The 60079-nt window shown below is 35.0% G+C and overlaps 5 protein-coding genes, 2 long non-coding RNA genes and 1 other non-coding gene across 10 annotated transcripts; 4 read left to right on the plus strand and 4 right to left on the minus strand.

The window, feature by feature from the left end:
* Nucleotides 1-14316: 14316 nt before the first annotated feature.
* LOC130734968 (small nucleolar RNA U3) lies at nt 14317-14526 on the plus strand. Its single transcript, XR_009018298.1, has one exon. It is a non-coding gene; the product is annotated as a small nucleolar RNA U3 (small nucleolar RNA).
* Nucleotides 14527-16688: 2162 nt separating this feature from the next.
* On the plus strand, nt 16689-17567 carry LOC130730091 (uncharacterized). Its single transcript, XR_009016237.1, has 3 exons — nt 16689-16853; nt 16968-17052; nt 17321-17567. It is a non-coding gene; the product is annotated as an uncharacterized LOC130730091 (long non-coding RNA).
* A 296-nt stretch (nt 17568-17863) lies between these two features.
* Nucleotides 17864-21750, minus strand: LOC130730090 (uncharacterized). Its single transcript, XM_057581982.1, has 3 exons — nt 21294-21750; nt 18526-18790; nt 17864-18321 (listed from the first exon to the last, which is right to left on the minus strand). Exons 1-3 carry the CDS (start codon nt 21547-21549, stop codon nt 18072-18074), a joined length of 771 nt encoding a protein of 256 aa, XP_057437965.1. The 5' UTR covers nt 21550-21750; the 3' UTR covers nt 17864-18071.
* Nucleotides 21751-26453: 4703 nt separating this feature from the next.
* Nucleotides 26454-27207, minus strand: LOC130732580 (uncharacterized). Its single transcript, XR_009017078.1, has 2 exons — nt 27100-27207; nt 26454-26747 (listed from the first exon to the last, which is right to left on the minus strand). It is a non-coding gene; the product is annotated as an uncharacterized LOC130732580 (long non-coding RNA).
* Nucleotides 27208-30077: 2870 nt separating this feature from the next.
* Nucleotides 30078-37023, plus strand: LOC130730092 (very-long-chain aldehyde decarbonylase CER1-like). Its single transcript, XM_057581983.1, has 10 exons — nt 30078-30137; nt 30630-30847; nt 31380-31612; nt 31720-31939; nt 34762-35137; nt 35262-35369; nt 35769-35969; nt 36043-36138; nt 36424-36597; nt 36689-37023. The coding sequence occupies exons 1-10, from the start codon at nt 30078-30080 to the stop codon at nt 36881-36883; spliced, it is 1881 nt and encodes a 626-aa protein (XP_057437966.1). The 3' UTR covers nt 36884-37023.
* A 115-nt stretch (nt 37024-37138) lies between these two features.
* LOC130730093 (proline iminopeptidase) lies at nt 37139-42430 on the minus strand. The gene is made up of 11 exons (XM_057581984.1): nt 42250-42430; nt 41806-42008; nt 40910-41008; nt 40727-40837; nt 40576-40638; nt 40301-40394; nt 39823-39920; nt 38820-38921; nt 37963-38076; nt 37806-37880; nt 37139-37528 (listed from the first exon to the last, which is right to left on the minus strand). Exons 1-11 carry the CDS (start codon nt 42359-42361, stop codon nt 37418-37420), a joined length of 1182 nt encoding a protein of 393 aa, XP_057437967.1. The 5' UTR covers nt 42362-42430; the 3' UTR covers nt 37139-37417.
* A 1373-nt stretch (nt 42431-43803) lies between these two features.
* Nucleotides 43804-48107, minus strand: LOC130730094 (receptor-like protein kinase 7). 3 transcript variants are annotated; one of them, XM_057581986.1, is made up of 3 exons: nt 46192-48107; nt 45253-46110; nt 43804-44630 (listed from the first exon to the last, which is right to left on the minus strand). In XM_057581986.1, exons 1-3 carry the CDS (start codon nt 47825-47827, stop codon nt 44275-44277), a joined length of 2850 nt encoding a protein of 949 aa, XP_057437969.1. In that variant the 5' UTR covers nt 47828-48107; the 3' UTR covers nt 43804-44274. The 3 variants fall into 3 exon arrangements, with proteins under 3 accessions (XP_057437969.1, XP_057437970.1, XP_057437968.1); XM_057581987.1 differs by having other exon boundaries at nt 45253-46323; nt 46480-48106; XM_057581985.1 differs by having other exon boundaries at nt 45253-48106.
* Nucleotides 48108-52996: 4889 nt separating this feature from the next.
* LOC130730095 (soluble inorganic pyrophosphatase 6, chloroplastic-like) lies at nt 52997-56894 on the plus strand. Its single transcript, XM_057581988.1, has 6 exons — nt 52997-53339; nt 54395-54555; nt 55185-55285; nt 55375-55556; nt 55931-56029; nt 56367-56894. The coding sequence occupies exons 1-6, from the start codon at nt 53100-53102 to the stop codon at nt 56457-56459; spliced, it is 876 nt and encodes a 291-aa protein (XP_057437971.1). The 5' UTR covers nt 52997-53099; the 3' UTR covers nt 56460-56894.
* Nucleotides 56895-60079: the final 3185 nt, after the last annotated feature.

A 60079-nucleotide genomic window follows, 5' to 3' on the forward strand; every position in this document is an offset into this window, starting at 1 on the left:
GTATCATTTTAAGAACATAACACTCTCAATTGAGTAAAAATAACAATCCCCATAATTCTAAATATGTAATTTAGCCTTGAAATTAAAATACAATTTCTTAGGGTTAGTGATCAAATTAGTATCAGAATTTATAAGTGAGTATCATTTTAGTCACTCTAAGGAAAAATGAAGTTTGATAGCAGTCCAAAACCGTCAGTAATTATTAAAATGACGCCACTAAACCTTTTTTTTTTCAGAGGGACTAAAATCAAATCCGCTTACAAATTTAGGGACTAATTTGACCATAAATCTTTTTTATTAAATAATTAAAAAATAATGCTTTATTGGGGACCAAAAGTGCGTAATCGTGAGAAGTGAATGACCAAAAGAGCTATTACGCCAAAATGTAATTCCAGAAATATTTACTAATGATTATGCATTTAGGATTTGCTCCATATGAGACAAATTGTGGAATTTCATATGGACAATACACACTAATGAAAACTGACACGATAAGACACTGTGATATTGGAAACACGCGTGCGAGCCTCACGAAATGTGATTCGCTTCAACCTGGGCGGATACAGTTGACTTCTAGCGTGATGGAAGACAAGGCGAGACATGATTGTCTCGTTTGGAATATGCGAGGTGTACTCCATTCCAACCCAGGTGGATCACCTTCACTGCACTCGCTTGGACCTAGATGAGACACTTGAACCATACACGTCTCAAATGAGGCAGATCTTGGAGCAAGTGGTCTGAACTATTTCACCCAACATGAAGCAAGTCCCAATGCACTTAATTCGCCTCATATAGAGCGATCCCACTTCGACCAGCCTATAAAACACCTTGCTCCACTCTTCAATTTTCACACTACTCCACACACTAACTTATGCACTTCTCACTCATCCCTTCACTTGTCACTCAACACACCTCTTGTAGGTATTATTTAAACTATAGTATGTTAATTATTATCATGTTTATGTTCTGACTAAGTTGGTTTATTTTATGAAGGTATTAAAATCGACTAGTGAAAGAGTCATTTATTTTAGACCGATGGTGTTAGATTTTATACTTCATCAACGAGTACACATTTCATAATACATTTGGAATGGGGATGAAGATAAAGTTTGAGGTTGAAGAATTTGATAAGTCATATACCTGAACAAATTTTACCATACCTCAAAGATGTCAGGCTTTACGAACTTCGGTCTAAGCCGCCACCCCAGATCATTTCCTAATATCAACACTATGAAGTTACTCTAACACGGGCACTGGACACAACATGACACTGGTACCACGACACAACTAAAATCTAAAAAGTGAGCTTCTTCATAAAGTGAAGGGGGCACATATAATATAATGTACTAATATTTTAATCTCACACACTAGCTAGGGGTGTCCAATGGTCGGGTTCAGGCCAATATTGTCGGTTTTAATTGGTTTAAACCACCAAACAAGCATAACCGCCACCGTCCGACCAGTATGATCGGATTTTTCGGGTTCAATCTTGTCAGGTTTTGGGTGTATCGTTCAACTGCTCGATTGAGAGGACAAAAAAAAGAGTATAGAACAGAGGGCACCGAGAAGAAACACATGAATTTTTCATTGATATTTCGCATTACAATACACTAGAAGCAAAATAAAGTCAAAGCAACCTCAATACAACAAATTGAAGAGGAAAATCAACAGAAAAATTGCATGGAAGGGTTCACACTTGCAGATTAAGCACCTTTGACCTTGATGAGATAGATCTGAGCACCTTCGACCTTGGTCACTATTATGAATATTATTCATGACAACATAAAAAATTGTCCCAAATAGTATATATTTAGTGACAAAATCAATAATCGTCACTACAGGGTGGTCACTAAAAGACATATTTCTTGTAGTGCACCCTCACCCCCATATCTATTAGGAATATTATCCAGGAAGACATAAAAAATTGTCACAAATAGTATATATTTAGTGACAAAATCAATAATCGTCACTACAGGGTGGTCACTAAAAGACATTTCTTGTAGTGCACCCTCACCCCCATATCTACACCTAGGGGCGTATCTAGGGAGAGGATGGAAGGGGTTATAGCCCCCAAATAATTTTGAAATGTACACCGGCTATAAGTATTTTCCCGAGCTAGAAAGAAGGAATTTTCCGTTCCAACTAATATATAATCATTTAGATGTTTCCCAAGATCGTAATTTAGGAAAAAAAATTCAGTTTATCCGAGTTTTACCAGAAGTTAGTTGAAACTGGAAAAACAACAATATTTTCACTTGTTAATAAATTGATATGTCTTGTTCTAAAAAAAATAGATTGATACATCTTGTTTTGACACTCCCTGTTTCAACAGCATCTATAGAGCGATCTTTTTCTGCAATAAAAGTTGTTAAGACTCAGCTTCGCAACAAAATTGAAGATGATCTTCTCATAAACTTATTAGTTGTATATATCGAGAGAGAAATTGCTGAAAAAATCTCTATGGATACAATGATAGATAAATTTAGTATTATGAAAGAACGAATATGTATATTTAAATAATTTTTTATTATTTAAAGTTTATATAATATTCAATGAAGATTTTTTAGTCTTATATTTCGCCCACACCCTCCCCCACCAACAAGAAAATCCTTGATACGCCCCTGTCTACCTTTCCCCCACAAAATCATCACCTCCGATTCCATGTCACTGCTACCACGACTGTGCTACTGCCAAGGTGAAATATTGAAAGAACACATATTCATAATTGATGTTCACTAATCCTAGTTTAAACCTTATGGTAATCCTTGGGCAACAACTCCGAGTTTCAAATGATTTAGTTATAGACCCGCACAATATGAAAAGAGACTGCACACACTATATGGAAATGAACAGATCATTCGCTTCAACCTCTATCGTAGGTTTATATATGATGAGGTCGGCACATGACAAACCAAATATGACATATTGACATGTCTGTGGAAGGTGGCATGAAATATAGAACTAACTTACTTTGATGTTGAATACCTAAGAATCTATATATATATATGTAAAGCTCACTTGAGCTTTTGCATTAAACTTATTAGCAAAGAGTATTAAATGCATTAAACCATATAATTCTCAAATTAAAAACTTAAAAAATTATTGTCAATATTAAAAATTAATTTTGTTAAAAAAAACTGAAATTTTCTTTAGTTTTGCATTTGACAAATATTGAAAATTAAAATTAGTTAATAATAAAATAATATTTTTAATAAATAATGTAGATAAATAGTTTTAAAATTAAAAAGCGCCGCTAAAATGAATTTAAAGTTAACTATAACATATATGTGCATTATTGAAAAAATATCTAATAATAATTTTGATCTATGATATATTAGTAAAAATTACTTATCCATGAGAGGGTTGTTCTCATGAATCATTTGCTATTAATAATATTCATCTTTTGTTGTAAAAAAAAATTACTTAAGGAAGCATAATAGAGAAAAATAATAATGGTCAAAGTTGAATAAATGTTCATTGTGAGAGGCATATCAATTTAATGTGATCATAGAACCTCGAGAGATTATAAGTCTCTTGGCTATCGGCTTTGAGAAAACATTCGAAAACCAAATAAGTTAAATAAATTTAAATTCGCTTGATAATATTTTAAGCTATTTATGTTATCACTTATCATAATTCTAAAATTTAAAATTAATTTATTCTTCTTGACCTTGACAAGTCACAACAAATGACTTTCTTGGTAAAAAGTTGGATTGGGCGAGTCCCCCACACCCTAGAGGAACTTGCCCAGGGACGAACAAGACCTAAAAGAGAGAAACTCGCTAGGGGCGAGAGAAAGGACTTAGGAGATTAGGGACCCCCTTAGGGCAAGCGCCAGGGGCGGTTGATGTATGTAAGGGAGTTGGGCCGAGTGAGGTACGACCTAACAAGCCCCATTAATGGAAAAGTTAGGGTTTCATGTAACCTCTATAAAATGGGACTTTATGATCATTGCAAAGGATCATTCGGCATTTATTCTAAAGGATTAGGCTATTACTAGACTCATGCTTTACTAGGGTTTGAGACTTATACCATTTTTGAGTGTTCATTTCCATAACCAAAGTATAAAAAATGATATTAAAATTTATTTCATGACACTAGCACTTAACATTTTTTACGTAATTTAAATATTTCAAATTAACTTAATAATTTTTCATTTTTTTATTTCTAAAAATCATTTCTATGCTAATAATTAAATATCAATAATAAAATTTGATTAATATTAATTATTTATACAAAAAAAGTCTAATAATATTTATTGAAATGTCTTAACACAGTTTATTTACAATTATAATTAAAAATATTTTTTTATTTATTTAAACTATAATAATTTATATATAATGTTAAAAAATATTGTAAGTAAACCCGTGCAACGCACGGGTATAATATCTAGTTGTATGTAAAAGTGGCATACACTTTAATTTATAGGAATTATAGCAAGGATGTGATTATGGCGGATTCTTTTAATTTGACTATGTCAAAGTATTGTAAGCATGTTGTTGATTATTAACTATGGTATGGATGAACTAATATGACTTGAAAAAAATTAAATAATTGTACCTCATAATATGAAAATGATGTTTGTTAAAATGATCTAAATGTGTGGCAATAGAGAAAAAACTCATGTAAATGATCTCAAATGCATTTACACGGAACACACAACTCCATGCAAATGTATTTGAGACCATTTTGAGGAGTCATTTCCCTATTGTCATACATCTAGATCATTTTGGTAGGATTTTCTATTCATCAACTTCAAATTAAGTGGCACCGTTATTTGATTATTTGACTTGTTTTTACAAATTTATCCTTATCAGCATCCACCGGCCAAGGGACAATGCTAATGTGTTAGCACTAGAGTCGGCCTATACGATTAACACTAGCTAACAGAAGGACAACGACGTCAACCATCTTATAATGTGTGGAGCGTAGGTCGCATAGCCGACATTGCACATTAGCTCCGAGTGGTTTAACGATAACCCCTGCTCCAACGTTAAATTAGCTATAATGTCATCTTTTGTTTAGTTAGCGTATGGAAGCCAACATGCCGATATTGTTGAACGCTTTTCTTGTAGTGATTTGGGCAAACAAAATTAAAACATCTATTTTCTTTTTGTAAATACCGAACTGATTCAAAACCTAAGATAGAATGTCATACCAACTTTGGAAAAAAAAAATGTGCACCTCCGCCCATGTGGAAGTGGAATGAGTATAAATTATTTCCCCTCATGTCTAATCCTTGAAACTTTGCCGCCCCATACACATCATTTTAGCGTTGAAAAAGCATATACAGAGTAGTTAATTTAGGTCTAAAAATGTCAAAATAGAAGTTTAAGACCGGCTTTATTCTTCAGGAGCATTAAAAAAAGACAGGATATCTAACTTGGAAAGTAATAGGTGAGAGGAGGTGATAGTACATGTGGTTTGAAGCTTGTCCATAGCTTTTGGAACATCATATTCTTTCACCTAATCGTATTTAAAGGTGCAAAATCGACCCCATAGTTTCAGGGAGCTTTAAGAAAAAGAAAAATAAGAGGAGTGGGGGAGGTGGCACAACTTATCAGAAGATTGAGACGTGAAATATATACTGTAAATTTGGTTTACCTGAAAAGAAGGTTCATTAGACCAGATTAAGATTTGGAAAGAAAGATATGGGATTATATGAAGAAGATAAGTAGCATTCTCAATTTGATTATACAATATTTTCCATAAAGGGATAAGTAACACACCATGCTGTGTGATTTAATTTGTTCTGATTCTTAGATGAGCAAATTCCCTATATCTTAAAAGTAAAAAAGGTTTATACTTTGATTCAAGTTGAAAGAATAATGTTATCTTAATATGATTAGTGAAATCTTTAATTTGTTATACTTGCTCATACTAATGTCAAGTTTTTAGATGATTCAAAACCAAAATAGGCTTTAACTAATTTTTAAAGCAAAAAAAGATCAAAATCAAAAGATATTGCGAACAAAACTTTTTTGAGAAATACAATTTAAAAGACGAAAGTCATTCAGCAAAACCATAATTAGATTTAAAAACCCCCAAGCCAAGCAAATCTCAACACAAGAAATGCTGAAAAATTACAATTTTAAATACCATAATTCATTGTAAAGCCAGTCGGGTAATCCACTAGCCCAAACAAATGGACTTCAGATAATCTTTGATGCCGTAATAGAACTCAGGTTATGCCTGACTCTACCAAAAAAACTAGCTCAAGAAGGATAAGAATTGGTCTACTGTTTAAAATGACATATTTATTCATATCTTTAGTAATATGAATCTTAAGATTAAATTCACTTAAATTTTGGGGAGAGCACTTGCACTACCAAAAAAAATGTTGATTGACGTTGGCCAAAACCTAATGCTATAGATGATTAAGCGTCAGGTTTGGACAGATGTTAAAAGGGTTGAAGCTAACACGATCGACACTTTAGTCGACGCTAGTGTTAGTGTTGGTTAAGTTGACTTAAAGTCGTCGCAATCTGCTAGAGACTACGACTAATGCTAGATCATAATAATTAGCAGGGCTGACCCTGAGCCTGTGCAAGCAGACCCACAACCCAGGGCCTCCAAAAAGATGGGGCCTAAAAAAACTTGAATATTTTTACAGCGGTTATCCTTAAAGAACCGCGGTAAATAATCTATCTTTTATAGCGGTTCGGACCACTGTATAGTCTTTTACAGCGGCGAGCTCTACACCGGGTCCGAACCGCTGTAAAATATCTTTTTTGGCGTAGTGTTCCTATTAAACTTTCTCCAAAAAAAAATTAGGGATCCATTTTTATTATTTACTCAGGACCTCCAAAATGTCGGGACCGATCCTGATAATTAGCATCAGTCTTATTTGTCGGTGCTAATTTGTCCCATGTAGCGTCGGTCGAGGCGCGAACCTCCAATATTATTTTGAAAGAAGCAGTGCCAAATTCCTATTAAAAATGATAATTATCTAATTTATCTCGTCTTTGTTTTCCAATGATAAATAGAGATGCATAGTTTGACCATCATAAGTCATAACTAAGCCTTCCATCAAGTTCATATATAGGGGATCATCATCCTCAGTAATTATGTAATAATTAATTTGACTGACCAACATACCAAGCTAAAAATTCGGTATATAAACAAAGAATTGGGAATTAACATATCTTAACAAAGAGTCGTTCTGGTAATAGTGTGGCTGATTTAATTTCTTGACTAAGAACTCCTCAAAATTTTCCAACGTCGTTTGGATTGAGGAGGTTCCGGCGGAATTAGTTCTTTTAGTGACTTCAGATGTATTAGCCTTTGGGCCGGTCCCGACATTTTGGAGGTCATGGACAAATAATAAAAATGGACTCCTAATAACATGTCAAAAGCAAAAAGGTGAGATTCGAACCCGATACGTAAAAGCAAGATACACATTACTAACCACTAGATCAGCTCAAGTCATTAATAATATCTTGAACATTAATTATTATAACTACATTTTATTTTAGGGAAAAGTTTGATGAAATTTTTTTTGGGGCCCCTGGACTGTGGGCCTGCTTGCACAGGCCCTGGGGCCCTAATTAGCCTCTACAACACTTTGATTTTAATATATTATCCACTTAAAAAAAACAGGTTTTAAGAAAGAACTTTTTAAGCAAGCATTAAAGAATAAGGATTGTATATAAGAGATTCGTAGCCGTACACCACCCGAGCCCACGACCCCACAAGCTAGTGATAAGAGATTTCTAGTTATGAAAATATCCTACAAGAGAGTTGCTAAACAGGCCGAAACAAAATGTAAGAAACAATTAAAATCAATAGAGGGACTAATTATAACTATTGAGTTTGGCAGAAAATAAGATACTGCTGATCGTTACATTCGTTTAATTTCGTACTTTAAATCTATTTCCTTTCCTACAATTCACTGTGTTGTGTTTTCCATGCAAGCTAATTCAACAAAACGAATGCAATAATTATCATTACTCATAATCCTTGTCTCCACGTATATAGACAGTAAAGTTGTAATAATCAATAATGTAATTAAGTCACACACTACTGATCCTCCTCAGACTTTCCTTAATTTAAAGTTTAAACCAATAGATTATCAGTATTCTATAGACTACAAACACTACAGATTGAGTACTTTTTTTGCAAAGAACCCTCTTCATATATAAATTCCAATTGTACTCGATCGCACACACTATATATAGTGTTTTAGGATATTATATAAGCACTCAAGCAAAGGTTCCCTCGCCTTATCATTCACTTCGTGAAATCTCTAGCTTTTAAGTGAAAATGATGTCCCCGTTACACCAATTAAAAACAGCATACACAAACACAATTAATAAAAAAAAGGAAACGAAAATGAAACATTGATACACAGAATGACACGCGCGCACAAATAATCTTACATCCCAATTTCACTTTCAAGTTTCACCAAAAAATATATATAAGAGACACAAAAAAGTGAATGAAAATAAAGTTGAAGACAAGGTGTTTGTTAATATATGAAAATTCATAGTCTTCCTATATATACATCAAAGCTGTCTTGATTTAATTTATTAGATTCCATTAGCAATTCTTTGGAATATAAAAATGTAAATTAAAAAAATTCACTTAAAAAACTGTAATATTGAAGACAGAATTTATAATACATTTTTATTAATAAGGTAGTTAATTTCATTTCATTAGATGTTTAACTAATTCTTAGGCTATATGTTCGACGAGATACTCAAAGTAGATGTTTAAAAGCTCATTTGAAGTGTTTGATAAAGAAGTTTATGTCAGTAGCTTATAATTTTTTAGTAGCTTATAATTTTTTAGTAAGCTACGTACTTAAAGTAGCTTCTAGCTTGTTAAATTTATTACCCTTATAATCTTAATAAGATTCCATCACTATCCTTTTGTATTTTAAAATATACAAAACAATAATTATGATATCTTCCTATTATGATTTTTGTTTTTGTTTTCTAAGGTATCTCATTAGCCGACAATCACTAATCCTCTTAAGGCTTGGGGATCACATAAAGTTGGGTAAATCTCTCTCACAGTATCATTCTCGATAGACATCGCTCTAGGCTCGAACCTTTGACTAGATGCTTTAAGGAGTATAACTATATGTATCAGTTTTTTTTTAATAAGCCAACTATCTATCAGTTGTGTTAGACATTGTTGGTTTATCTCCTAGGTAAGTTATTAATTTAGATAGATATAAATTTATTTATTGATTAAAATATAATGTTGTTTTTATCATCTTATTAATATAATAAAATATATGAAAATGAAAAAAATAAAATTAATTTTTTTAAAGAAAAATTAAAATATTTAAAGTGATATTTTAACATCCAATATCGTCTAGATATTGATATAGATAACGTAATGTCACGTACGTATAAACACATTCATGCATATAAGTATATGACATCTTTTTCATCTTACTGAGTTCAGTTTACTCAACAGCTAATTTTTCTAAACAATTTCTTTATCATCAGCTAATTTTACATTTTTCATCTATCATTTATCTTATAACAGTCATCTAACTTTTCAGCTTTTAATTATCTTATTTGGTAGACGTGGTCAAACATGACCTTAGAATAGTATTTATAATAATTTTTACAAGAAGAATTCAATGGAAACAGAGAAAAAATCAAATAAAATATCTTACTGCCCACATACCCTAATCAAAAGAAGTCAATATCATCATTACTACAACTTAAGAGATTCTAATATGTTGCTGACTTGACACGTGGGCCTTTCTTGGCAGACAGATGCCACAATGGATCTTCCAATTTGTGTTCATAAATCATAATCATATTATCTTTGCCCCATCTCTTTTACAAAGCACAAGGCTTTTAAATATCCCAAAAGTGGAAAGATTTGACTTGATCTATTTTTATTGAGGATGATATAAAATCATGAAATAAAAGCAAGAATAAACTGAAATGGCAGGTGGGAATATTATTGTGCATGTCACTATTATTTTGTCAAGATTTCAATTATTTTTTTGTTTTGATTGGACAAAACAAAGAAAGGTTTAATTGAGCTGATCTTTAATGAGCAATACATGATGTGCTGCAGACAAGAAAGAAAGTAGAACTGACTATTTCCATTCTAATGAATCAAATTTCACACTGATGCATTGAAGTCTTCCATCTTCTGATGGGTCATTTATTGACACAAATCTGGTTCTAGATTTGTGGGTTACATGAGACCCCTTCATTGAAAAAAAGGACTTAACTAGGAGTAGTAAACATGGACCAGACCCAAATCCAATGGGTCATGAATCTGAGCACATTGGAATTCCTTCACAGAAATCCACATTTTTGTATGTATGCAAAATTATGACTTGTCATTAGTCATGTTGTGAGCTCAGTCATTGCCCAAATAAACACAGATTTGCATTTAACAAGAAAAGAAAGGAGGTAGTTCTGTTTCCTCATATGTGGTGACAATTGACAACACACAGCACAGAAGAACTGAATCCTTAAAACCCTTGAACAGGAAACTAAGCAGAGATAAGAAGCAGAAGAAGATGTGGAAGGCATTGCAGTGCATCAAACAAATGAATTAATTGAATGGATTGGGGAGACAAGGTTGGTGCTGTCTTGTCATATCGGCTACGTTTTTGTCTCCCATATGATACAGAGTTTTGGTCACATTGCTGGTTCTTTGATTTACCTTATTGTTTACCCACCGGTTTGCTACTATAATCTTAGAAAAAAATGCAGTGTGTGTAACTGTAACTGCGAACCATATACTCATTTATGGAAATTAAAGCTTGCTTATGTTTATTTATCTGCAATTCTGCAGAGCTCGATTGCATCAGAATGATGCACTTCCCACCATGGAGCCAGAGCAAATGTTGTAGCTCCTTCTTGACGTCAAATGAGATTCCCTGACAAAATCTAGTCATGTAGGCTCAATAGATTAAGGGAAATTTTCTGATATCCGATATTCTTATATCCTTATATCGGCATAAAACAACTTTCATCTTTAAGTTTTTGGTTTAATAGTTATCTGATTCACTGTACATTCCGGTACCTGGAACGAGAATATGTACGCGGTACGTCATCTATAAAATATTCAGTATGAGGGGTAGATATAGTTGGTTCGCGAGCGGTTTATTCTAATTAAATTTACTCATTCTAATTAAATTTACATGAAAATTATTTTTTTTTACAAGAGGAAAATACATGAAAATCATTTCGATAGATATAACAAAGTACTTATAATATTTATTTTTATTATTAATTTTTCCTCAATATTTTTAATTCTGTTAAATTCTTATTTCATTTTTATTAAAGGTTTATTTTTTCTTTATTTAAATAGGTTATGCAACCGTAAAAAAAAAAGGTTATGCAAAATGAAAATAGTAGGCCCAATTGTTTTAGTAATAAACTTGGATTGTGCAGAAAAAAGGATGTACAAAAACTATTATTGGACATTTGGCCCATGGTAAAAGATGACCCTACTTTAATTAAAACTCTAAGGTTTATCCAAAAAAAAGAATTAAAACTCTTAGGCATGTAAATAGTAGGCCCAACTCTTTTATGGGTTTTATCAGAGAACAGAAGGGCCATTGTTTGACCAAAAAAAAAAAAAAAGAAGGGCCATTGCACAACAACCTGAACACTTTGTCTTCAACTCTCCCCCCCTACATGCAGCTAATGGAAACAACTTACACGACTTCCATGGCTTTATAGCTTTTTGAACGCCAATATTAAGGAATTGGAGAGTATCAAAATGCAAAAGTACCGCTAACCGGTACGCACGAATTGGAACAAGGTACTTGGGGGTATGAGTGAATTTGGTAACTATGATTAACATAATCCAAATTTTAAGACGTTAGCAGAGTCTGCCGCTGGATGTGAAAGAGAGTGTTGATAAGTCTCACATTAATCTTCATGATGCTTGCCTAGATCACATAATATGATAACAAAATCATACGAATTGCTTTATCAAAAATGTTTTCTTAACACCTCACACATTAAGAGATAGATAGAAATAGCAGGGAGAATTTGATATGTGATTTGATCGAAAATGTTGAATAAGATAAGATGAAATATGGGTGATAATGAGATAGGAAAGAAAGTAGAGTGTAGACGTATCATTACTCAGTGTATAAATATAAATAGTAACAAGTGGCTCGTGAAAAGTAATCTCCAAAATTCCTCTCGCGACCTTCTCTATCATGTGTAAATCTCATTTTGAGAAAGAAGCTAGGTTAAAATTCAACACCTTATTTCCCTTTCTCACTTCACCAAAATTAAAACTAGGTTAAAATAAGTTTTTAGTCCCCATTTTAGAACAAAATTAAGTTTTGATAGCATAAAATATTTTTTATGGTTTTGGTCCTTACTTTTACACATAAATTTGGTTTCAATCCTTGCTTTATGATATTTCACTATGAGCTGGTGATATAAAGGGTCACATCTTTTGGGAATCACAAGATGAAATCATCACACTCGTAGAAGCACACCCAAATAACTAAATAATAGGTGTAAAAACATCTCATGAATTTAACGTGATTCAACACTCAATTGTCAAATCCACAACCTCAACAAAATATTTTAGCACTCAATTGCAATATGATGAGTACTCACTTTCTTTACTTCTTTCTTCTTTACAACACTTGATGTGGTATAATTAAGTACAGCATATCGTCCATTCATCCAAAGTCTCACTGCTTCACTTTGTCATCAACTTCATCCTTTAGGCTTCAAGAATCCTCCATGAATTCTGACCTCTCTTCTAATGACTCCAATCCATAATAGTCATCATTTCTCAATCCCAGTTTGTATTCTGTCTCCAATCCATAATATATACATTACTCAGTTTGCATTAAAACAATATGATCATACCGGCTAAAAGAGTGCGTGGTGCAATATATCTTTGATTCTTGCCTGTTTTCAAATGTTGAAGGGTTAATCCAATTAGATTGAAAGTTTACTGAATGCATCAAATTGATGCTTCTATCTTATTAGTTAGTTCCAGTAGAACAGTTCAAGTAATAGTTGTTTGCTTCAGATGATTGCTAACTATCCGTAATAAAAACATGAAAACAGAACAGAGAATGACATTCTATACTTGAATTGAAATCAATAAATATGTAGCCATGTACATGATCCTTATTATAACACATTCCAGATACAATTTAGGGAAAATGCTCAGCCAAATATCCCTCTGATGCATACTGTTTAAAAAACATATCAACAGCACTTGTTATAGTGATCCTACACCTAAAACCAATGCATTCATTTTTCCTTTGATTCATCAAAATTACTCAAGTTGAATTCTGTTCTCACCTGACCCTGAGTCTCTGCCAAATTATCACTATATTAAGCAAAACTAACACTAAAACAGCATCTAGTGTAAGTTCCTATAATGCAACCAAAATCTTATGTTACCAAATGGTTACTCTCCACTCTGAATAATATACCAATTTACCACCATTCTAAAGAAAGCTAATAACCTTTTCATCAAAGTGTGGGAAAGCTTAACAATTGGTTGAAGTCTTAAAGGGACATAGATTCACTCACAGGCATTTATAAGCTTTTGTTGCATGACTGATTAATTTTGTGAACCCATATATCACTGAATTTTTATAGAACAATCTCAAATCTCAATAACAATACTGAGTAATGTGGTCAAATTGTCCAAGTTGCATCCATTTTAGTACCCAAGTGACCTAAAGAGGTAACATTGTAACAATGATCATAAAGACAGAGACTATAAGGAGGAGAATATTTCTATCTCTATGCTGAAGAATCTAAACTTCATTGTAAGTAATGAAGCGGAGATTAATTACTTTTCTATTTCTTTTACTCTCTTTAGATAGACACCTTTTGAGTTGAAATACGGAGAAGACATCAATAGGAGAAAAAATCAGTATCGTTGTACTAATCTAGATCAAGTGTCTAACAGCTCGTAGAAGCTTAGCCAAATGTCACACAGCTTAAATAAGGCTCTTTAACACAACAAATTGGGTCCCTAAAGTAATCAATAAAATTCCAGAAACAAGTATAATCATAATAGTTGCTAAGAATCCAGAAAATTTGACAAAATTATGGAGAAATTATGGCCACAATCCTAGCTTCGAGGGTGAGACTTACTGCATCATTTTGCCTAAAAAAATTGAGTTAGTTCTAAAAGGGTTGAATAACTTCAGAACCGGATATGTCAACAATGAGTTAGACAAATTCCTCTAACGTTTTTCTAAGCCATGAAGGCAAAGCGACATCATTTTACACAACAAAAGTCACAGTAACCAGAATAACAACATAAAGTCCCACACCGGTAGCACTGAACTATATTCTAACGTTTATATACCACACGCTGACAGTTCTGGTCACGACCTTACTTGAACAGGATCTGTTCTATAGGCTCGTACAACTGTATCCTTGAGTTCTAAGGAGACAGGAACCAAAGTCTGGTTGATGAACCATGACCGTGTGATCAGAGAGTCGTCCGATTAACCTTTGGGTTCATCTGATTGACGGTGGAGGATTGTTCTCAGCTGGTATCACCGGCTGGGGTGGTCACACGGTTGTCTGATAGACTCATATTTTTTTGCATATCTACTAGCATATTTTAATTTAAAATGAAAGGAAAATTTATTTATAAAGAAAGGAATAACATTGATAAAGAAATCACCTTGATTCCCAAAGGACTTCTCACTCCAGGGGAAGAAAATGAATTGGTAGCAACTGAAATGTTTGTGCTTGCATGCCAGCTTCTTGTGCTTTTTTATGGTGTTGAACTACATGTGTTGTTTGTACAAGAAAGTCTCTTTGACCTCCCAAAGCCCAAAGGAGATTCATGCTCTAATGTAGGTGGCATTGCAGTGGTAAAACCAAAACAAAATGGTTCAAGAAAGAAAGTGATTTTGGTTGAGTCAAGCACAACAGAAAAGGTTCGAACCTTTTCATAAGTCAGGCATTTTTTTTTTTTTTGGTCAAATGAACTTAGATTCAAGAAAAGGACCTAAGTCCAATTACAAAGGGGCACAAGGCCAGATTGGCTTTACGCTACAAGGAAAAACAAAAAACAAAAGACAATAGGGGACCGCCTAGAGCAAACCAAAACCAAGTTAAAGTAGGGGAAAAATTGATCAAAAGGCCAAGTGGCATGTTTTGGGACCTTATATTTACTAAGACATGCACCCCTTTTGTTTTCATCTAATTAAACGGCAAACCCAAATCTATGTCCAACCCTCTCTTAGATTAGGTAATGGTTAATGTCACCCTCCTCTCATTTAACTCCACCTCCATTTTTTATACGCATTTAAAAGGGGGAGATGAAATTAGACCAGGGGGGTTGTTAATAACAACTACCCTTAGATTACTTGAATATACACTTTTCTTAATGTTGTTGTGCTGGAGTTGTCGAAAATTTTAAACATTTCATTTCATAGTAATTGAGTTCAATTATTTTTTATCTCGATGGTTTTACAATTACATAATTTTAATGCCTCGAGTTTAATAGTGTTTCAATTGCATTCTTTTCTAGTGATTAAAACCTCATCGACCAATCACCCTAAGTGAAGTTTTTTTTTTTCTCTTCCAGGACCTAGCAATGATGGAGCTCGTCGTTGTGTGTCGTGTCAGGTATGAGGTTGGCAAGATTAAGGTTAGGTCATTGTCTCCTCTTGCTCTTCTTGCAGCGCCTTCCACTATGGACCATTCGATCTTTCATGTGCGCGGATGATCGGGCGGTTAGGGGCACCTAGGTTTGGGGCACTGGCTGGCTCTGCAGAGGCTGAAAATCAGTTGAATTTCATTGGGCTGGCCCAGTACTAAGTTCTAGTGGCAGCAAGGAAAGAAGAGTAGACCAAGGTTTAATGTAGGCCACTAAACACACCAAGTGGGCTTTTGAAGTGGAGAAAAATAAGAATTCATTTATGATTACATTGCTTAATTATCCAGGGAAGTGGGAATTAGATCAGCATACGTCTGCATTATGTGTGCAGTGCAAATGATGTTACATCGTGCTAATCCCCTATCCATTCCACCAATTAAATATCATGGTTTAATTGTTTTATTCCACCTACAGAAATTTCTATCAAAAAGCAATTAGTGACGAATATATTCTTCACAAAAATTCATTACACATTTCAGTAGGTTTGACACGCAGATAAGTCTAAAACCTTTGACAAACTCAACCAAAATCGAATCTACTTAAGTGCCTTTATTCTTCTATGACATGTTCCTTCACTGCTTTTTGTTGTCCTATGGACTAAGCAAAGGATCCAAGTTCTGAATAACATAGAAGTATAAAAAGTTGCTTTTTTATGTTGCTACAAACAAATACTATCTGGCTTTCAATCTAAAACCAACATGATTCTCTCTACATTTTCTTTTTTTTCCATAAGGAGTCCAAATATGAATCAGAAAGATGTGAAAATTGAGAAAAAAATATTCTAGAGAAGGTTCCTTAGGAGGGGCTTAAGTTGAAAGTGGCTTTTGAAAAATTTATGAAAAGGAATAATCACTCTGCAAAGTTATGTTCAGAAAATGCTGTATGAATGGAATAACAAACCGACCTCCAGAAGATAATGGTTTCTTCATTTAATTGTTTTTCATGCTGTAATCAAAAGATTAAGGTAGCTTCAAGAAAAGCATGTTCACAAGGCGTGGCCAATCATAAATGGCCAAACATGCAAACATGATATTCTCTGACTAGGCACATTTAAACCCTCCCCATGTGTGTATTTATATATAGTGTCATATCATAAGGTTTTGGTATATAACTTGACAACTATAACATCAACATTACAGTATCATAATACAGAAGCATACCTTGATACAAGTGCTCAATACATTGACCTCCTCACATTTCATTCTCCAAAATGCAGAAATCAGAGACCCAGGCAAATCAGCCTCCACCAGGTTCCCATATATCCTTCACAGCAGCTCTCTTACTCACACATAAACAAGCACACACAAAACCTGTTTAAGGTGAAAATCTCACAATTTTTGCTTTTCATGATCCTATGATTTCAGGATATCCAACTGAGAATCCTCCCGCCAAAAGAAAGTTGTTCTACCGTACGAAGAAGAAAGGAGAGAGGGGCTTCATTGAGGGATGGTAAGCATCTAATTCTTAATGATAGATTGATAGACTTAAAATCAGGGATAGATATAAGTATAACCATGTGTAATGTTTAACTAATTAAACATGAACTGATTATTGAACTTAAAAGATTTAGAGAATAGCTTCCACTTACACCAGAAGATTTTTACTACTTGTCAGTGAATAGGATCAGCATATAATCCAACCAAGCCTTCAAACAAATTTATTTGTGTAAACGCTGATACCTTTTCTTCTTCTGTTGCAACTCTTTTTGATCATGTAGCCTCTTTGCTCTGTGCTGCTGCTGTATTTGGGAAGAATGCTGCTGAACTACAACTATGGCAGGAGAGCCATATTACTGGTATATTAGCAAGCAACGACTGTTACTGCTTCTGTAATGGGTTGTTAAAGTTTAAATCTAATGGTTGTATTACTTACTACCTCACCCTGTAAACTCATTGTAATATCGTACTCATCTACTTACTGCTTATTGTATTCAAATAAAACTAGAATCCTTGTTTTATCTAGCAGCTTTATGGTTTTCATGTAGCTCAGGGACTCTGATCAATACTTTCATGATGAAATAGGGACAAAATCATGAATAAACCATGCAGATATCAAATTAGAATATAGAAATGAAAATAAGTGGCTTGTCTCATCCCTTGTGTGTCAAGATATGCTAATTAAGAATGATATTTTACCCTAAAGAAAGGGGCTTGTTCTCTAAAGTAGTAACATTGCTGTTATTCCTAATTTCCAAATTGAATGCAATGATACCAGATATAATGCACAGCAAAGAACTAATTTCTAAAAGGGGAGCAACTCATACATGATACAACTATTTCAACATGCCTCAGGAATGTATGGAAACGTACATTTTGAACCTTCATACAATCATATGTTAAATTAAGTTTCTCCAGAGTCGCATATAGTAAAGCTTAACTTAACAAGTAAAGAAGCTCACATAAAAGTATATGTAACACAAATACAACATCTGAGCTATTCTGTACAAAAGTTTGAGATCATATTATGATTCAGTGGTAACCGTGCTCTGACGCATAATCCCTTGCTCCCCATCTATCCTCGTATTTTCCAAATGAGGGTGTGAGTGAAGGCATCCCAGTCAAGTGAAAGGGATCGGGTTCAATGCCATAATCTGTGAGCGGTCTATGCTCCAAAATATCATCATGCTTTCGCACAAAATCTGGAATCTCAATCTCCCCTTTCTTTATGTCATCCCAAAGATACTGAAGGCGGCTTACATACTTAATCTTCCAATATAATCTAAACAAAGAACAAAGTAAAACAAACAGAAATGAGAGAGAAAAAGGTAATAATCAACCATAAGAAGTTATGCAGTTGATCGCTTTAATGATGAAGTCATATGATATCATTACATTAGATTGCTTGACATAGGTTGTAATATGATACTCCTAATTGAATGCTCTTAGATGATGATTTCTGCTAAGAAATCAATAAATGACTTACCCTCCACTCAGAAAAAACCGGCCAAGAGTAGCGATGACTAGCCTGGAGCGAAGCCCAGGGTGGATGAAGTACACAGTTTGAAGCCTGTCTTTAAAATCAGCTGGAAGTTCTTCATAAATCCACCTCAAGATGGTCAGGCCAGGGGAATTATCTTCTGTTTGAACGGTGCTGTGCATGTAAACGATGCAGAATGGTCCATCTGGCAATTCACTACAAATTCTATGAAAAACATACCTCTTCAACCGCTCTGCACTCACAACTGTTGCTGCATATCATTTGAAAGCAGGTATCTCACTTAAGTGCCAAAGCAATAAAAGTATTCTAAACAGCATCTCAGACAGAAAAAAAAAATGAAAATTTTATTATTTGAGACCGTATTGCTCTTTATTTAAATATTTTTCCTGGTAGAAAGAGAATAGGATATGACGGAGGTGTTGAGAAAGGTAGGGGGCAAACTAGTTATGAATAGTGAGATTTACATATAAGATCAAGAAATATGAGCATATGGTAAGGTAATGCAGTTGAATCTAACTATGTTGAGAAATATTCCATCATTTACATACAATATGTCAAAGAGAGTACATACAAGTATACAACAATAATCAAAGCCTTTTTCCACTAGGTTGGGTTGACAACATGAATTGAACCACGCTGCAATGTCCTGTCTAGAATTAAGTCTAATGATAGACTATTAAATCCAACCCTCTCTTAATAGTTTGACCTATAGTTTCCCTTGGTTTTCCTCTAACTTTAACTGTTCGAATACCCTCCATATGGGCTACCCTCCTTATCACTGCTTCAACATGCCCAACTGCAAACAGCTATAACAAGACTCAACCCATCTTATCTCCACAGGAGGCCACCTCGACTTTATCTGTAATGATTTTATTTGTAATCTTGTCTTGTTTAGCCACTAACCCACAAAAATATTCTCAGCTCTACAACACTAAACTAAACATCCTATCATGTTGGCTCTTTACTACCTAGTACCTAGCATTTAGTTTCATATAACACTGCAGGTCCTGTAGCTATGCAATAAAATTATCCTTTAACCTTGAGATTAAACCTAAAGCACATCTCCATTTCATCCACTAGGTCTGAATTTTATGGTTGACAACCCCTTGTATATCCCTGTCATGTTGTATGATGGACCCAAGGTGCTTAAAGCATGAGATTTTTTGTGTGGTATATTCTCTGATTTTCATCTTTAAGCAGAATTCGCCTGTATCCTACTAACTTACATTACATATATTTTGTTTACTTTTGCTCAAGCGGAAGTCACGTGCTTCCAAGACTTGACTCCATATATCTAACTTTCAATTTTTTTTTTCTCTCGACTCTCCAGCTAAAAATATATTATCTGCAAAAAGCATGCACCTTGACACCCTCGTTCGATATGTTTAGTAAGAAAATCTAGAACCAAATAGAAGCATAGAGGACTCAAAGTTGACCTGTAGGACAAACTTATAGTTATAGAGAAATATTTTATGGCCCCACTTAGTGTTCTCACACTCACTAGCTGTGAGCCTGTGAGTATGTGACCAACTCGTATCGTACATATAATTGATTTTCGAATGTAAGTAATCTGAACTCCATTTTTCATTATAGAATTACCCATGTATCATAAGTCTTTTCCAAATCAATGAAAACTGTGTAAATCTCTTAGATTCCTCCAAGATCTATCCGTTGCTCTTCGCAGCAAGTACATAGATCCTCGTTTAACCTTCGTGGTACACAGCCAAATTGTTTTTCTCCTTAATCTTCATTCTTCACTGAATTATTCTCTCAAAGCTTTATAATATAGCTTAAAAACTTTATCCCTTAATAATTTGGGCAATTTTGAAAGTCACATTTGTTCACAAGGGTAAGGTTTGAAGTACTTCTCCTCCATTCACCTGGCATGCACTTAGACCTCATAATCTCCTTGAACAACTTTGTAAACCACCGTATGCCTCTCTCTCCTAACCCTTTCCTCAACCCAACACGTATATTATCTAATCAATTATCCAACTGCTTTGTTATTATCCATCCTCTTCAATGATACTTTTGCCTTACATTCTCAGATCCTTTGGTAGAAAGGAGTAATTTTGAACCTCCTCTATTGTATAAACCGCATTCAAGTCCAACGGAAGCTCATGCCCTCCATTTAATAGTTTACAAAAAGACCTCCTCCACCTTTCCTCGATGTCACGTTCCCTGACCAAATCTTTTTACTCATCCGCCGAAAGCCAAAATCCCTTCATACATGACATATAATGTCGGCAATGACGGGATATCGGCCATGGTGGAAAGCCAAAAAACTGCCATGAGAAAGCGCCATGGCAGATACACTGCTTGGTTCAAGTCTTTCCCCGCCTTGAACAAGTCTATAAACCATAGATATCGATAGCGCGCGATCGCGGCCACAAAATCCCGCTATTCGCGGCCAATAGCGGCCATCCCTTGTATGGGATTTCATTTTTGGGGGTCATCCGCGACAGGTCGCGATACTATGCTATAAAAAGTTAAACACTTGATTCCCCTGTTTTGGTGCGTGAGAATTGGTGCTCTAATTATTCAAATTTTCAACATAATTGCACAAAAACATGGTTTATCACATGACTGATTTGGCACACTGACACAGTTAAAAACAATTGTATTTCATACAAATCAGAGAGATACATAGTAGCTTTGAATAACACCCAAATGTGCCTAAGAAACAAACATCACCACCAATTGACACTAAAACCCTAAGAGTCGTGAATTCAGGGAAGGAGGTGTTACCATACCAGGATAGTACTTGCCGACGATACGGAGGATGCGGTGGTTATTCTTGTCGGAGCCATGAAGGGTGAGGAATTGCAGTTGATCGAGATCGGAGAAGTCTTCGTCGGGGGAGAGGTGCTGAGAACAATCGTGCCAACTCTCTTCTTCTGGTTCTGGTTCTGCTCCTTGTTGGTATTGGTGGGCGAGGAAGGGTCGAGCATCGACGGCGAGATCGGAAGCCAGAACCACCACCGAGAAATCCTCCGATGAATCACCCATCGCCGCCGCGTTTTCTTCTTCTGTGTGGTCAAGAATCAACGTGCTAGTGTCAGTTTGTGTATCACTGTTTCTGTTTCTGATTTTGTAGAATATAATAATAGCGTGTTTGAAGGAGAGAAGAAAGAAAAGTGGAAGGAAAGAAAGAGAAGTGGATGGGATTGATTTATGTGTGTCCCATGAACTCTTTTCCTAATGGTATGTTTGAGTTTCAATTGCCCTAACTAAACGTGAACGTAATTTATAGATTCATTTCACGTTTGTTTTATTAGAATGTGAATTCCTGAATTTTTATTATGTGGCAAACATAGTTGCAAACTAACGAACACACATACACTTCGTGTGTGTTTGGAAAACTCATTCATGATCTACGTTTCACTCCGATCCACGTTTACAGAAGCAAGAATTAGTTGCTTTTGGATTTCTAGATCCACGTTTGGCCTATTCAGATTTGAAACCAAACACACACTTCATCTCACTTGTTTCAGTTAAACTAATGGAAGGAAAATGCCTCGAAATTCGTGCTTTGACTCTAGCTCCCTTCCATCATTCCCCTTTCTCTTGTTTCTAAAGGTTTTTAGTTCTTAGCACTATTTATGTGGGCTCATACTGCCACATGTGCTTAAGCAACTCTTTGCGAATTTTGCTCTAACCATGAGTTATTAGTTCTAAGAACTATTCATCTAGTCTCACAATACCATTATAGTAGTAATATTTTTTATTTTCATATAATTTTGATTTAAATTTAAATGTTAATTTAATAGTTAAATTAAATCAGTTGATGAATGAGAGAAAAAAATTATTTTTTATGCTAAAAACTCAAAAAGTAAAACTCATTAGAGCATCTCCAATGCAAGGTTCTTAGTTCTTATTTTTGAGTTAAAAACTAACAACTAAGAACTTTACCATTGGAGGTGCTGACATAGAGTTCTTAGTTCTTAAAAATAAGAATTGAGTTCTTATATAAGAAATTTTACTTTATTACTTTATGAGTTTTATTTTTTACTTTATGAAAATAAAAAGTATAAATAATGTGCTTGGTGAGACCAAATGAATAGTGGTAAGAACTAATAACTAAGAACTCATAGTTGGAGCAAAATTGTTTGAGAGTTGCTTAAGCACATGCGGCAATACGGGCCCACATGAATAGTGCTAAGAACTATGAAATAAGAACTAACATTGGAGATGCTCTTATATAAGAACTAGTTCTTATTTTTAAGAGCTAAGAACTCCACGTCAACATCCTCCAATGGTTAAGAACTCAGATCTTAGTTTTTAGCTCAGAAATAAGAAATAAGAACCTTGCATTGGAGATGCTGTAATATGCCATAAAATTCAATAATTGAATCTAATATCAAACTACATCTCATACTCTTATTTTAATCAAAATTAAATTTTTTATTTTTTGACAAATAACAATTAGTTATCATCTTCTTTTTTAAAGTAAGGGGTTATGTTGTAGAATACAACATAAAAAGAAAACAAACAGAAAAACAAAAAACTCAACACAACACCACCTAAGTTGAAATTTCTCAAACGAGATTTCCATGACATCAGCCAACAGGAGTTGGCTCATTTTCTTTACAGGGGTCTAAATTATCATCAAGGGTTCATCCATGTCTTGGGTCAAACTTTGCCCAAAATATATGCGAGCATTGCCTCCCTTAAGATATGTTTAATCTCAACTTCTCACTTTCTGATCTACAAATCCTTTATATTTCACATTAGGGTAGTATATTTATGTCTATACAGAGATCTCTCCTCAAGAGAAGAACATAACCCAAGGAATTAGATTGACAAACAACATTCCTAATATTTCACCCCAAGAACCTGAACCCATTAAAAATAGACAATTACATATGCAAATTGTCTGAGTAACCAACCCTGCGTAAGAAACCCCTCAACCATAAGCCATCAGAGTATCTAAGACACCCTCCAAAACAAGCTCTCCCTGGATTCCCCACACACTACCATCCACATTTACAAAAACTAATTGATGCATAGGGGGTCTCCGACTTGCTATATGAACTTACCTATCAAAAATTTGAACTTGTTGGTGTGAATATTTCCCGATCGTCTCACCCAACGAAGCAATGTTAGAGACGATCACCTCCTTCTTCAAAGCTACATCCTCACTGCACGGCGGGGATGACACAGAATAGTGAGGCACAGAATTGTCGTTGTATGATGTTACAACGACGATCACACCCTTGTATTCATTGGACATTAGCGTCAATCAGTCCAACGCTAATGTAAGACCCGGATAATTTATGCGATTAATTAACTAGTTATTTATTAGTTAAATAGCGATAAGCGTTATTAAGGTTAAGTTGATGTATTTATTGTGCTTCTGTGTTTATGTAAAAATTATTATATAATTAACATTGATATTATTATTTTCTTACTTGAATTGAAATAAAAGAAAATTTAAAAATTAAGTTAAAAGATAAAAAGAAGAAAAAATATATGAAAGAAAGAAATGATAGTCAGTGACTGGTTGATAAGTGACAAAATATAATATATAATATATGAAGAAACAATATTATAGTTTAACACCCGTTCATTGATCACTTAAACTTGCTCAAAGTGATCTTAGATTATATCATAGAGTCCCTAATAATTTTTAGGATAATGATTCATCTTTCTAACATTTTTTCTATAGCTCTATGAGTTAAATCCTACACTATCCAATTAAGACTAACACTTTACTTTATCCTATAAGTCTAACCATTCTGATTCCAACTTTGTTTTAGTATTCATTTACCATTCTTTTGTCAGAATTCTCGTGGCCTTTGGGGGAGTAGCACGTGCCCAACTCCCCACTCAAATCTTGACACACCACACACTACAACCCATGACTACTCGACACCTAGACCAAGGACAACAGTTCACCCTCTCATAAACCTCTAATTAAGAAAAAGAAACTGGACAGATCCTGCTTATTTGCATGTTTCTGACATGGCACCTCATGCTTGTTTGCATGGGCGGATCTACTTGGAAGTGAGGGGGTTCATCTGAACCCCTGAACAAAATTTTTTTGCACTTACATTCCTATATAATATATTTTTTGAACCCCTGAAATTTTTAAATTATATTAGTAGACCAAGTTTTGCACTAAAGACTTACCATCACTTACTCTCTCACTCTCTTACACACATGCGCACTCAGCCACTCACCCTCTTTCTCTCGCTGCCCTAAGTTCCACTCAACTGAGATGTGAGAACTGCAATAAGAATCATCGTCTGCAAAATAGTTCAATCTCAAATTATGCTTTCTTTGTTTAATTTTTTTGTTTCGATTTAGATACTTAATTCTTGAAGACAATCGAATTATTCATTTATCTAATCTTTACTGAATTAGAAACGTTCGATGAGAAAAATATATTTTTCTGGTGTTTTCAGTTTAGATTTCTCATCTCAGTTGATCAATTTAAACTAAGATATTTTGCATGTGCATATATACATAAATATTAATGAATCATACATACATATACATGTGCATATATACATAAATATTTGCAGATATAAAATTTCAAATGACAAGTATTTTTTCCTCTGTTTTTATTTATTTGGGCTGTTATTTCCATTAGTAAGTAAAATGATAAGAGAAAGTCGTTTTTATATATTTCTACAAGTCTGATGTAAGATTTAACTTTATTCAGTTTTCCTTTGATTGAGGGGAGAAAAGGATCGCTACTGCTAGTGTAAATTGTTCAACGATTTCATAATATGAAATCACGTAGATGACAACTATGACTTGCATAATTTCTTATGTATAAACATATTAAAGTTGTTTTTAATTATATTTTTACCGATGTTTTCATGTGAAAAATTTGAACCCCTAATCAGGGGGTCCTGGATCCGCCACTGCTTGTTTGCATGGTGGATTTCTTCCAAACACACCACCTCCTTCTTGCTGCATGGTGAACGTGTCGTTTGCTGCACTTATGTTTGCATATTATAACCATGAGATAATTGCCCAGCTTACACGTCCTTCTGACTTCATACGACACACGTCCTTCTATTGTGTGGTTTCTTCACATATAAGTATTGAAATCTATGCGTATATAAGGCAGCAACATGGCCTTCGATGGAAGAAATGGAAACACACAAAAAGATCACAATAGCATTAGTTATTTGAGTGAGTAAGTTGTTATTTGAGTGAGTAAGTTTTTGGTGAAAATTCTAGAGTGTACGTTGAGTGTGAGGAGATTCTTGTGTTTTAGAGCGGAAGTTAGGATCTTGAAACTTAGCATCTTTAAAAAAAAGAGATTAATTTTCTAAGATCGGAAGGGTCATAAGGTTCGCAACTTCTATGCACTACTACTCAGTGGCGGATCCAGGACCCCGGGGTCAGGGGGTTCAAATTTGTCTATGACCTTCCTAAAATTAAAAACATACCATAATCAGTAAAAACATGGCAGCACTACTCTATTTTAACAAAGGAAAAAGGATTAATAATATAATTAAGCATTTAATTAAACACTTTGATTCATATCAGAACAAGGTAATTTGCAGCAGCTTGCATATACAAACAATTGAGCTGCCAATTGGAATGGCAAGTTACCATGCCATTATTTATTTATTTTTTATAAGCAAAGCATTCATTAAAATCAAGCACAAGGAGTGCTAACAGCAATACAACGTTTGAGAAATCAATTACCTTACACACAAATCAGACCCAAGTAATCACTAAGAACTAAGGACAGCAACATACTTCATAGTTAAGTTATCCAAACAACATTAATAACTACCTTACTACCCAGCCCCAAGAAAGCAAAAGATGATACAGTAACACCATAGGTTACAAAAGACAAAACACCCTGTAAGATATAGCAAGCGATCCATCACATGTTGGTGCTCACCATGCCATTATTTATAAATCAACAAAACCATGATGCTTGCAGCTCAACACAATCAAATAGTCAATGTATTTTCAGTTCTAACTCAATTCTTTTCAATATAGGCAACACTAAAATTATTCCAGTAAATGAAACAAATTTGAAATGAAAGTATAAATTTAAAATGTATCAACACTATATCCGTTTAACATTTAAGGTAATGAGAAGAAGTGCACATCCCCTGATCACCTGATGCAGTTCACAAAGTTAGGCAAAAGATCATAGAGCATATGGACTTATGGGCTATGGCTATCTCAGTGCGAGGACCCGGGCAGGAGTTGTATATGATTATTTGTATGAGCTGCATGATGTACAAAGATTGCCATTTCATACAATATAACTATTACTAGTGGTAATTTTAGGTCATTCTTTTCGTGCCAATTGATGCTATTTGGTCATTATATCATTGCTGAGGATGAATGTAGTTTGTGTTTGGAATAAGTTACATTCAACGTCAATGGAAAAGAATGAAACAAGTTGTTGATTCAAAAAAAGAAAATATAAATTTGAACTTGGAATTGAAGGGGAAAATCTTGAAAACAAGAAACTAGGATAAACAAATTGAACAGGTGAGAAGAATTAGAAGATTATAACTTTAGAAATTAGGGGAAAAACAGAAATTAGGGTTAGGAAAAAATCAGCCATGCCCATACCTGTAGAAATTAGAACCGCAGAGGCACAGCCAAAGGCAGGGGCGCACGGCTGGAGAGTGGCACGTGGTGGTGCGGCGGCGGCGGCCGGCGTGGTGGTGGCCGGTGGTGGTGGTGGCCGGTGGTGGAAATCAGAGAATGAGAGCGTGAGTGCAGAGTGCGTGCGTGGTGACTGTGAGAGGAGAGAGAGATCTGACTAATAGTGACTATAGTGTGAGAGAGAGAGGAGTTGGGGTCTAGGGTGCAATATTAAATTTTCAGGGGGTTAAAAAAAACATGTTATAGGGGGTAGGTTGAATTTTTTTTTCTTCAGGGGGTTCAACTGAACCCCACTGGGCCCTATGTGGGTCCGCCCCTGCTACTACTACTCACGAAGGTAAGGGTAACTCAGTATAGAGTGTCTTTGAGTCTTGCATGCTTTTATCGCACTGCATGCGTTTGAGATGAAGGTGTTTAATTTGCTTGGCAATTGATTGAAATATTGGTATGCTTGCTATGTTGTATACTTGCTTATGTTGAATATTTTCTGAGACTTGTGACAAATGTTTTCTGAGGCTAAGGCCGTTGTTAAACAATAGAGACATGCGTCTCTGTTTTTGAGAGGCTTCGACCGTTTACTGGTTTCTGTCATTACTGCTTTCTAGTTGATATGACAGGGTTATGCTTTCCAACACTGAATTATTGATTCATCGCTCAATAGAGCTTGATGTGTTTGTGCTGAATATGGAATTGAGTTGACGTATGCTTGTTGATATTAAGAGTAACATAGGGTTACTCTGCCTTGATTATTGGATTTGAAATTGTTGATATATATTTGTGCATATGCGTTGTTGGATTGTACTCTGTGTGGCCTTCGTGGCGTACTGTGTGGCCTTCGTGGCGTTATTAAGTGGCGGTCAGGTGATTGTGTTCACCTGGTTGTCCTGCCTTGCGTGGCGATAAGCGGCAATGCGGTGGTTGTGTCCACCCGATTGTCCCGTCTTGTGTGACGTATAAGTGGCGGTCAGGTGATTGTGTTCACCTGGTTGTCCCGTCTTGTGTGACGTATAAGCGGCGGTCAGGTGATTGTGTTCACCCGGTTGTCCTGCCTTGTGTGGCGCAATAAGTGGCGATGAGGAGGTGTGGTCCTATCATTGTCCCGTCTTACGAGACGTCATTGATTTACCCATATTGTTGGTTTTACTGATATCTGATTAGATGTTATAGTTTGAGGTTGTTGATATATGATTTGATGGTATATTGTCAAGGTTGTTGATATCTGATTTGATGTTATAGATTGAGGTTGTTGTTATTTAATTTGATGTTATATTGTTGAGATTATTGTCATATGATTTGATTCTATATTGCTGAATATATGTCGTCATCTATCTTGAATTAAGTTGCTAGTTTATGTGCCATGATATGCACTTAAATTTGAATAGCATGTTTTTCCCTTTTATACGTGGTAATGACATGGAGTTAACCTTTTCTATTTGCTACTTGTTGTTTGGGCGCTTAACGCTATTAAGCGATGGAGATCCTTCCGCCGAAGTTTAGCTGCTCGAGTTAGAGATCGGGTCGTAGGCAGTGGAGTAGAGGTGTAAGAAGCAACTTTGCTTCTCCTTTGTGGATTATGTTTGAGTCTCCTTTTCTATATGAGAACTCTGTTATTAAAACCTTGATTCCGCCATTATTAAAGTGCGCATACTTATTTTGAACCTTACTTATGGTGTTGTAAACTATTATTAGAGTATATCGGGAAACAGGTTATTTAAATAAAGTTATGATATGTTTCCAACCTTTGAGCTGAAGTGTTTAGTTGTTTTTAAGAAAAAAATTCCCTTGAATTTTAGGGATTGCAGAATAGTCCTTAGACTTTGTTAGGTTACTAATGTGATTCCTCAGTCGAAAAATTGGGGCGTTACAGCTAACATATGAGCTTAGTATTTATCAAATATAAACGTTGACCATATCGACACTAATAGATGGGCTCAACAAATGGGTCAAATCTCTTTCAAATTATCATCGTCAGGCATACACTATTATAGTTGATGACTTTAGCATCGCAACGCTGACTCCTATGGCTGGTGTCCAGACACTACCATTAAGTAACACAAATTTGAATTGTAAAGTAGTGTATGTGTCGAGTCCGATGCTAGTCCTCGCAGCTAAAAACCCACCTTCATGTAGTGTATATACTTATCTCTCCTCCTCTCATTCTTCTCTTGGGCTTTATTAATCTAGCCAGTTCTGAATCCCGATAACTACCATAGGACACCGAACATAACTCACGGATCAGCTATTCATTCATTCATCAACGTTTTCCACAATAGCGGACTTAGAGTATAAAAAAATTACACTTACCCCCTATATAAATTTTTTTGTACTAGTAGTCTAAATTTTGCACATGTTTTAAATTATGTTTTTATCGATGCGTTCGTTTGAAAAATTTGAACCCCTGACCCGAGTCCTGGATCTGCCACTGATTTTCCACTTCTTGACAATATGTGTAGCATTTGCCTTAATTACAATTATAAGTTTACATATTTCCTATCAAACATCATTCAATTCGACCAAACAACGACTTCCTTACAGAATAATGAGATTGAGACTACAAATTAAAATTAGCAATTTCTTTTAGAATAACAATACTTGTACAAATTCATTCATCTAAATCGTTGAGAAAAAGTTATATATTGCCACCAAAATGTACTAATGAGAGTTTAAGAATACCGTTTTTCTTTTTTCTTTTTTTTCTAAATATGAGAATTTACTTCCTGCAAAACCAGAAAACAACTTGTATGTCGAATCAGTAATGGTATAGCAGCAGTTAACTGTTCAATTTCCACCACCCTTGACAACTTGTAGGTTGGCAGGTAAACATCGTATTCATATTCAAGCACTGCAGAAGTTTGGTTTCCAGTAATTAATTACTTAGATGAATTTCTAACTCACTCATGCATTATTTAAAGGAGGGTTCCACGCACCCTATTATGCACAATATGGCTTCCAAACCAGGCATTCTTACAGATTGGCCTTGGAAGTCTCTGGGGAACTTCAAGGTTATTATTTTACTCAAGTTATAACTATAGTCTTCTTCATCATTATAATTTCTTTATTAATCAGGGATCTTGCATTTTTCTTGTACTCTTTTCCTTTTATGTACATACAGTCATATAAGATTGTTCTAGTTAAATTTAATCTTCAACTTCCATGAATAATAATCAAGATTAATCTCTTTCACAAGACATTTCAGACAATTAAGTGAATCAGAGATTTGAGATGATTAGTCTTATCACTGTCGGCGATAAAAATATCTTGATTAAACTAATAAAAACTAGATCAGTCTATTGACATAAACTCTCACAAACACTTGCATTATACCATATAAGTACAATAAATTCTTTCAAATAGTGTCTTTGTATACAATTTTTTAGCCCTTTTCTCAATCACCTACCATAGGTTTTTAATCAATTTATGAAACATTGAATTTATTTGATGTTGACACATTTCTCTCTGTCTGTTTTTGTATTCATGTTTGTATGGATCTAAAGTTCGTGATTATAGCCCCATGGATTGCCCATGGCACATACACTAGTCTCACATCGAATGAACGGGACCCAGTGTACTACCTGGTATTCCCTTTTATACTCCTCAGAATCCTACACAACCAGATTTGGATCTCTGTCTCACGCTACAAAACTGCTCAAGGCAAAAACAGGATTGTTGATAAAGGCCTTGAATTCGAACAAGTCGACAGAGAAAGCAATTGGTTCATAAATTTCAATTCTTAATTTTTTGTCTTTCTTGTTAAGGGAAAATATAAGAAATTTTACATTAAAATACAGTGAAATGTTTAATTTGATTGTCAAACAAGTTAGTATCTAGAAAAAAATACCCCACAATCTCTTATTGTGTCGAATATCGGTCAAGTTAGTCCATTTGGTTAGGTAAAACATTGATCATGACTAATTTGACATGATATTTAACACAATCAAGGATCACAATGATATACTTGTATTTTATTCTTCTAGGGACCAGTTTCTTCGACGGTTACACTTTTAAGTTCGATATTAAGCATTAGTTCTAGAAAAAAGAAATACCTCAAGATTCTTAATTGTGCCGAATATCGGTCAAGTTAGTCCCTTTGATTAGGTAAAACATTAGTCATGACTAACTTGACCTGACATTTGATACAATTAAGAATCACAGTAATATTTTATTCTTCTAGGGACCAACTTACCCGACCGTTACACTTTTAAGGTTGATATTAAGCACCCACCAAATTATTTTTGTTCTTGCAGGGATGACCAGATCTTGTTCAGTGCACTGGTCATTTACATTGGGTACAACATTTTGGGGGATTATTATAAGTTTCCCTGGTGGAAAACCGATGGTCTGATTGTCACAGCTATCTTGCATGCTGGGCCAGTGGAATTCATTTACTACTGGCTACACAGAGCACTTCATCACCATTATCTCTACTCTCGCTACCATTCTCACCATCATTCTTCAATTGTCACTGAGCCTATCACATGTATGAGGACATTGTTTTCACAAGAAAATAGTATTTGCTAATATTATTAAAACTTATAGTAATATATCATAATTTTGGATGTAACTGTGTTTTTTTATTCTTGGCAGCTGTAACTCACCCTTTTATTGAGTTCTTAGCGTATTTCACGCTGTTCTCAATACCAATATTGACAACATTTTTCATGTGGAAATCTTCCGTAGCTGCAATTTATGGCTACATCTTCTACATTGATTTCATGAACAACATGGGCCATTGCAACTTTGAGTTCTTCCCCAAGAAACTCTTCTCCTTCTTTCCCCAATTGAAGTATCTCTCATACACGCCATCGTAAGTTTACATTACTGCTCTATTCTAATTTGATGCAAATATGAAGTGAGTTAGAGTATTCATCCCTTATACAAGTGCTTGGTGTTTCGCTTTTCAACTCTTAGTTAACTCATACCATTTAGTGCTCTGACCATAAGGTGAGATATCAGTCTCACGACTACTGCTTGTGAGATATATTTGGTTAAGAAAAAAAATAGTAATTATTGTCTCCCTTGTGTTTCTAGTATTCTTGACAAACTTTGGAAGGTAGAAAATTGAAGAAAAAACTTCATGGTAACATCTCAAATGGACAATTTAGTGGTGGACCATGTTAAAAATTGATTTACAAATGAATCATGTTTTTACAACTAACATTTAGTACATATAATTTACAATATAAACTTTATGTGCTAAAATTAATTACAAATAAGACATTTTAATTGGTGTCTCATGTTTTTTGGGCTTGCGGCAGACAAAGGCTATGTTTGGCACGTTTAGCTGATAAGCTAGCTGAAAGCTGAAAAGCTAGCTGATAGCTGAAAAGCTAGCTGAAAGCTGATAGCTGATAGCTGAAAAGCTACGTAATTTGAACAAAAGTGTTTGGTAAAACTAGTTGTTGAACAAGCTGAAATTGTAAAATGACATAAAAGGACATACTTGTATAATTTTTTTTATATTTAACATTACTTTATTTTCACATTAATACCAATATGATATTAATATTAAAATTAGGCTTAATACATCAGAAGGCCCCTGTAATTGTAAAGGGAATCAAATTCAGGGCCTAAAATTTTTTTGCATCAAATTGGGTCCCTAGAAAATTTTTTTTAATTCAATTAAGGCCAAAGTGTGCCAGCAGACTATTTTATCCCAATCATCAATTCCACGTGGCTTTTATTATTATTTTTTAATTACAAAAATAATAAAAAATTATTTTTATTTCCAGCTCAATTAAATAATCAGAAAAAAATTAAAAACTTAATAAATCAATCCAGCCCTAATTAACTCATCTAACCCCAAAATTTATTTTCCACCCACATCTTCATCTTCATTTTGTTCATCTTCCACTTCCTCTTCTTCCATCAAACCCAGCAATCTAGAACCACCACCACCTCATCTTCTCTCTTCCATCAATCCCTAATCTAAACGGAGGATTTCTTTAACAAAAGCACAAGAAAACCCCTCCTCCACTATCGAAGCTTCATCACAGCCAAGCTCCAATTCCATCTTTCCTTTGCAGCAACCCACGGTAGAGAGAAGCAGAAACAACAGAGGCAAGGGTTTCTCGTAGATCCAAAGTTTACGGTTGCATCTCCAATCTTTACCCTAAACCCAGCAACACAACAACCTTACAACCTTCATGAACACAGACAGCAACAACAGCCTCCACCACCACAACCCACAACCTTCACCCTTTCTACAGAGCCCAGAAAAACAGACAAGAGAAGGAGAAGGAGGGATCCAGGGAAAGAGATCGAGAGAGACAGAGAACCCCCGATAGAAACCTCACACCCCAACCTCCATCGAGATCGAGACGGAGGGGGGATGGAGAGGCGCGGTGCGAGGAGCCGAGAGACAGCGAAGCGAGATCGAGAGACGATGGACCACCACCATGCCTTGCACCTTCCACCGCAAACTCCAGAACCCACCTTTGCTTTGGGTTTTTTGAGATTGGTTGTTGTTCTTGGTGATGGAGGAGGAAGGAGAGATTGAGTATTGTCTGGGTATTTTTGGTTTCTTGCTGGAATTTTATTTTTGGTTGTTGTTCTTAGTGATGGAGGAGGAAGGAGAACTTGGTTTCTTGTCTGGGTTCAATTTGGGGATGGGGAAGTTTTGTAATTGGGTTCAATTTGGGGATGAAAGGATTTAATCAGGGATTGGTTATAATTAGATTATTAGGTTAGTTTATTATTTAGATTATGTAATTGTTTTGTTAAGAGATTATTAGATTAGGATTTTATTAAGTTTTTTAATTTTTTTTTCTGACTTAATAAATGAACTGGAATTAAAAATATATTTTTAATAATTTTTATAATTTAAAAATAAATAAAAAAGCCACGTGGAATTGCTGACTAGGCTAAAATTGAAGTCTGGCAACATTTGTCCTTAATTGAATTAAAAAAAAATTCTTAGGGACCCAATTTGATGCGAAATTTTTTCAGGCCCTGGAACTGATTCCCTTTACAATTTCAGGGGCCTTCTGATGTATTAAGCCTTAAAATTATTATAAATTTTTTAATTTCACTCAAATTATGTATCATCTTAAAAATATAATATTAATTTTTACTTATTTACTTTTCTATATTTTTATTAAATTAAATAGAATAAAACAAATAATTTGTAATTTGTAATATAAAATTATTTATTTTATTCTGAAGTAGTAATTATTTATGTGCGGGAACGATGTACATATGAGACAAGTGTGATAACTGATAAATAAATAAGTTTTTTTTTTGGTACATCGAAAAATGAGTAGGTAAATAGGTTTAGTAGAAAACATATAAGGCTAAAGGTGAAATTTTGATAAAATAGTAAGGATAAAAATGAGAATATATTTAATAAGCTATAAGCTTTAAGCTACCTGAGATAGCTTATAGCTTAAAGCTTTAAGCTACTGAAATAAGCTCCTTCACCAAACATTTTTATAGAGCTTTTAAGCTAGTCAAATAAGCTTTAAGCTAGTCAAATAAGCTATAAGCTAGCTGAAATGGCATGCCAAACATAGCCAAAGTCCAACCAAATTATACAAGGTGCAACAAAAAATAGTAGGCATGAAATTTCCTGCTTATTGTTTCTCCTATTATAGTCTTTTAATGAGAAGTGTTTCATTTTGGTTTTCACAGGTTCCACTCTTTGCATCACACCAAATTCAGGTCCAATTACACACTTTTCATGCCCCTGTATGACTACATTTATGGTACTGTGGATACATCCTCAGATGATAGTTATGAAACCTGTTTGAAAAGACCAAAGGAGGTAGTAGATGTGGTTCACTTAACACACTTCACTACAATTGATTCCATCTATCAACTTCGATTAGGGTTTTCTTCCTTAGCCTCCAACCCTCAAGCATCTAAATGGTACCTACGTTTCATGCGGCCTTTCACGATGTGTTATATGCTCATTGCTCGCATCATTGGACGTGTCTTTGTTTTAGAGAGCAACACTTTCAACGATCTCAAGTTGCAATCCTGGGTTATACCAAGATTTACAACACAAGTAACATTGTTGTACATTGGTCACTTTTATTAGATTTTGCATCTCATCCAGAAGGGGGCCGGAAAGATGATTTTGTGACAATCAACTTAACACTTTTTCAATTTTTTTTGTTTTTAATTTGCAGTACTTTAAGAAGAGGCTGAGCACAACATTGAATAACTTGATTGAAGAGGCAATAATGGAGGCTGAGTTAAGTGGTGCAAAGGTCATATCCCTAGGACTTCTAAATCAGGTAAGTTCACTCACACCTCACTAATTTATTAAGGTTTAGTCTACCGTGAATTAAGAAAAATATGGTTCACAAGTTAAAAGGGCATCTCTGCAAATAAGTTTTAGCGTATAAAAAACATATTGTAAATAACATGTGCTAAATGTTAGTTGTAGAAATATGGTTCATGGGTGAATCATTTTTAACATAATCCATCATGGAATTGCAAATTTATTAATTACTTTATCTATATAGGACAGTTTTACGAAACCGGTACACCCATCAACCTTGTTAACATTTAGTACATATTATTTAGGATAAGCTTTTTGTGAGACCGATTTTTCTTGGTCTAATGTGGATAAATTCATAGCATTATCCAAGTTAACTAATGTTTTTTTATTTGAATAATATTGATGCATGCAGAGACAAGAGCTGAATTCATGCGGTGAGCTTTACATTCGAAGGTTCCCACAGCTGAAGATAAAGGTTGTAGATGGTAGTAGCTTAGCGGCTGCTACTGTGCTTAACAGCATCCCCAAAGGGACAAATCAAGTGCTTCTTCGAGGCAAATTTAACAAGATTGCTGTTGCTATTGCTACTGCTTTATGTGGTAGAAATGTACAGGTACATGCATGGTTAATATGAATCAGATTAGTTATTAAATTTTTATTCTGATTATGAATAAAATTGCAAGCAGGTAGCTGTATTTTATAAGGATGAGCTGAAAGAGCTTCAAGGAAAGGTCACCAAGGCCAAAGGAAGCTTGGTTCTTTCATCAATTAATGCCCCAAAGGTCAATTCATTTTCTTTAAAAACTAAATTCATAAAAGTTTTAAAGTGACTAGCTTCAATTATTTCTTTGAAAATGCTAAATTGGTCCCAAAAAAAGAGTAATTAGAGCTTCAAATAAGAGCATGAAGTTTCATTTTTCAATGAAAAAGAAAAGTGTGTCTCCTTGTTAATATTGTGGCACCAACATTCACACTTTTTACGTTTCCTAGCTACCATTTAACAATGTAAATTCATATAATGATCAACATTAATGGGTAGTCTCATCTGTGTGTTATGAGTTTAACAGACCTGGTTAGTCGGAGATGGATGGGATGAAGATGAACAAATGAATGCACCAGAAGGAACATTGTTCGTACCTTTTTCTCATTTTCCTCCAAAGAAAACGAGGAAAGATTGCTTCTACCATTATACACCTGCAATGATCACTCCTACTACATTCATGAACTTGCACTCTTGTGAGGTTTGTAGTTACCACTGTTTTACACTCATAATATAGACATCAATTTAAAATTTCAAATGTGATCAGCAAACTGATTAATTTATGGTGTCAGAATTGGCTACCAAGAAGAGCAATGAGTGCTTGGCGTGTTGCTGGTATAATTCATGCCCTAGAAAGATGGAATGTCCATGAATGTGGTTCCACCATACTTAGCATTAAGCAAGTATGGGAAGCAAGTATTCGCCATGGTTTCCAACCTCTCAAGATTCAAAGTGATAAAGCCTCATTCATGGGTTCTGATTACTAATATGTGGATTGCAGTGCTAGAATGTGTAATAATAAGCTAGTATTCACTATGGTTTTCAACCTCTATGATTCCTCCTATTGATGTCATTTGAGTTTTCAGAATGTATTGTATTTTGAAATTAAACAGTTATGGTTTTCTCATCTAAGATTCATGTTCGAGTCCTGGAAATCCACATTCTCATGAGGTTAGCTCTCCTAGTGGAGTTATTTTTCCATACACAAGACTCGAACCCAATTTCATCCACTGAAATCCAAATTCAGGATCACAAACTAATCAGATTCATGTGCATTTCAATTCAATTACGATAATTGTGGAAGAGTTTAGGTAGGAGGACATGAGCAATGTGTAGGGTTTGACCCCTACAATCTGGAACAAAAAAATACCTTCACAACCTTAGGAAAAGAAAATTGAGAATTATCAAGGCAATACAGTCACTTGCAATTTATTTCCTTGCAGAACAAACCAGCAATGGATAAATGTTTCAGCAGCATCTGATTAGTCTGTAACTGCACCTTTTTTTATTTGCTGCTCCACTCACTTTAGTCCCCCTTTATTCTTGATTATGTTTTTCAGTTTCTCATTTGCAGCCACAAGTTCAGCAGCTATGCCTAGCTCATTGGCTGAATGTCCTGCATCTGCAACTACCTGTTTCATAGTATGATTCAGAAAATTGACGAATGCTTTGCACAACATAAGGTGGAATTAAACTTGCATTTTGTTAGTTACTGCTTGTAGAGTTTCTTGATAAGAAGAAAAAAACACAATCATTCTTTGGTTTTTAATTAGAACTCTATCTTACAAAAAAACAGAAGAATGTGACTGCTAAGATTTCTTACTGAAACTTCATGAATATTATCATAGCATGCAGAAAAAACCAATGTAAGCTAGGCAAATGAACAAAAGCAACTAACACTAGTCTTACCCTAAAATCTGCTTCTGGCCATGCTTTATGAAGATCCCAAGCTGACATCATAGGACAACAAACATCATATCGTCCCTATAAAGTAAAGAATGTAGAACATAAGAGTCTGAATTTTAATAACATGAGTCTGAATCTTGATATTCCTTAATTTATTAACCTGCACAATTGTGGTGTTGATATGCCTTATTTTATCCACCCCGTCCAACAGGTACGAATCTGATGAGAAGAATCCCTTGTTTACGAAATAGTGGTTTTCAATCCTCGCAAATGCCTGAAAAAATATTGTTTGTCATCACTCATCAGTACAAGATAAGGAATCTCAACCACAGGAACAATAATACAAAACTATTAACTAGTCCTAAATCATGAGAGGAAAAGATTATAGACTTCAAAGATGAAAAATAAATTTATTTGATATGGAAATGTGTGACTTTACAATACTTTTGTCAGCTAAAAAATGATAGAAAATGAACTTCAAAATGCCTAAAAAAGATGGAAGAGCTTTTGACATTAAAGCAATAAGATTTAGAAGCATATTCTTAAGACCCAAGGGTACAATTCCACCTGGTTTGCCTACTTTTTTTCCACACTGCAGAGAAGAATAATCTGCAGTTCTAGTCAACACTGCTATGAAGTTTTAGTGTCAAGCCAGAGAGGTAAAAGAAGTATTAACTATTTGCTTACAGGGGAGAAAAAGATTTCAACAAACATGACATGATTCAATATTCACAAAGAAATAAATAAAAAAAGGAATTAATTGTTGGCAACATCTATATGAAACACAGTATAATCTGTGCACTTAAATTTTAGGACACACAAAAATAGCTGTAATATTGTACAGTCTGTAATTCAAGCAACAGTATACAGTGTGTACCATTCTCAAGAGTATATAATTATATGGATGATTCTCAAGACACAGGAGATTGCACAGCATATTGTGATAGAATTTTAAAAATGATCTATCACATTTTTTATCAGTCAAAATCCCTGTTATTCCTCACTTTATGAACTTACTAGTGAGAAGTGATCATCATCCCCTTTTTTGACGTTATCTTCATTTGGAATAAGATGAGCGGTCATCATTTCCCATTTGGTCCATGCTCTAGCAGCTGCAAACTAAGAATGAAGATATGGGTAAGTAAACAACAAAACTCTTGAATCCATGCATAATCATATTCAAACAAGTGTTCATTCAGTAATGTAATGACTTCTTTTGGAAGGATAATGGCCAAACAGAAAACCTCAGGACTAGTCCTTTTTACATCCAACAGAGATTGCTCACTGAATCTCACTCAATTAAATAGAAAACTCCACGTGTAAAATTAAAATGGTACTCAACTTCTCAATATAGACAAGAAAAGTACTCAAGATAATCCAGTCAGGTAACAAGTTTGTCATTCCTCATTTCAGATAGGAATACCTGTTGATAAGGAGAGACTTCTGAACTATTTCAATTACTAGAACCACAAAAACTAGCCATTGTAGTTGCAGAGCCCAAGGCCTTATAAACCCCACACTAGAATCTCATACTTCCAGTGTGGGATCCAAACCTTACAATTGGATCCTAACATCCCACGACGATCCAAATCCCAAGGCCTTATAAACCCCATTAGTGTTGGCTATGCTCTAGCCCTTTTGACTAGTCTCAGGCGAATACTGCAACGCCAGCATGACCACCGACACTGCGTGTTTGTGGAGACATGGTGGTACGCTCTGATACCAATTGAGAATAACCTTGGGAGAACCATCCCACAAAAACTAGTCAATGTAGTTGGAGGGCCAAAGGCCTCATAACCCCCCCCCCCCCCCACTGGAATGTCATACTTCCAATGTGGGATACAAGTCTCATACCTTGCAATTGGATCCTTTACAAATTATCTTCAATTTTGTGCACGAAGTTCTAAGGGAAGTTCAGGTCAAAACATGAAATAATATCTTTGAAACCAAAATAACAATTAAAAAAAAGTATTACGATCATAGGAGGAAAAGGTAGAGGCCAAGCTCAGGAAACAATCACCTGCGTTTGGATATCATCAGAGTTTAACCTTTTCTTATAGGCATCAACGAAGCATCCTCTCTCATTTTCTGGAATAAGGTCTCTAAACGGCTCCCAAGCTGACATGAGACAAAATGCACAAACTATGACTATGAACCACTTAAAGTCAGGATATTAATGAGTAGAAAAGCCAATGAACACTATCAAATCAAATGAGATTATGCAAAGCTACAATGAAGAAACCAAATGGACATATATATATATATATATAGAATAAAGACAGTTATCTTAATAATTTTTCTTCTTCGCCTATTCTTCATGGGAAACAATTTTTAGTTCTCACATGCTAAGAAACTGATATAACCTAAAGCTCTGGCATAATGTTATATATCAAAAAATTCAAAAACCTCCCCATATTTTAGAAGGATAGCTTATTATGAATGGTAAATATTCAAACTTAATGCACAAGACAAACATTAAAATGAATATTTTTTTATACCATCAGGGAATATTGCAGCAGCACCACCCTCGTAAAACCAATCAATCTCTTTCTTCCTTAAAAGGAAAATTCCTCTGAGAATTATGCCAGTAACCTTGTAGCAAAATTAAAGATATTTCAAAAGATGAAGAACAAAGCAAAAAACTTGTTTTATAGATTACACAACCTTTCAGTAGTACTACGAATCACAACAGCAATGATAATATAATGAAAAGTAGACATCCTTTTGATATAATAGAAAATAAACCAATCAAAATCAAAACAAAGCTATACACCTTGTCCGGGTGAGATTGGCTATATGCCAGGGCTAGCGTGCTTCCCCATGACCCGCCAAATACCTGTATATAATATGGAGTAGAAGATCATATCCCATTACATAAGAAACACAGAATGTATAATGGTGAACAACCGACAAGGAAGTATGACCTGCCATTCTGGAATCTCCAAGTGCTCTCTTAACTTTTCAATGTCATCAATGAGGTCCCATGTGGTGTTATGCTCTAAGCAAGCATGGGGTGTACTTTTCCCTGCACCTCGCTGATAAAGAGAACAATAGCCATTACACAAAAGCTGGAGATTATAATTGCACACCACAGTTTGAAAACTAACCTGATCAAATAGTATAATTCGGTAGAACTCAGGATCAAAGAATCTCCGATTACTTGGGGAAGTTCCCCCTCCGGGACCTCCATGGAGGAAGACAACCGGCTGCAAGAAGAATGCTTATGAAATGATGAATAGCTCTTTTTTACCATCTTAACAAAGTAATATAAATGGAAAAGAACCAGAGTTTTGATGCATAGAATCTAGCTTTTCAAGGGAGAAAAAAGGAAGAGGAAAAAAATGCTAGAATTCAACCACAAATGCATGTATAAGTGCCCAAATAAACCTCTTCCATTTTTTCTTTTTTCCCTTTTACACCCCATATAGAACTTTCATGTGCTAATTACAAGTAGAAGCCAAACTAGTGTAACTATCAACAGGCAAACCTACCGACCAACCAAATGGCTACCTATTTTCTGTTACCTCCTTTTGGCCTTCTGTTCTGTTTTGAAGGTTAATGGAATTAGATGTATTTTAACCAACTATTAGGATAAGCCAATTCACAAATATCCCATAAATTAAATTCCCAATAGCCCACAAAAGTATTTCTAAACATGAACTACAGAGAGTAGGATAATGGCTCTATAAACTTGATGTCCTCTCCCAGCATACTGAGTTACTATCAAATACATGCCACAACAGAAGAACTGAATATATCCTTGTAATCAACATGGTCTAGCAACCCGTTTGGATGCAAACAAAAGAGCACTTATTGGAGCTTATCTAGTGCTTTTGCAATTTGCAGTAGATAAGCTCCAACAAGTCCGCATCCAAACGGGCTCTAGTAATATCTTCGATTCTACAAGAGGCCATGTTGAACAATTTAAGATCACAGTTCAATCAGATGCATCAATAAACAAAATTACATATATAAGCAGTTATTGGGGGCAATCACTACTCACATGCCCACTGGGGTTTCCTGATTGTTCCCAGTAGATAGTATGAAGATCTGAAACCTTCAATAATCCAGTACTGTAGGGTTCTATGTGAGGGTAAAGATTTCTATTCAGTTCTGAGAATTCCTGTTCTGAAGCCATCGTATGACTAAGAATTGGCTCAAATTTATGATCAATGTTTTGCACACGATGAATTAAGCTCTTTCTCCCTGCCCATCATAGAAAGAACACAACTTTTAGCAGACCCGCATGAAATTACAAAAGCTGTTCCATAAAACAAACACAGAAATAGATTCTACAGACAAAAGGGTGTCAAAAAAAGGGGGAAAGAAACAAACTTTACAGGAATCACTTCATCCTTAAAAGACACAAAGTTTTGAGGAATCTAGTAAAGTATATAACAGTATCACATAATTCAACAACCAACTAGAGAGAGAGAGAGAGAGGGACCTGAGGATGTGGTTTGAGGCTGAGAGAATGGAAGTGAGATGGGAAGGTTAAATATTAGGGGAGGTAACAAGGTAGAGGATGGAAGGGTGTTTGGAACAAAACCCAACTTCATTCTTGGGGGTTATGATTCATGGTTTATGTCTTTATGAACATGTGACAGTGATTAGTAGTCTCATTCATATCCCATTGGGATTGCCAACGTAAAAATCAGATGCAAAAATGGAATGGTTTCATGAAAATTTGGTAACTTGTCTTGATAGTTGATACAAACAAGGCAATTACAATTAACATTAAATATTTATTATTTATAACCCCACATTATTTTTATTTATAAAATGTGATTTATTTTCATGGTAAGAATCTCAACCTTATTATCATTACGGAACGAGGTGAGCGCACAACACCTCTTGGTTTATAACACACTTTATTAGGTGAGTCAAGGCATCCACGGCTGATAGCAATGACCAATCACATCATCGTAGGTGCTCGCATTAAACAGTAAACGGCTGATTATAATGTACGCTTTATACCCATGATCGAGGATTGAACTTTCAACCTCATAATTAGGGATAAAGTGAGCTAACCACCACACCACATCTTTTAGTTCTTTATAACCACACTTTAAATCATATATTTATTGTAGTGATAATTTAGAAAAATGTAGTTATTTTGGATTTACATAAATCATGTACAATTTATTATGACTACAAAACTATTAGCGAAAACAAGTATATCAATTTCCAAAGATCATTATTGACTTTTTAAAAAAAAATTAGATTTCGTCTCTAACCTAGCAAAGCAAGAGTTTCCTGTAATAAATGCATCGCCAGCCTCCTTTGGGGGTCACCTCCCCATTTGAAGGGTTCCCTTCCTCTAGAGAGGCTTCTCCTTTTGCTTGGTAGATGTTTTCTCCGCAATAGATGGGATTCTCTCACATTAGATGATTTAACTACTCAAATAAGTAAGTTTTTCTTTTTTTTAGTCTAGGTTTATTCTCATTTTCCTTGGCCACCCTCGTCAGTTGGTTCTCTAAAGAATATTGGGTGTTTAGGGTTTATTTGTATGGCTTATAGGGTTATTTACTTTATGCACAATAGTTAGACGTTTTAGCTTGATCGGACATACTTGTGCTTTGGTGTCTTATCTATGTGCATTTTTGTACCGCGCTTTAAGATTTTAGACCTACAAGATGTAAGTGTCACAAGACAACTCTCTTAGTGTTTATTCTAAGCATCTTTTGAAAAAAAATGTATTCATATGAATTGAATTGTTTTGGACCAAAGTCTATTGACTTCTCATCAGGTTGTATGATCAGCTCTAATACGACACAACACAAAGCATGTTTGATTTCCATTTGAACCCAACTGAAAGTCGATAGAAGTCTTGAATTACTTTCATATTTAGTATCTCGTAACGTGAGTTCTCAAATTCACCAAATGCGGTTTTGCACCGAAAACCAAACAGGCACACATAGTTTGTTGGCACATTGCTGAAAAAAATTGGCTAACATGTTCCCAAACCTCATGGAAAAGTTACTAAACCACATTTTCAAGATTGAAAACGAGGAAAATAGTTTAGGTGTTGCACTAAACATCTTATAACAGTGTTCATTGGCTTGTGTATGCATGATACAGAGCTATATGACTTGATTCAAAATATAATTTCATCACTATACATATACAAGGTACAGAGCTAATCCTCTTTAGGTTTCTAACTAACTAGGATATGGTTCACATTATGATATTTTTAGTTTTTAACAAAAACTCAAGGTAGGGAATGTAATTCCACTCCAACCTTAGGACATCGCACAAGTTTCAATTAGAAGTCCACCTAATTGAACCCAATTCATTTTGTCCACAGCCTCACTTCTAGTATATTTCTTGTTAAGTTGGGATCTCTCAAAATCATGATTTTGGCAACAGCATTTAATTTTGCCAAAACCATGGTGTTAAGAATCCAAAACTAAACCAAGAATGCAGTTTCTGCAATTGAGAAATTTTTGTATGATTCTTTGGTGCAACTTGTTTAGCCATCTATGGTCACAATCACTTTGGTTGAACTTGAAGCACAAGGCTCAATCTCTTCCAACATTTGAACCAACATTCTCATTGAAGGCCTTGAAGCTGGAAATTTGGCCGTGCACAATGTGGCGATTCTCAACACCTTCATTGCATCTTCTTTGAAATGCTTTGCAATGGTAGGATCCACTAACTGAACTGCATTTTCTTTGTCCCTAATATTGCTGCATACCCAGTAGACTATGTCCTTGTTCTCTCCAAACTCTGTCTCCATAGGCCTCTTCCCTGTGACCAATTCCATCAGCACCACCCCAAAACTGTAAACATCACTCTTCTCTGTCACTTTGCAAGTATACGCATACTCTGTCAAAAAGAAAATCAACATGATCAGTTTTCAAGTACAATAAAAAAATCCTAATACTTCCCTAAAGAATTAAATGAAATGTTCCTTTTATTTTTATGCCCCTTTTGGTTACTACATTAGAAAACATTATAACGGATATTTTGGTCCATGTTTGAGTTGTAAGCATCACGTCATGGTGAGACTAACTTTCTCATCTAGATATTTTCTATTCAGGAGACTCGAACCCAAAAACTTAGGAGATTTAAGTGATGTCCCACATGAAGCAACCACCGGTTGATGAACAGAACATGATATTTGTTTCTTACTTATTTTCTACACATATAAGGAGAAACGAAGGAAAGAGGGAGAAATATGGAATGTGATGTAGTATGAATTTAGATTCTTTCGAGTCTCTGTAACCAATAAATCATCATAAACTCTTTAATTTAATATGATATTTCTATTTAGATTAAGGGCCGTTAACTGTGCATGAGGGAAGTTCATAGTACCTCAGAGCATCCAAATTCATATATGATGGAGAGCACTTGAAGAAAAAATAAATTATGTAGAAATAGTTCTAGAAATTTAAAGTAGAAATAGAAGAACTCTGTCTAATATAAGATAAGGTGATTTAATGCTTACCAGGAGCCATGTAGCCAAGTGTTCCAGCAATGACATTGGTCCAATTGCCTGCTCCTCCCTGCAGAATCTTGGCAAGTCCAAAATCAGCAATCCTTGGCTTCCATTTCTCATCCAACAATATGTTACTGGATTTCACATCCCTGTGTATAACAGGCCTATCACACCCATGATGCAGGTACTCCAATCCTCTAGCAGCACCAATTGCAATGTCATACCTAACCTCCCACCCCATCTGAGTCTTCGTACAACAGTGCAACCTCTCCCACAAGCTCCCATTTGGCAAGAACTCATACACAAGCAAGCTACTATCTTCACTTGTGATGCTACAATAGAGCTTCACCACATTCACATGCCTTATAGAGCTCAGAGTAGCCACCTCAGCATCATACTCAGGTGACCTTGAAGAACCCCTTCTCAGCATAGCTGAGCTGCTCCTGCAACTCCCCTGAACACTTGGATTTGAAGACCATATGTGTTTCACTGCAAGTTCTTCCCCAGTTTTAAGCACAACCTTGTAAACATTCCCAGATCCTCCTTTTCCTATCATATTCTCAGCCTTGATCCCATCAATGATTTCAGACTCATTGAAGTTTATCACGCGGTAGTGCTTGAAATTCCAAGAACTGGACTTGAGTACTGGCTTCTCAAACTTGTTGTTCTGCTTCAGTTTCATGAAGAGAAAATATGCTAATGAAACAAGGAGAACCATTAAGCCAGCAATGAAAAAGAGTACAAGGTTTCTGATTCTCCTGGAGCTGCCAGATTCCAATGAACATGGTTTGAAATTTCTCAAAGTCTGGCTGCATAAGCCAGGATTTCCCATGAACCCCTCTCTGAAAGCTGAAATAGCCACTGATTCTGGTATGGAACCAAACAACTGGTTGTTAGATAAATCAAGGAGGCTAAGTTTCCGAGATGAAAAACTTGATGGGATTTTACCAGAAAGCTTGTTTGATGACAGGTTCAATGAATTAAGAGTAGGAAGAGACCCAATTGTAGTAGGTATCACCCCAGTGAAAGAGTTACCAGCAAGATTTACTTCATTCAGAGAAACACAGGAACCAATAGAATCTGGTATGATACCAGAAAGATTGTTATTATCCAAATTAAGACTAGTTAGCTTGTTCAATTCACCAATCTTTTCTGGGATATGACCAGAAATTTGATTTGAACTTAGCTGAATTGAGACCAATGAAGTGGCTTCTGAGATTTCCAAAGGTAACTCACCTGAGAACTTATTATCAGATAAAAACAGTTGAGCAAGAGATTTTGCTTTGCCAATATCAGATGAGAGTGGACCTTCAAAACGGTTCATCCCAAGATCAATTAGTATCATATTTGGCAAACCCCATATCCCTGAAGGAACAACACCAGAAAGTAAATTCCTACTTAGCCTGAACCTAACCAAAGATGTGCAATTTGCATATGTTTCTGGTATGCTTCCAGAGAAGCTGTTGTTTAACAGTGCCATGTCTGTGAACATGTTGCTGTTCTTGCACATATCAGGTGGAATAGGACCAGAAAGAGAATTGTCTGAAACATCAATGAATTCCATGCCTCCCCAGGAGCCAAGCTTTTGAGGAAGAGGACCAGTGAGGTTGTTAGAGTAGAGAGAAAGATCTGTGAGGTTTCTGAAATCACCAAGCTCCTGTGGAATCACTCCTGAGAATTTGTTCTCAAAAAGCTGCAGAGAAGCAAGGTTTTTCAAAAACTTCACCTCAGAAAGATCACCTTCAAGATGGTTACTAGAAGCATCAAAGTAGACAAGATTGGTAAGGTTGCCAAATCCAACTGGGAATTTCCCACTCAAATAGTTATCATATATCTCAAGCCTCCATAACCTCACAAGCTTACCAATATCAGCTGGAATTTCACCAGATAACTTGTTATCAGAAAGCTCAAGATTATGAAGATGAGTTAGGTTTCCAATACCCACTGGGATTTTCCCAGTGATGCTGCAATTTGTGAGGTAAAGCCAGTATAAATTTTCAAGCTTTAAGACCTCCAAAGGGAAAGAAGTTTCTTCAAACAGGTTATCACCAAGGCTCAAAAAAGTGAGACTTGTCAAATTTTCCAATGATTTCCATGGAAATACACCAGAAACTCCACTTGCATTTAAATTCAAGTACTCCAACTTGTTCAAAGTTGAGAATTCAGGTACAGAACCAGTAAATGAATTGCCACCCAAATCCAAGTACTTCAAGCTTGTGCAGTTCTTTAGCTCCTCACTGATGCTGCCATGGAGGAAGTTGGACTCTATAGAGAACTTCTCAAGCGATTGAAGCTCGCAGATTGAGTCAAAAGGAAGAGTGCCTACTAGCTTTTTTTGTGAGAGATTGATTTGTGAAACGAAACCATTGGAATTGCAGACAATTCCGGTGAAGTTGCAGGGAGAGTTTGCAAGTTTCCAAGAACTGAAAACGTTTGTATCTGAAGTTTGGATAGAGGACTTGAACTTCATGAGTGATTGAAGTTCATCAGAGTGAGAGGAAGTAAAGAGGCAGAGGAAAAACAGAACAGCAGAGAGAATAAAAACAGGCGGCGGCCCGCGACGGGAAATTACTCCGGCGAGCATGCCGGCGGAGAAGGTTGGTTGTTGATATTAGGTGAGTATAAGAGTGAAGAAAATGGAAATGGAAATGGAGATGGAAATAGAAGAGTTTGACTAGAGCAGAGGAAGGTGACTTGTTTGTTTCACATTGAGAAAATTAATTATCCACATGCATGCAGAGAAGAAAATTGTGGACTCTGTTACTGTGCAGTGTGCAATCATGGACCAATACTGAGAATCTAGAAGGATTCATGAAATGGGACGGTGATTGCTTATTATGGGGATGATTTAGTTGTTGGAAGTGGGAAGAATATTTGATGAGTTTGAGACATGTCTATCATGTGTGTGTGGAATTGTTTGGTGTGAATCTTTCCAACAATGTTTGGTTAATTAGATACTACTGCAGATACAAAGCTGGATTCACTGGTATAGGTTTTACCATTTCAACTTTCAAGGGTATCTCATAAAAGGATATTTCAAAAGAAATAATAATGGTATATCCGAAAATGGAGGGAGAAAAAGAAAGAAAAAACATGAGTTGTGATTGGTGATATGATAGGAAATGAGAAGAGAAATACGTACAAAATTGAGTAGAAATAAAGTGGAAAGATAATGAGGCGTGAATGAATCAATGCTCATGGTACATCTTCTAGACATTTATCAGAAGGTCACATAGGACAGAGGTAAGAATGAAGAGAAATGAAAGATATAATGAGTAATTTAATAAAGAAAAAAGAGATTGGTACCGATATTTGGACCTCGGTGGCTTTGGCACATTAGCAACCAACGACGCAAAGAGTAAAAAAAAAAGGTAGCGGGTTTGAATCCCCATAAAATAAATGTGCAACTTTGGTAGTTTGAGTAACATTCAACGAGAGTACTTTGTAGACGCCACAATATGTGTATGTCGATTGGTGATTGACACGTGTTGGGGTATTAAAATCATTTTCCAAAGAGATGTAAGAGAAAGCTGAAAAAATTTGAATAAAAGAAAGAGATGTATTGTGAATAAATAAAAAAATTTGATCGGAAAATGACCAACAATGATATATACACACCTCATTTTTTAAACACTTCATTTCCACCTCTTTTTATTTCTATCTCTCTCCTCTTATTATCTATCAAATCTCATACTTTCTCTCTCTTACTTTTTTCTTTTCTTTCTATCTCTTTCTTCATTCCACCTCTTCCACCTCAAATGAGAGATGTGTAAGTAACATTATTGAAAAATGACCGACGAAAGTATGAAATCATGGGCTATTTAATTTATTTTATACAATATAACATTCTTCTTTCTCACTTTCTAATTTCTATTCGATGAAGAGACTCATACATCATTTTTTCTCTAATTTTTTTCTCCTTCCTTTCTACTATATCAAACAACTTAAAAACTTATTATTTTTCCTCCATAATTTTTCTTTCAATCTTTTCTCTTCTCACTTTTTCTTTTCAAATTCTTTCTTTTACAACCAAATACACAATGGCTCCGTTTGGATAAACAGCTTAATTAAGCGCTTATGGTCATAAGCGCTTATGACATAAACGCTTATTCATAAGCTATTTTTAAAAATTTATTGAAATAAATTAAAAATAAGCTGTGTATAAGCATAAGCTGTTTTTCATAAGCTATCCTGAGTAGCTTATGAAAATAAGCTGAAAATAGCTTATGGCAGACCATAAGCTGTTTGCATAAGCTCTCCCAAACACTGGCATAAGAACTTATGCTGTCAGATAAACTCAAATAAACTCTTTCAAACTGGGTCAATATCCATATATGATTGGATGAGTATTATTAATTAATTGTCACTCTCATAAAGGTTTTCCCATTCACTATCTGTGTATCGGAGGAAATGTATGATAAATAGCCCAAGTGCGTCTTCAAGCTGTGGCCGCCGTAGTTGACTATGTGTATGTAGCCCTGTTTTTCCACGTTACATGTTGCCAAACTTTTGGTCCATTTATCATGTCGGTATCATTACACCTTTACAACCAACATTGTTTCGAGAATGATTTTGCAACACTTCTAATCTTTCTGCCATATAATGGTTTTGTCTATTATCTCAAACCTAAAAAATTATACTCAAAGTTAATGAAGATTTTCACAGAAACTTTCTTTAGAAAAGAAAAACTGATAGCTGAAGATAATTCAGTTTCAGTTTACTGTTAAAACTTTTATATTATGAAACTTATAAAGAGGTTGGTGCTTGTTATATCATTAAAAGGTAGAGTACTAATCTATTAAATAAGTTTATAAAATGAAATTCTTTTATGATGTGTCCTAAAGTATTTAACTAGAAGTTTGTCATGCTTCGGGTTAAAAGAGTGTAATTATTTGAAGAAGAAAATACAAAGCCATGAAAGATCTGTTTATCTAACTTTATACTATTGGTTGACTAGCTAACCGTGCAATGATATGTCACCATGTTTCCCATATAGCACATGCTTTATTGAAAGTGTGATCAATTGAGTACACTAATTAACAATCAACTATATTGTCATTTGACAAAAAATGGTTAGATATTCTGGCGGAGGGAAGGAGACATGGTGGTGCGACAGCTCCCCAAACTTTTCAATTTTTAGTTGTAATATACGTGTATGTGAGTTGTATTAATCAGCATTGTATATTCTTTTATATCTTGGCCTCACTCTATAATTAAGGATCAATGTAAAAATGAGTAGAAGAAAAGTTGTGGTGGCGAAAGAAACATAAGATTGAGTGCTTGTGTGCATCACTTGTTCTTCTTGAAATGAAATTGTTTGGTTCTCCTTGTCTCTGGTGGTATTGTGTGGTCTTGAATGACTCTAATTGCACGACAGAGTTGTGTAAACACGACGGGAGGTGTGCATGTAGCAGACACTCTGACTCTCAAGTCGGTGAGAGAGCAATGAGAGAATCATAAAATATAGTTGATTGTAAAAGACTCAACTCTTATTTTTAAGCTCTTTGGAGTGCCACCTAAACTTGCTTTAATGTATAAAAAATAAGATCAAGCGTTAAAGATGTTCTAATGTTTTTTTTTTTGGTCAAAAAAGATGTTCTAATGTCAATCCTAATTCTATGTAGCCCCAATATAAAAGCCCAAAAGAAAATGCAAACAACAGCCCAAAAGGCCTAATTCTACTATGAGCTGGAAATACAAGCCCAAAAGAAAGAGCAATACAAAGAATGTAATATATAAGGCCATGTTTGGATTGATGGAACATGACGGAGCGGAACGGAACAGAATATAATGGAATGGAATGGAATGGAGTGGAATGGAACGGAACAAAAATCACATTTCATTGTTTGTGTATTTTATGATGGAACGGAACAAAATTTCCACTCAATTGTTTGGACAACGGACGGAGCGGAATCAGTTATAACTTTTTTCTTCCTATATTACCCTTTATATTTTTTTATTTCTTTACCAAAACTGTAAGAAAAATAATTATCATCTTTTTCACAGTAAAAAATTTATCTTCCCATTTTTGTTATAAAGTAGAAATTTATCTTCCCATTTTATGTAATTCTTTTTTAATTTAATTATTTACTGCCAGCGGTTAATTAAAAAAAAAGAAAAGAAGGAACGAACACGGAAGAAGAACGCAGTAAGCCAGTAACCTTAATTTAAATTCAATTTCCATGTGCAGCTAGCTTGTATGATGAAGAAAAAAACAAAAATGGAAGATAAATTTATCTTTTGTTATAAAGTAGAGAATAGGTATAAATTTAGCAGGGTCAGCAACATTAAAAGAAAAAAACATAAACGTGAATGAGTTTTGGTGGAAAGATGATAATATGAACACAACACAGAAGTATGAAGGTTTTTTCACAATTGAGGCAAAATCCAGCAATGTGAAGGGAGAAGAGTGGGGTAAATACATGGGGTTATGGAGGGAGTTACAAAGGGGTAAAAGAGTATTTTAATAATTTTATTAGACATCAATTTTTTGCTCCATCCCATTCCTCCCAAATTTGGGGGGAACAAAAGTGGGGGAAAGTGGTGGTATCTGATGGAATGTGTGCCACTGAGATCCATTCCTTTCCATCCATTTTTAATTATTCCAAACAAGGGACCTCTTGCTCCATCCCCTCCACTCCATTCCACTCCATCACCTTCCCTCAATCCAAACAAAGCCTAACCGTGAAGGAGGAGACTGTTACGATTTTGGTGAAAAAGAAGGAGGAGAGGGAGGAGAGGTTTGGGGATAGGAGGGGGTAGGTTTGTCTGCAACGGTTAATGGTGGTTGCGGGATGAGTGAGTCACCAGAAGCAATGGTGGCGAGAAGAGGTCGTGGCTGGGAAGTGGAAGAAGAGGGGAAAAGTGGAGAATAATGATACTTACCCACTCCTTTTTCACCTCCACCTCATTAAATAAGAAGAGAATTAATAGATATAACTGATATGATGTGTGATGTGACAGAAAATGCAGAGAGAAACAGGAAGAAGAAGGGGTGAAAATGAGATGTAAGAAAAAGTAAAGTGTGTATATATCATTACTCGAAAAGTGGAGGATGAGCAATTTTTTTTAGGATTGAAAGTGATTTGAAAAACTACAATTAACACTTGAGTTAATTGAGAAAAAATAAAGTACATATCCTTATAACATTATGAGTCTTATTTCAAATAACAAAAAATATTTGCCGAAAGTATGTGAAAAAAAATTCAGAAAGCAATTTAGATTCACCAGATTAAAAACATATTTAACTATATAAAATATAAACGTGCATACATGAAACTGAAATCATGGATCAAGTCAATAAAGAGGGTTAGGTTCCAATGTATATCTACCATGTTGGCACTTACCAACAAAAGTAGTGTTAAACACTTTGTGTTACATCCAATTAGAAGATGATGCCACCACTCAAAGAAATCATTTTTTATTTATTTTGAAAACACCACTCAAGGAAATCTCTTTTAACTAAAGTAAATAGTTTTTTTTTTGTTTACATCGGAAAACAGTAAATAGTTATTTTAAGTTCAATGAGTTTATTCTTTTTGGTTTCTCAAGGTATTCCTACCGCCGACACCATGAGACTAATCTTTCGAGGCTCTAAAATCACGTTAAGTGGGTAGGCATCTCCCAACAAATGCAGAAAAGACTAAAAATGAAGATTTTTTTTTTTCATAAAGTGAAAATGACCATTTTCACATTTTATTTTATTATTTTATCATAACTAAAAAAGTGCCCATCATAAAATCTCAGAAACAAACAGTGCCACATAGAACAAAGAAAGCCTATCAGGAAGCAACAACAACAAGAGTGTCACACTGTCACACACAACAACACTGTGTGAAGGAACAAGAGCATCATCCATGGCAGCCACCAGAGCAATAGCCATAGCCAGCAACTCCACATGCTCTCTTCTCACTAAGAGACCCTTTCTGGGTTCCCATTCCCTTTGCCTCAAGAACCTCAAGCTTTCTTCTTCTTCTAGGACTACCAGGTCTTTCACCTGCAAGGCCATCTACAACCCCCAGGTTTCGATCAAGGAGGAAGGTCAGCCACAAACCCTCGATTACAGAGTCTTTTTCGTCGATCAATCTGGTAACAAGGTAGCTCTCCTTTTCTTTTCTCACTTCTTCAATTGCAATTGTTAAGAAGGCATTGATTTTTTAATTTTTTTTGGTTTTTCGTGTATTGTGGTGTTGGGTTTGCTTAGAATTGGAAAAATGTGATTTTGGGTCCTCTAAAGTTTCTTCCTTTTTGTATCATTGCTATGGAATGAGGGTGTTCTGTGGCATTGGACGTGGAATTGAAAAGTAATGATTTTTCATTTCCTGAGTATTTTGATGGGATAGTGGAAGCATTAGCAAATAAATATAGTATTGGGTGCTGGATGTCTGGTTTAATTGTAGCATTTTCTTTTAGAGATCAATAGCTTGTTGATTTGTTTTGGGATAGTGTTAACTGTGGTGTTCACTAATTTTGATATACTTCACAAGCTGATAGAGGTATTATGTGTGTGTTTGGTTTCATGTTTGAGGGGCATTAGGATTAATTCTCATTGACGGGAATCACTTTTAGGTGGTTATATAGATGTTTTACAAATTACAATCGATTTAGCCAAAATAAACTATGTGGAGAAACTTGAGAGAGTAGCTTGTGTTGTGGAGATAATGATTTTATTATTGAATTTCACAGCATTACCTTAAAGAAATAAAATTTCTCATAAACCTATCCAAACTAAATCACTTCGCTTTCAACTCACTTCTACCATAATCAATTTTACTAAAATTAATGCTATCTAGATCCAATTTGGACAATGCTGATCGAAACACGCACTTGTGTGTGCGTGTATTTTCCCTTTTGTTTTCATCTGGTTTCATGAAAGGAATGGAGGGTAGGTGTCAAGAAAGCTGTTACCTTCTGCATGTTCCAATCTTTACTGACACAAGAGTCAGGAGTTAGATTTACATAGTTTTTCGGTTGCTAGGAACTGTGTAATTTTAGCTAATAAAGCTCAGTATAAATGTTTTGGCTTTTTCATCAAGAAAAAAAAAGTAACTTTTTTTAGGTTCATTCATAAAATTATGTTCCATGAATGAGTGTCATGACATTTGAGATGAGTATAGCTGTACCTACTAATAGTGATTAGTAAAATATGCAGGTTTCTCCCTGGCATGATATTCCACTGAAGTTAGGTGATGGTGTCTTCAACTTCATTGTTGAAATACCAAAAGAAACCAGTGCAAAGATGGAGGTTGCCACTGATGAGCCTTTCACTCCCATAAAACAGGATACAAAAAAGGGGAAGCTTCGATTTTACCCGTGAGAGACTACTTCAAAGCTCACACTTTTTCTTTAGTTTTTTGTATTATTAGTTTTTGGCTGGGCGCTTTTATGTTTTAATAAAAATCTATTCGCTAATCCAGCCACTAGCTTATCTTTATCAAGGGAACATTGGCAATGTACATGTCCTATTGTTTGTCTTTATTATGGATGTCCATCTATAACCAGAAATCTATGTGGGAGCTTCAATGGCTTCCTTTTGAATTAATACCTTCTTCATGTTGTTGCACCTATAACAATTGTGGATTTTGCTCTTTTAAAGTGAAGGGTGCTCTAATAGGATAAAGCATGGAATTGTAACTATTGATGAGAAAAATTAACAGTTGAAATTTTAATAACTTCATGTTTGTTGTGCATTGCATGCACTTTACCACAACAAACCGTCAATTTTGAAATCAATTATTATCTTTACACTTTATCCTCTGAAGTGTGCCCCTAACTTTAGAAGAGCCTAATCCAACAATTGTAGCATTATGCATGCATGTCTTATTCATCTGGTTTTTGAATTATTTTTGCCCTATCTAAAACTTCTGCTTTATTAGTGTTGCTGGATAGGTTTAGTTCCATATTTAGACTGTTCTAAAACTTGTATTTTTCTTGCTCTCCAGCTATAATATACATTGGAACTATGGCTTACTTCCCCAAACTTGGGAAGATCCATCTCTTGCAAACTCTGAAGTTGACGGAGCATTTGGAGATAATGACCCAGGTATTTGATCAGTAACAACTTTCCATGATGTTGTTTCATCCTAATTAATGCTTCTGCAAAACGTGTCTAAAATTCTTGTTAATCTGTAGTTGATGTAGTTGAGATTGGCGAAAGCCAGAGGAAAATAGGCGAGATTCTGAAGGTCAAACCATTGGCTGCATTAGCCATGATTGATGAAGGAGAACTTGATTGGAAAATAGTTGCAATTTCACTAGATGACCCAAAAGCTTCACTCGTAAATGATATCGATGATGTTGAGAAGCATTTTCCAGTAAGATCTATTTCCTAACTAGCTAATGATTAATTTCCTATGTCTCTTCTCTGTCATTTATTCTTTACAATTATGTTGAGCAGCTTGGGTGATTTTTGAACTGTCTGATCCAAGCTACATACTTAAGGAAGCCAGCTTATATTATTTTACTGCAAAAATGGACTAATAAGACTTCTAAGTCAATACTTATAGTATTGATTGAACTGTTGATATTAGGGACTTAATTAGGAGGACAAGTATGCATTTCTCATATGCAATCTACAGCTATGCTGAAGTCACTTCTGTTAAGTTGGAAATATTCTTGCTACATGTGATTCTCAATTGTCGTCATGATCAGCAACTTCATGTATTCTCTTATCTTTGGCTGTCTTCAGGGAACCCTCACTGCAATTAGGGACTGGTTCAGAGACTACAAGATACCTGATGGGAAGCCTGCTAATAAATTTGGGCTTGGCAACCAGGCTGCAAATAAGGTACTTTTACTGCATGAATCTATTTATGCAATTATCCTAAGGAATTATTTATTCCATTTTGAACATTATGATAGACTTAGTTTACCCGTTTACATGTTCTTTTTATTGATTTGTTGGTGGTTGATGTGGTTACGAAAGTAATTATCTTTCTGGCTGTATTTTGTTTCTGTTAATAACAGTTTTTTCTGGTAGATGGTAGTTGCCTTGATTACCACAAGGGTCAGGGGAATGGGGTAGTGTACTAGGATTATTGATGTTATAAGGGTTTCTTCTTTGTGTATGGCTGTTTTGTCTTCGCTTTAATCTATCTTAACTCAAACTTATATTTGGTGAACAGGATTATGCGCTTAAGGTCATTACAGAGACCAATGAGTCCTGGGCTAAACTTATCAAGAGATCAATTCCTGCAGGAGAGCTGTCACTTGTGTAAATGCATTTGAGGAGTGTCAGTTGTTCTTGCCACTGCTTGCATTTTCTACAATTCTATTTATGACGTAGCGAACTCTTCTGTTGAGCTTCTTGGTTATATCTAGTGAGATCAATGCTCTTTTGGCCAGGGCCTTTAGTGCAGTGCATGCTTTGTAAAATTCAGTTTCAGTGATCATGAAGTTTATATACATTTACTATCGTATCAGAAAGATTGATTCTTTCTAGAAGATATGTTTTCTTTTGATTCTCTCTAAAAGCTATGTTTTGTTTGTATTAGCTTGTTTAGTGAATTGTGCAGTCATTGCAGGGAACATCTTGCAGGTTAATAACTGTGTTTTTCTGTTTTCATTAGATGTCTAACAATAGATCTATGGTTGTATTATAGATATTTGCAACCAATTAATAAATACTCCAAGAGGAAGGACCATTGCCCTCACTGATTAATTGAAGATTTGAGATTACTAATTTGAGGTGAGGTGGCAGATTTCTTTTATTAACTTAGACAGGGGTGGCAACTTTTTTATTTTTGTATACGAGAAAGTTAAGCAACCCATTAGGGACATGAGGAAACTTCCATCAATAAGAAAACAGATTTAAGTATTGTCATGAAAAAAATTCTTGATATACTTTATTTATGATTTGATTGGTTAGCCCTTGCTCTTGAAATTTACCCATTACAACATTTCATTATCCTTTGCTGAGACTTGTGGGTACAATTAATACAAGAGGAATGCTAGCAACATCCTCTTTTTGTTACACTCTTCAGCATGCTCTTTATGATCAGTCTATTTCTTAGAAGTCAACATATATTTTCAAAAGTAATCAATTTACAAGGCAAATATGTTGACATTTTAAAAAATGCACTAGTGATAAAGTGTATGTGTGTTGTTAGCATTCCCATTAACCCATCCTTTGCCTGAATTTGATCTGCACATGATCAAACTTTACTATGTTCTCTTGATACTGTTTTGGTCAGACCCATATCTAGAGGTGATGTAGAATTAACCATTTTGTTTTTGCAGTGCTCTATTGCCACCTTTCTTTGTCATCTGTTCTCATCCAGTAGTAACTACTGTAACAACCATTCTTCTGTATGTTTTACCTTCTTGATGCTACATTTCTTTTTAACTCAGTTCAGGTGGTAGATCTTCATGCTGGATACACAGAAATATCATTATTGAATGGAAATATTAGGAACAATTCTGATGCATATTTTAGGATAAAAATGAATAGAAGATTTGATCTGCAGATCCAGTTACCTACTAAACATAGATCCTTTGTAATATGAACCTGAGGAATGTATATAAAAATAACCAGCAACTAAACTAGTTGATGTAATGTATTGTCATGCATGTGTTTCTGATGCTAATTTCGCAATATTTAGTTTTCAATTAAAGTGAATGATCCTCATGGTGGAGTTCAGCATAGTGACCAAAATTTGACTAGCATTTTGACATAAATTTGAGAAAAATATATCCAGTTTGAGATTCTGACATTGTTATTTTAAGACTTAGTAGAGAGCTGAGTCATCATCATCTAAGCCATTTCCCGCTAAGTGGGGTCTGGATCCATCTAATGCCATAATGCTCTGTCATACAATAAGTTTTACAGGTAAATTATTTTCCTCTAAATCCCTCTTAAAGATTTGGCTTATAGTTTTCTTACATCTCCCTCCACCCCATAATCATTGAATCCTCTTCCATTCAATCGACCTTCCTTATAGGTGATCCTACCGGTTTTCTCCATGCATGCCGAAACCATCTCCATCTAAGATGAGACTCTACCATGTTCTTTACAGTAAGAGCCACCCTAACTTTCTGTGATGATGGTATTTCTAATCATATCATGTTGTTATCACTTGTGTAACGCTTCTACTCAATGGTTATTGTCATCTGCAACACCATAGAGAAACTCGTTGTATCGAGAACAGGGCCGGTCCCGACATTTTGGAGGCCCTGGACAAATAATAAAAATGGACCCCTAATAATGTTAACGTTCGAAATTTCATTAGAACCATTATATTAGTTCGTTTGGCAACTAGCCTCTTGCAACCCGCCCAGGGGTCGCGTGTTCGAATCCAAGCAACGCGACCTTTTTCTTTAATTTTTGAATTCTTTCAATTCAAATTAATTAACAAATAACATGTCAAAAGGGGTCCCGAGTTCGAATCCAAGCAACGAGACCTTTTTCTTTAATTTTTGAATTCTTTCAATTCAAATTAATTAACAAATAACATGTCAAAAGCCAAAAGGACGCCACCTTTTTCTTTAATTTTTGAATTCTTTCAATTCAAATTAATTTACAAATAACATGTCAAAAGGGGTCGCGAGTTCGAATCCAAGCAACGAGACCTTTTTCTTTAATTTTGGAATTCTTTCAATTCAAATTAATTAACAAATAACATGTCAAAAGCCAAAAGTTGGGATTCGAACCCATTCCATAAAAGTATCATACATAGTTACTAACCACTGGACCAACTCAAGTCATTAATAAAACCTTGAACATTAATTATTATAACAAAATTTTATTTTAGGAGACAGTTTAATGGAATTTTTTTTGGGGCCCCTTCTTTTTTGAGGCCCTGGGCTGTGGGCCTGCTTGCACAGGCCCAAGGCCGGCCCTGATCGAGAACTACGCAGCTCGACATGTAAGACCCGGTGATTTATTTATGTTTTGTATTATTGAAGAATAATATAAAGTACGATGTTTTATTCAGTAAGGAGAAATTACTGATTAATTGTTACTACATCAGTTGTATAGTAATTTATTACGTAATTAATTATTACCTAAGGCGCGAGTAGTCGATATGCATGCATGCACATGCATGAAATTCGAGTAGTGCATAGAATATGCATAAAAGGGAATTTTCGAGACTTATATCTATTATATTGGAGGAGGAGATTTATTTATTTATTTGTTAAATAAATATAAAGTATTTTTGAATTTTATTTAAATAAAATTTTAATTGGATTTAATGTTATTTGGGAAATAAGATTTAAAAATTGAAGATATATTTTTTCTTCTATGGGTTGGCCGAAATTTGGGTTGAAAGAGGGAAATATTTGAGTTGATTTTCCCAACAAATTGAATGTATTTGGACATTTGTTATTTTAAAAATTAAATCAATTTTTTTTTTCATTATTATTTATGTATGAGAAGTTTTTTTTTTTTTTATTAAATCCATTTGTTTTAGTGTTTTAATTAAAAGAAAAAAAAATATCCTAACAAACTAGAGGGGGGGGGGCAAGGCTTGTTAGAGGGAATCTTGGGAAGTTTGTTACTTGCTTAGTGGAAAAGAAATTAATTTGAATCAAAATTAATTAAAAATTATATTTTTGTCCTTGGGCTTGGGCTAAAATTAAGGGTTTTATCGTATTTTTACCTCCACATCCTCCACTATAAATAGGAGTCTCAGGTGATGGGAAATCACAACTCAGAGCTCTCTAAATTTTCGTGAGTCTCTCTCTCTCCCTCTCCAGAGTTCTTCTTGACCTCTATAGGAAATAATTCCTATAGTAACTAAGCTCTGCTTCCTTCGGGAAGTAGTGAACTCAAGTATTCTTCTTCTTGTTTACAAGAAGAAGATGTAATATGGGTTGATTATAGGGGATGGGGTTCGAA

The sequence above is a fragment of the Lotus japonicus genome, chromosome 1 (genome assembly GCF_012489685.1).
Source record: "Lotus japonicus ecotype B-129 chromosome 1, LjGifu_v1.2".
NCBI lineage: Eukaryota > Viridiplantae > Streptophyta > Magnoliopsida > Fabales > Fabaceae > Lotus > Lotus japonicus.

Bases quoted from the DNA above. Each gene is read 5' to 3' on its own strand.
- LOC130730092 (XM_057581983.1), top strand. From the start codon at position 30,078: ATGGCTTCCAAACCAGGCATTCTTACAGATTGGCCTTGGAAGTCTCTG. The intron at 30,848-31,379 runs GTTCATAAATTT...TTGTTCTTGCAG, and splicing joins GTCGACAGAGAAAGCAATTG to GGATGACCAGATCTTGTTCA. The intron at 36,598-36,688 runs GTTTGTAGTTAC...TTATGGTGTCAG, and splicing joins TGAACTTGCACTCTTGTGAG to AATTGGCTACCAAGAAGAGC.
- LOC130730093 (XM_057581984.1), bottom strand. From the start codon at position 42,361: ATGAAGTTGGGTTTTGTTCCAAACACCCTTCCATCCTCTACCTTGTTA. The intron at 39,921-40,300 runs GTATAAAAAAAT...GTCTCATGTCAG, and splicing joins TGCTGCAATATTCCCTGATG to CTTGGGAGCCGTTTAGAGAC. The intron at 38,922-39,822 runs GTGATTGTTTCC...CTTCATTCTTAG, and splicing joins CTGATGATATCCAAACGCAG to TTTGCAGCTGCTAGAGCATG.
- LOC130730090 (XM_057581982.1), bottom strand. From the start codon at position 21,549: ATGGGTGATTCATCGGAGGATTTCTCGGTGGTGGTTCTGGCTTCCGAT. The intron at 18,791-21,293 runs GTATGGTAACAC...AATGATATGCAG, and splicing joins CGTCGGCAAGTACTATCCTG to CAACAGTTGTGAGTGCAGAG. The intron at 18,322-18,525 runs GTAAGTCATTTA...TTCTTTGTTTAG, and splicing joins CGGTTTTTTCTGAGTGGAGG to ATTATATTGGAAGATTAAGT.
- LOC130730094 (XM_057581985.1), bottom strand. From the start codon at position 47,827: ATGCTCGCCGGAGTAATTTCCCGTCGCGGGCCGCCGCCTGTTTTTATT. The intron at 44,631-45,252 runs GTAAGCATTAAA...TCTTTTTGACAG, and splicing joins ACTTGGCTACATGGCTCCTG to AGTATGCGTATACTTGCAAA.
- LOC130730095 (XM_057581988.1), top strand. From the start codon at position 53,100: ATGGCAGCCACCAGAGCAATAGCCATAGCCAGCAACTCCACATGCTCT. The intron at 53,340-54,394 runs GTAGCTCTCCTT...TAAAATATGCAG, and splicing joins TCGATCAATCTGGTAACAAG to GTTTCTCCCTGGCATGATAT. The intron at 55,286-55,374 runs GTATTTGATCAG...GTTAATCTGTAG, and splicing joins ATTTGGAGATAATGACCCAG to TTGATGTAGTTGAGATTGGC.